We start from the raw sequence: 65560 nt of genomic DNA on the forward strand, positions 1-65560 counted from the left end.
TCGGGTTTCGGCCGGGCAGGTCGCTCGTGCCCGAGAACACCACTGGGCCGGCGGCGTTGCACGCGCAGCCAGTGAGCGAGTGTGCGGCCAAGAGGGCGAGCGCGCGCGGCCACGCCGGCGAGCTCGTGCGCGGCGGCGAGGCATGCGCAGTATGGCGGGTGGGTTGGCGCGCATGGACGTTCGCGGCAGCGGGGACAGGCAGGCGAGCTCGAGCAGCCCGGTGGATGGGAGAGCGCGCGGCCACCGGGGCGAGAGCGTGCATGGCAGCGGGGCATGCGAGGGAGGGAGCGCCGGCGCAATGCACGGGCGACACCTGCACGACGCGGAGGGGCTGGGTGCCTGGCAGCTTGGGTGTGCGGCTGCTGGGGTGGGTGACCAAATGATTATGTTAGGGTTTGTGATGGCTGCTGGCTTTTTATATACCTGTATGTTGGGCCAGACTATTTGGGCTGTCTCGTGGGCTGGAAGGCTGAATATAGGCTTGCATGATTATTGGGCCGGGTAAAAAAACCCATGCGTTTGCGGGTTCGGGTTCTACGTTCCCAGACCCGAACCCGCAAACCCGATGAGTTTAACTTACTTCCCATTAATAAATTCACGGGTCGAGAAATTGATCCAGACCCGTGCCCTAATGGAGTAAAAACCCATCGGATTTTGGGTTTTCGGTACCCATTGCCAACCCTAACATACACACATAAACATATTTACGGTTCACCTAGCCACACCAACTCACTACCTTACATACACTGTATAAATATATGTTGTAGATCTGATCTTCACATATTACAATTACATGCATGTAGACACTCACGTGCATTCAAAATTTCACATAGAGCATGTAAGAAAAACTACCATAAATAATATAAAGAATTTTACTCTATAAAAATAACTACTAAAAATAATCTAATTCAATCTTATATTTTCCCCTCCTTCTTCCTCCAACCAAACACACCTATCTTCATCTCCCTTCCGAACCTCAAATCTAGCCCACCAAGCAAATCTCAAATCTACCCCGCTCTCCTTCCCTCCTTACCTCCCGTGCAACGCCAGCGCCCTCAGCTCCCGGCCTCCCGCAGCCATGGTATCAAGGTGAGTCTTTCCCCTCCAGTCATAGGCTCCCATCCGCCCTGCGCCGCCGCCTTAGTATTCGCAAACCATCCTCATATTCTTTTGGCTTCGCCGTGTTTCATCATCTTGCCGGATTCCTTTCCCTCATATTCGGGGCTGCCAAATTGATCACCGTTTCTTTCCCAACGACTTGCAGATTGGTGGTCACCTAGCTCTCCTTCCTGTAGCGGCTCTACTCGTGGAGGCGCGGCATGGCGTCGCCGCCGCTTCCGTCGCAGATTGTGGAGTTCAACTGCAAGGTGTGCTCATGCTGCTATCCCGCTTTTACAGTTTGGTTTGGTTGCTGCTGCAATGTTTGCTTCCTAAAATGGTGGTTTTGGCGGATGTGTGTTGCAGGTGATGGAGGAGAAGCTCAAGAGTCTGGGCCTCAAAGTCAACCAACATGATGAGAACTTAAGGTTCCTCAAGTCCGAAATCAATGTCATAGAAGAGGTCTGCGTCGACCTGGCAAGTAAGTTGTTAGTGTGTTCGACCCCTCAGTTGTGGTAGCTTTGTGCCCCTTTGGTGATGCAAATCCTTGTCCGAGAAATGCTTCTCAAATTGTAGACTTACACGACCATGTCGATCAATTTAACTTGCACCATTTATTTTGTGCCGACCATGTTTTTAAAGCAGTAAGGCAAGGTAAGGCGAGCCACCGCCGCCTTATCGCCTAGGCGTGCTAAGGCGGACTAAGGCGACTCCTTAGGCAAGGCGAGCCACCACCGCCTTGAAAACACAGGTGCTGATCTATATAGTGGTAGGCCTGCGATGCATGGAATCTGACTGCAGCACGACACAGAGTTCAGTTCTAAATCGTGATACCCAGATGTACTTACTGAAATAATCTAAAGAAAATTTGGTAATCTTCAGCATGTAATTGGCATTCTTGTAAATGGATGATGTTCCGAAAATATCTAGATAAGATGTAAGGCAGAATTTGGTATCTTTTTACATATCTCCCCTTGAATATAGAAAATCGTAAGCTTGAATGACATTATTCAAACAGTGTAAAAGTCACATTGGAAGTAGTCTTTCTGACCAATTTTCCTTTTGTTTGCTACTGGTAACACTCTGATTGGCTGGTTGTATTGGATGGCTGTAGCACATTAGAATAAACCTGCAAATAATATGTAAATATGTTTTATCTGCATGACTCATGAAAGAAGTCCACACTCTGCGATGCCTCTATAAATGTACTAAACCTGCAACTTTTTGTAGTTAAACTCGGGAATTATCATACATCCGCCACTGCTGTTGCGACTAATGATACTTCTACTGAAGAGGCTGAACAGCGTACTATTCGAAGTATACTTGATCAGGACAAGACAGCAGCTGCCATTGTATGCCAGCTGAAGGTCCGTTATCACGAGCGCACATCACATATGCCACTGATGAAAGATATCCTTGGTTTTATCGCGACTTTGGGAAAAGTAAATGATGATAACCTTAGCAGGTCAAATTTTCTTCTAGCTATCAATGTGCCTGAACTTTGAACTTATTTCTTTCGGGTTTCATCTCTAGCCTACCCCAACTTGCTTGGGAAAAAATGCTATGTTGTTGTTGTTGTTGTTTGGTATGAGAGTTTTAGTGCCTTAATTGATGCCAAGTTAATTGGAATGATATGTGTGTTTTCTTAATTTGCCATTATCTATTTTACTGTACTTTTATTATAGGGTACTCGCAGAGTACTTGGGAATGGATAATATGCTAGCTCTTGTCTGCAAGACTTATGATGGTGTCAAGGGTCTTGAAAAATACGACAAGGATGGCATCATTGATAAGAGCAGTGGCGTACATGGACTAGGTTGCTCTGTAGGAAAATTTCTCGATGGAAGGTTCACTGTCTTTTGCCTTGAAAATTTGAGGTACACTTCGTAAATATATCTACAACCTTATTCTCTTTTTGGATCAACTGGATGAGAACTTTACATCATGCATTTTAAATGTTGCAGGCCATTTTCTGGTGATGTTAACATTGATGATCCGCAGAGAAAACTTATTTTGCATAGACCTAGGTTGCCTGGTGGGGAGTCTCCTCCTGGTTTTCTGGATTTTGCAGTAAATATGATTCATCTGGACCGAGTACACTTGAGTTGCCTCACACCCAGTGGTCATGGTCTTCGGGAAACTTTGTTTTACAATCTGTTTTCTCATTTACAAGTTTATAAGGCAAGAGCCGACATTCAATGTGCTCTTCCTCTGATAAATGATGGTGCTGTTTCTCTAGATGGTGGTATACTGAAGCCCAATGGCTCATTTTGCCTTGGCTATAGGTATGCAAGCTATCCTTTTACGTCTCTTGATAATGCTAACAGATCATACAATTTTCGAGTTTTGCTGACCGTCCATTACTGTGTAACAGTGTAAGTGTGTGCTTTTGCTGCTGTAGGCATTTCACCATTTAGAGTAATTTAATTACATCATGAGATTTTTCACAAGCTCATGCTATCATAAACTCGATACACTAAATCACAGAATATGCACTGATTCTAATCAAGCTAAGTTTGATTGCTTTAACTAATATCTACAAATGACTTTTGCAGCAAAAATCTTGAAGTAAAGTTTCCTGTAAGCCTTGAGGTTTCAAGTTCACCTGAAAATATCGTTGAAATGGAGGAGCAAGTTAAACTTAAGAAATGGGAGAAGGAAAGGCTTCTTGAAGATATGAAAAGGGAAGAAGATTTGCTGAAGCAAGTTAAGGAATTATACAGCAAGAAGAAGCAAGAGCTCATGGATTATCTCACTCACCCATCCTTGACACAGGTATATTGGCAGTATCAATTTATTCCCTTTAGAATCCAAGTTACTTCATATTCGCAGTGATAATATGAAATATCTGTGCATACACCAGTACATTATAGCTTCTTGCTTAATAGGCCGTTTCTTAGAAATCTGATTAACATTTGATGATACAAATATTTCTGCTATTGCCCTAAAAAAATATTTCTGCTACTACCCAAATGTTCCTAAAAGGATATAAAATGTTGAAACTTATCCAGTCTTTTCTCTCACAGATGCGGTGTGATTCGCCAACAATTCGTTCACCAGCAACTCCGGGAAGTAATCCATTTGGAGCCAAATCCTCCCACAAGCGCCAATCTTAAAAACATTTAGTGGCATCCTAAGTTTGGTTGGACTTTTGCATGCTCTGGCGTCAGCTTGCAGTGCCAAGCAAGTACCTTCTGCTACAATTGCGGTGTTAGTCTGTGGAGGATAATAGGAAGTACACTCAAGTAGGGGTGCCTGTTTATCTGCTGTTTGTAGTAGATGGAGTACACTGCTACTTTATCTTTTTGCTAGTGTATGTATCTTCTCGTCAGTAGAAGGGAAGATGATAGAAGAGGTTTCTATCAAACCAAATTGAAGAAAACAGTAGAAGGAACATGGAGATGAATGTAGTTTCTCCATTAGCTGTCCAGAATGTGACTTCTTAAAGGCACTACTGGATAATGGCAGGATGTAGATTTCAGATCTTTCCAGGTTGGCTAATCTGACCGTGACTCAGTCTACAGCTGAATCATCATGACTTGCATTATTTTGAAACACTAACGACTGTGTAAATCAATATATCATACTGCATTAGTGTAATATATTCAAATTCACAATGGATGAAATTGACCGGATCCTGGAGATTCATAGACCTAAAGAAGCATGTTTTGGTAATAGTTTTCTAGATCACAATCATCCATTGTGGCCGTTCAGTAAAAGTGCTTGGGACAATCACAAATCACGTTCATGTGTACATGTAAAGAAGCTATTCCATTTGAAAACAATAGAACAGCGTCAACAGTTATTAGGGCACTACTTGCTATTACAACTGGAAACAAGGGAACTGCACTGACAATGTAGACCAAAATTGTTGTTTCTGAATACTTGGAGCTTTCCCAATTCCTAAGTAAACTTTCCCAGATTCCAAAGATGATGCAGATTGCAGATAGCCACCCCAAACTTCTTAGTCGCCTTGAATAGCATACTTCCTCCCATTGTCAAGACTGCAGTTCCTTGGGCTGGATTACGTATTTGTCACTGCAAGTTGAAAGTTCAAGTCAGATAAACAAACAGCTATTGGTGTATTACAGTTGCAGGCACAAATGCCACTCCATGAGACAATGAGTTTATAATTGTGAAACGGCAACACACATATGCAAAGAAATAAAAAAGGAAACCTATCCAAATGCAACATTGGTCATCTAGAAATGTATCCAGACAATGTATTCACCTGAGCAAAAATTACAGCACTAAGAAGTATGTACTTGTGTTTACATCTTCTTTTTGGGCGGGGAGATTTTCTTTCCCCTGCCGGATGCGACGTCGTCCATGCTTTGGCCCTGGCGCCGGTAGCGGCCGCCGGAGGCGACGAAGCCGGGGCATGGCCGGTAGGCCTTGATGGGCCACCAGCCGAAGCCCGGGACGGCGGCTATTCCCCCTTGGATCCGCCCCTCGCCATTGCAGCCCCTCTCAAGCTCGTCCCTGCCGCAGCCCCTGCAGCCCCTGTGTATGCATGTGTAACATTACAAGACCATCCTTTCAAGTAATGCAGCAAAAAGTTATGCTGATTGAAATCAAGCATTTTTTTTCTTTTGTCTTTCGAAAAAAAAATCAAGCATCCTCAAAACAGGGTTGTATGAGAGCAGTGGCGGAGCTAGGAATCAACGCAAGGAGGGGCCGGTTTCTACAACACTTACACATATGACAGCTGTTAAGCGGCGGACGGGTGGAGGCCAACAACGTGCACACGTTATACGTAGGAAGTGGCAGTCATTCAGTCAACATGTGTAGAATCGCATTGACAAAAATGAAGAGAGAGATATAGCAGACTGCATCTGTGAGTTCGAATGTTGACGCAGAAAAGCAAGGAATGCAGTAGTAGAAATGTTTTTTAAATAAATGAAAATATTCTAGCCTCTCGCAGCAGTAGAAATGTAAATTGAGTAGATTGTTGCAATGAGACTTACGTAGTTATGTGTGGGCTTGCAGAAGTTAAACAGGCATGACCTGACTAGCTAGCTGTTACAACTCTGTATTCTTGCAACTCAGATTTCCGTAATCCTATACATATGCCTAGAAATTTGTATGGACCAAGGGGGGGCCATGGCCCATGTTGGCCAACACATGGCTCCGCCAGTGTATGAGAGCAACTTCAGCAGGACTTCTATTTGGGTGACTAAACTTATATTTTAATCATTTTACTCAAATTTTCATCTCCAACAAGGCCTCTACTTGGGTGACTAAAATGAGGAGGTGACTAAATTTCCTCTCACACCCCCTCAATTTGGTCACCCTCTACTTAGGCTACCAAAAATAGGACGCACCATTTTTTACCTTTTCTCTTCTTTTTTCTCTCTCTACTCTCTATTTAGTCGGTGCTGCTGAAGTAGAGACTACATTTTAAGTGACTAAATTTGAAAAGTGGGTGATTAAAATGAATTTTAGTCACTCAAATTTAGTCATTCTACTGGAGTTGCTCTGAGAAACTCTCTCTTCTTGGTTCGGAACTGGCATAGAAAGCTTTAGATTAGCACGGAGAGTTGAAAACATCATCAAACAAAACCTGTTACTACTTCATTAAAGAAAAAGATGCCAAAATCAATCTCAGATGCCAACCTATATAATAAACAGTAGGGACAGAAAACAGCCAGAGACAGTACTGAACAAAATAAATAAAATATGAAAAATAAAGCAGGTTCCACCGAGATTTGAACTCGGGTTACTGGATTCAGAGTCCAATGTCCTAACCGCTAGACCATGGAACCAGTTGATGCTAAATTGGAAAATTAAAATTATATTACGTGTATGCCGCAGAACGCAGGAGACTGAAGACGCTGGATGGAGAGCTGAAGAAATGAAAGAAGATACCTGAAGTTGGGGTCATCTTTGTAGCTAAGAAGTGGAGACTCAGATCCTTCTTCCGGAGGAGCAGTGGCTGCCTCCTCTTGCTCCTTGGCCACCACAGAAGACGAGGCGCCCGACGAAGCGCAGCAGAGGAGAAGATCCTTTGGCTTCTTGTGCAATGGAGGAGATGCAGAGGAGGAAGGATGTTGGCTGCTTGGGAGGGAGAGGGAGTTGTGGAGAGCAGGGGAAGGACGCTGCAGCAGCCAGACGGTGGCTGCGGCCATTAGCTGTTCTGCGGCAGCCTCTGCTGTAGCAGCAAGGAGATAGATGGGTGGTGGAAGAGGGAGGAAATGGAGAGGAGGAAGAGCATATGGAGGTGGTAAGAGAATGGATGGGATGTTAGCCACGTGTACTGTCCACTGTGTGCCAGGGGATGGCCTTTTTTTTAGCTTCTTTTCTTTTTCGAAAACCATATATATAGGCTGATTTTGGGGAGACGTTTTGTCCATGTTCTCATCTCTACTGACTTTGTTTTTCTTTCCTGTCCTCTTCTTGGAGAGATATTCTTGAGCCAAACTGTCTAATTATTTTTTTTTGCAGTTCGTCATACATAGCTCATTTCAGTTAACTTAACTGAGATCGATCCCACCACGAGGCACAATTAAACATTTTTGCACATTATAGAAACCTGTTAGTACAAGCCATTTCCTAGCTTGTGTTCCAGCATCTTGTTGCATTAGCCTGCCCTGAAAGCGCAAATCTGAACTAATTCGATGTCCCACCCAATCATGCTTTATCCTCATACAAACAGGTGGTTACACGTTGAATCAACCGCCTATGATTCAACATTATTCTAATGTGCTCCGGCAAATAATGCAAACATGGCATTGAAATGACTTGTATGGAGGTTTGCGCAAAACTGAAAAAAAAAAAAAAGAAAGAGAAGGAATCACCAATGTTCTTGGGAGTATATATATGGATAATGAATGTTGGATCTTGATTATCATTGAATGCTTCAAAAAGATTGGTGCAATCTGGACGCTGAGATATGGATGTTTGTGCAGGGTATTACCCCTCACTTATGACAGTGTCCGCTAAACAGTACAGTACAATAAAGACTTTGTAGCCGTATCATGCAGCATATGGTCGGATACCGACAAGAAAAAAAAATCATCAAAGCTAATCCTAAGAGAAGGACGGTTCTGTGAAAAGACTAGGGATTCTGTTTGTGAAGGAAGAAAAGGAACTGTTGCTTTGCCCTCATATTGTTTGTTTTTTAATATAATACAAAAAAGAAGAAGACGAAGAAGAAGAAAAGCTATGCAAAAAATAGGTTCCACCGAGATTTGAACTCGGGTTACAGGATTCAGAGTCCAATGTCCTAACCGCTAGACCATGGAACCATTTCTGGCAAGTGGAAGAAATAATATGTATATATCCATTATGGGCATCAAGTCAACGGCGGTCATCTGCCATCTCTGGACGCCACGCAACGTCGTCGTCGTCGTCGTCCTCACCCAGTCACCCTTCACCTCACCACCAACTGCTACTGGGAGGGGAGGGAGCCAGCAGCCAGCGCGAGCACCGAGCAGGAGCAGCCATCCTCCAGTCCATTGGGGTGGGGAGGCAGGGAGCCCATCCACCACCAAACAAGAAAGCCCCCCCCCCCCGCAATCCGCGGCGCTCCCCTTGCTCTCCCGCCACAGACAAAGCGCCGGACCCCCGCGCCGCCCACGCCTCCGTCCGCCCAGCCCCTGCCGGAGCCCAGGGACCGCTCACGCGTCTGTCCCCGTGGCGGAGGCGGGCCGCCAGGCAGCCATGGACGTGGGCAGCGTCGACTGCGTCTCGCTGCCCGACGCCGCCGCCCCCGCGGCCGACGATGCCGGCCGCGGCCTCGGCACGCTCCTCGCCGCCGCCCGGGCCTCCTACCCCAAGGTCGCCACCGCCGGCGGCGTGCACGAGCTGCTCGAGTGCCCCGTCTGCACCAACTCCATGTTCCCGCCCATCCACCAGGTCACCCCGTTTTTTCTTCTTCATTGGATTGGGGCAATTTCGGCGTAATGATTTCAATTGGAGTAATGATTTCTAGGCCACGGCGCAACAGGAATCCCTTCGTTTATAGGCCGTGTTTGGTTTTTTTTCATGGAATTACTGTAGCATGTTTTGACCGCTAATTTAGAGTATCAAATGAAGTCTAATTACAAAATCACCTCCACAACCCCTCGTGTAAATCGCGAGACGAATCTAATGAGGCATTTGACCGCGTGATTCGAGGATGGCTACTGTAGCATTACTGTAGCAAACCATCGATTAATTACCGTCATTAGATTCGCTTCGGAAAGTTACACTCATTCCTGAAAAGGTTTTGCAAATAAACTTCATTTAGTACTCCATGCAGACATTCGTCTTTTTGTGTAAACTTGATTTGATGGTTTACCAAACACGCCCTATGATAAATAATTTCATCTGGATACCAGATTCACTTTATCATAATTTCGGCACCAATCATCCTCGACTCGAATACATACAATTTTTTTAAAAAAATGGGTTATCACTTCCACCTCATGTTTAGCGGTACGCCTAGGCCTGGCCTCAAAAGGGGCGATGAACAAGAAAATTTGTTCTTTCAGATAATCATTCATTGATTACATGGGTTCTGTTATCATTTGACCAGCTTGTGAAAAACTGGAGTAAAAACAGTCTTAACAGGTCATGACTAATCAATTATTCCTGAGTTAAGCTTCCCAAACAACCTGTTTTGATTTTTGATTGTCAGCTCGGTGGAAATTCTGCACTCAAAGAAAACGTTCAGTGGAAATTGCAACCTTTCGTTATCGCTTGTTTATTTTCCAGCTCCAGTTCTTTTGTGTAGCCAATTGTGAACCAATTGACAATTTTAAGTGAAGGGTGCATTGTTGATGGGGGGCTAGTCAACTTGGCTTCGTAGGAAGCCATATTAAGCCACAGCAGAACTGCAAAAGTAGTATATTAGCAATTCTGGCATGGGAGTGGCAGTGACACTAACTCGGATTGCTCTTTGCACAGCATGGAGCGCACTGGCGTGAAGATTAGCAACACATATAATGATACGAAATATAAGTAAAAACTAATTATTGTCGTTGAATATTTGATTAGTGTTAATACAAATATGTTGATCCTGAGTCAAGACAAGTCCACATACTGATAAGTTAAGTTACCCATTTGTTGGCTGCATGCTTACAAGTGGATGTTGTCGTGAATACGACACCTCCTTGGAATCAGATACTTGGTTACATGTAAAGAGTTGGAATGCAATATCTTGCAATTGAGAGTCTTGGGGATAATGTAAAAAAATGAGAGATTATGCAGTGTTTATTCTTCATCTTAGTGTAGTTCTGGTTTCAGACGTTCTCATATATTTTGCATTTGCAGTGCCAAAATGGGCATACGTTGTGTTCCACATGCAAGGCTAGAGTGCACAATCGTTGCCCTACATGCAGACAAGAGCTTGGTGATATCAGGTGTTTGGCACTGGAGAAAGTAGCTGAGTCGCTTGAACTTCCCTGCAAGTACTACTCCTTGGGATGCCAAGAAATCTTTCCATACTACAGCAAGATAAAACATGAAGCACAATGCAACTTCAGACCGTATAATTGCCCCTATGCTGGGTCCGAGTGTGCTGCTGCTGGTGACATCCCATATCTTGTTTCCCATTTGAGAGATGATCACAAAGTTGATATGCATAGCGGTTGCACATTCAACCACAGATATGTGAAATCGAACCCGCGAGAAGTGGAAAACGCCACCTGGATGCTGACAGTAAGTGTCTATGATATTGGATTATTTTCTCTTGATATTTATTCTCATGAGATTCTTGTTCTCGCTTGATAATTGCGAGTCTATGAACAAAATATAATGCTGATAGGAAACTGAGAAATTTGATTTGGTGTCTGCGAGCAGGTGTTTCACTGCTTCGGGCAGTACTTCTGCCTGCACTTTGAGGCCTTCCAGCTTGGGATGGCACCAGTATACATGGCCTTCCTTCGTTTCATGGGAGACGAGAACGAGGCGAAGAACTACAGCTACAGCCTTGAGGTGGGCGCCAATGGCAGGAAGATGATTTGGGAGGGCACCCCCAGGAGCGTCCGCGACAGCCACCGGAAGGTGCGGGACAGCCATGACGGCCTCATCATCCAGAGGAACATGGCGCTGTTCTTCTCAGGTGGTGATAGGAAGGAGCTGAAGCTCAGGATCACCGGTCGGATCTGGAAAGAGCAGCAGACCCCGGATGGTGCCTGTATACCCAATCTGTGTAGCTAAGTGATGCAAATTGAAAAGAGATGCTGCTGATTTGGCCAGATATTGCCTAATCCTTTTGTCATACCTTGCTGTTCTTCTATTCAAGTTGGGGGGTGGCAATGTTTCGTGTTGTATCTTTGCTAAAAAGAATTTTAGGAGGTTAGGATGCTCCTGTAAATGAAATTGCACATATGGCATCCGTTATCTCACAGTACAGGTGGGCTGACCAAGCTCTCTGCTGCTCCACAAACTGATGCTTTTCATCATGAAAACTGTGTGTTTGGCTCCATGTTTTAAAGAAGCAGAGGGGCATTTTTTTTTTGCCAAGAAATCAAAGTTGAGCATAGCTGTAGATGGTGCCGATGGAGGAGCAGAAAGGCATTGCAGGTGCGAAGAAGGTTACTTGTTTTTTCTCCCGTTTTCTTTAGTTAAGGGCATGTGATGGCTCCTTTTATTTAACACAGAGAAGAGAGTTGAAGGTTACTTTAGTTTCTGAAGCGTTGGAAATGAGGGGTTACTGGTTAGTCAACCATCTTAATGACTTCAAATGAAAAAACTCAAAACTACAAAGTTGTAGATCTCGTTGAGAGCTACAATTTTTGTATAAAAATCATCTCCATCCGAGTTCGTATGAAGAAGATATGATTTTTCTAAAGTCAGACCTTGTCACGCCAGCGGGGGTGGCGTGACAAGGCTGTACTGTCACGCCGGTGGGAGTGGTGTGACAAGGTTGACACGTGGAATATGAGCTGGCAGACTACTTCCGAGCGCTCCGAAGCATGCCAACGTGGCACATCTTGTCACGCCAATGCATGTGGCGCGACAGCATGTTTTTGTCACGCCACACAGATCGGCACGACCAAAAAGATTAGATCTGCAAATATATATCCGGGTGGGTTATTTTTAAAATAAAATTGAAAAATAGGTTAAAAAAAATCGTGATGGGTCAAGATGGATGGAGTATATGAGTGCAACCAATCAGATCCATGATGGCTTCTGGTCATGAACATGTATGTTTCTGCAGATTGCAGCTGACCAGTATTTAGACATGCTCTAGCTGTTGTTGTCAAGCCATACTAGTTTTGAGGAATCTTGAGAAATTCAGGGTGCACAGAAACCTCAGCCGTCTGTGCTGGCGAGCCGAGCCGAGCCACCTGATGTGCATGTCATGACTCAAGCCGAACAAGCCTTCAATCCGAAGCCGAGCCGAGGGGCCACAAGCCGACCTGGCGCACGCTGCGCTGCTTCTTCTTCCTCCTCTTCCGGCGCCGCTGGGTGGTGCTCTCCTCCTCCTCCTCGGCCTCCCTCACGAGAAGCGGAACCCAAAAGCAGCCGAAGCCACGCACGGCGACGGCGACGGCGACGGCGACGGCGACGGCGACGGCGCGGCGTGCTACATGGTGAGCGCGGTTTTCCCACTCTTTCTCGGCCTCCAATCCGCGCCGATCCCTCCAGCGCGCTGCGGATCTCGCCTGCTCCTCCTAGATCTCGCTCCTTGTCGCTGCTGCTTCAGATTACTCGGCCGCTTCGGGGTCGGGATTTAGGGTTTCGGTAGGAAAGGCCGTGCGCGTGTTCCGATCCCGTGATTTAGTACCGGATCGCTGGAGGCCCGCCTGTTCCTCGCCCCTCTGCATGATGCCTCCCTCTGCTACCCCCCAATTAGAGGAATACCTAAATTGTTGCGCCATTTTCCGGCTGTATGTTGCAGTTGCATTGTCTTATGCGCGCTTGATTCTGTGCGGATCCGATGACCGAACTAGGTCTTCCTGCTTTCCTCTCCAATCAAGTGGGAACTCAGTTGGGGGCGCGCGCCTGTGATTATGCAGGGGTGTATATGCTTGGCCTTATCCTATCCTATACGCTCACTTCACTTGTATGCCATCGTTGTGATATCACTGTGGCTGGTGGCACCATGCTTGTGTATAATCTGACGTTGTACCCTTAGCATAACATCCAGCATCTATCGTACTTTGTCTGATGCACAGATGTTAGAAGGTCATAGCTGTATCCGAAACCTACTATGCTTACATGAAATATATTCTGGCAATGTGTTCAACTAGAAAAAAAATGTTTTACAGCAACAATATTTTTAGTGGCCTCGACAGCTTGAGCATTGGACATGTAATTTCTCTGATATAGTTGGATCAGATGATAACAATTTGTTTCGCCCCTTATTTTTTTTAAAAAAAATTTCCACATCTTCATACATTGGTTTGCATTTTTGTATTTGTTAGGTTCACCAAAAACTCAATACTGCCTCATGTGCTTGCATTAATCTTGTGCAGCATTATCAGTTTGGAGCTGCCTGATGTTCTACTCAAGCTGATGTCTTTATCCTTTCTATTGAATACACCTGTATTGATTGTCATTGGCAATTGCATAACTTATGACTGCCTTCTGCTGTGCCTGCGGTTGTTTGACAAGTTACATATGAGTATCTGCCATGCTCGAGGTTTCAATCCTGTCATACTGCTTGCGAATGGGTTTGGGCAACATGCTTGAAATTCAGATTTACAAAAAAAAAATGCATATTACCCATTTGGATAAGTAGGATTCACTGCGCTGGACTAAGCAGTAAACTCTGCAACTAATGGTTGATGCTTAGACATGCCTGAAGCATTTTCTCTTCTGTTTTCATGCAGGTGGTGCTTTTAGATTACCTGTACTAGTTTGCCTCTTGCTATATCTCCAAAATGGTGAAGCTGACAATGATAGCACGTGTCACTGATGGCCTTCCACTGTCGGAGGGACTAGATGATGGTCGGGATCTGAAGGATGCTGATTTCTACAAGCAGCAAGCAAAACAATTGTTCAAAAACTTGTCAAAAGGGCAGCACGAAGCATCGAGGATGTCAATCGAGACTGGACCATACCTTTTCCAGTATCCTTAATCATTTTTCTCATTTGCAATACTTTTTTACCGTAGTTCCTCATTTGGAAAGAGTTTTTTTAAGGATCCTAATTACAGTATTGTGCTCAAGAAAGAAAGGAACATGCAAGTCTAGGCTGCCTAACCACATTGTGTCAAACTTACTGAATCCTCACGTATATCTTAGATTCAATATTTGTATACAAGTTCCTTTGACCTGCAAAAGCTTATGCACGTTATGTGCTTATCATCTGTCTCCATTTAGACATTGATGTGTGGATAATACCAAGGAAATTATATCTCTAATGATGCACATTAAGTTGATTTTTTTTTGTAATTAAATTCTTGTGGCACTTCTGTTGTACCTTGATTAAAAAAACAGCTACATCATTGAAGGCCGTGTGTGCTATTTGACACTGTGTGACCGTTCTTATCCCAAGAAACTTGCATTCCAGTATCTCGAAGACCTCAAAAATGAATTTGAGAGGGTCAATGGCAGCCAAATTGAAACTGCTGCAAGGCCATATGCATTTATTAAATTTGGTATGGTTCTATGCTCATGTGTTGTCATCTTTTTATACACATTCTCTTAATGTTTCTACTTGTTGATAGCTTATATTTCTCTGCTTAGATGCATTCATACAGAAGACCAAGAAACTGTATTTGGATACCAGAACACAAAGGAACCTTGCCAAGCTTAATGATGAGCTCTACGAGGTGCACCAGATTATGACTCGCAATGTTCAAGAAGTTCTTGGTGTCGGTGAAAAACTAGACCGTGAGTTTGCTGCTGCCACCCTGTCTAGACTATGTTTCTTCTTTATATATTGCATTTTCTGGAATGATGGACCTATTCGGTGCCATTCAATAAGCAGGCTATCACGTTCACAAATCAATTTGGTTCTAGCAAATTATGTTGCCAGATGAATTCTTAGCTTGCTGTTATGTGCCTTCCTTTGATGACCTTCATTCTGTTTAGATTTTGTCATACTAGAATAAAACCTGTGCTTTGCAATGGGTCTACACTATACAACAGAAACAATTGGCAAATGTTGAATTACTTGCGAGTAGCAGAAGTGAAGTCCATGCATTCATAGAGCAGCCCATGCTCTAAAATAGATTGTTCTTGTAGTCGTTGGTTTATAGTGGAGGATAACTTTTAGAAACCTCTAGAAGCTGTGGTGAGGCTTATTCTTGAAATCAGTAAACCTAGGGGAAACATGTGAGATGATGTGCACTCTTTCTGTGCTTCCTTTTGGACTCATCTTCAATAATAACCTAGATTTATTACTTTATGTGTTTTGTGAATACATTAATCCTCCCTCATATTAGGTTTTGATGGTTGTGGTTTAGTTCATATTTATACTCCACAACCTAATACGCCCATCCAAGCAGATTATCAGGCACAGGCTCATAATGTCTGTTTAAGCTGTGTTCCTCTCCAACAATTGCCTGGCAACTACACAGCCCAATTGACACAGCCTTTAATCCCAAGCAAGTTGGGTAGGCCAAATATGGCCCAACAAGAACCAGATGAACCAAGAAAACAGTTTTAAGAAAACACCATAGTAGTAGCCATAGCATCAATGTGTAGGTCATGATTTGTTTCTGTCCCCCCTCCCATTTATATTATTTAAAGACATAACAGTTGTTTAACGAAAGGTTTCTCTTTGCAGAGGTGAGCGAAATGTCCAGTAGGTTGACCTCTGATACTAGAATCTATGCAGAGAAGGCGAAAGATCTCAATCGCCAGGTAAGGTCCTGTTGGCGACATTTGCCTTTCCTCATATACATCGAAGTCTTTTGAGTTGAATTTGGTTAGATGTAGCGAAGATTAACTGGTTAGTTTACTGTTTATAGACAGGAGATGTATAGCATAGGGCTGCATATTTTCGGATGTCTGGTTTCATTGGTGTGTGTGACACTGACATATCACATGTTTCTCTTGATGGTTGCAGGCCTTAATTCGTAAGTATGCCCCTGTTGCCATTGTGATTGGGATAGTACTGATGCTCTTTTGGGTGAAGAACAAGATATGGTGACTTGTGGTGTATCTCGGACCTCCTGAGTTACAATGCTGGAGCCTGGTGCACCGTCATCTGCATGCAACCACCATATGTTGATTCTGGCTCAACAGATGCTTCGATGGCTTATCCCGCATCTGCCGATTCAAGCGAGTACTGTAGCTACCAAAAGCGATCCCGTTGTAGTATACTACACTAGATATGGACCTGGTCTTAATGTTGAATTCTCGGAACTGGCGCGTTCCTATTAACCGGATCTGCGTAGTAGTGTATTTCTGTGAGCGCACCATATACAAGGTCTGAGGCTGCTGAACTGGGGGACGAGTGCTATTTCACTTGCCATACTGTATGCAAAACTAAACATGTTCCAATCTGGTGGTGGAGCCTAGAGAGGCAGGTCATTTCCTTTTATTACGGATCCCTTGAATGTAGTGTAATGAAATGTTGTTGTGTGGAGTTCACATGATTGGCAGGCTGGAAATCGACAAGGCCCTTTTGAGTTTTGACTCGGAACTTTGTAGTTTGCTTTGGTCCTGGACTTGGGAAGTAATCTGACAGTCTAGAGGAGGTTGACAGTTAAGCAAATGGGGAAAAGAAAATCTAGCTAGAATTCATTCACACTGATATACTGTATATATAATAAGCAAACAAGCATTTACACATTCCATTTCCAATCCACTACTAATAAATACTAATAATTTGACTTGGTGTTGATTCGATTGGATCAGAATCCGAAGCCATGGCGACGATGAAGAGAGAGGTAATGACAGAAGGCAAGTGTAGTCAGCAATCAGCATCGGAATCCGAGCACCCTGCCGTCGAGGGGCGAGAGGGCGACGCGGCAGACCTTGGCCGCCTGCACCCGGTGCGTGAGCAAGCGCAGCATCTTCACCCTTCCATTGACAACCAGCAGCGACTCCACCTCGATGGCCACCGGCTGCGGCTGCTGCTGCTGCTGCTGCGCGGCGGCGATCCCCATCTGCGGCTGCTGCTGCTGCTGTGCGACGGGGATGGCCGGGACGTCGAAGGTTGCGGACATGTCCTTGGTGCGCCCCCCGTCGATGAGGCCCGCTGGGATGTAGACGGAGCCGAGCTCCCCGCCGGCGTAGGCGACGCGGAGCGAGCTGTGGAAGTGCGCGAGCGGGGAGCGGTTGGGGTTGCGCACCGACGCCGTCTGCTGGAAGGTGAAGGCGACGGTGCCGTTGGCGGCGGCGAAGGAGGGCAGGCGCACCGCCGCCACCGCGATGTCGGGGGGCCGCGGCCGGAACAGCAGGAACAGCGCCGCGCCCGCGCCGCCCGCCGACAGCACCAGGAACGCCGTCGCGGCCAGGCACGACGCCAGCGCGGAGGACGACCTCTTCCTGGTGGGCCGCCGCAGGGGGTGCTCTGCTGCTGCCGGGTACGCGTGCTGCGGAGGCCCCCTGCCGGGCGCGGTGGGCGCGGGGTGGTCGGAGGACGACCTCGGCAGGGGGCGCTCTGCATAGGGCGGCCTGGGCGAGGGGCGCTCCGGCGGTGGCGCGCGGTTGTGCCCCGCCCCCGGTGGGTCACTCGGGGGCGGCGGCCTGAAGAAGGGCTGACCCGCGGCCGCGTAGTGGCCCGGTGGCACGGCGGCGGGGGCGGGGGCTTCGCCGCGGCGTGGGGGCAGCTGCTTCTGCAGGTGCATGCGTGTCAGTGTGTGGAAGCAGCCTAGTCTGGTCTGCTCTGCTTCTTCTTCCTACTCTCGTCCTCTTTATGATGTGGGAGATGGTGAAGAATAATGATGCCTCCTGGTTGGTGGGTGCCATGTGCTTTGCTTACTCATGATGCGGATCGCAAGCAATGGACTTGCTGCTTGCTTTTCATTTGTTTCCTGGCCGGGATGGGGAAACTTGCTGCAGACGAGACCGCCGCTAGGCGCTAGCAAAGTCGATGCATGCTTGCGTGCCTGCACTGCACCTGCTCTGATCAAACGAACCAACGGATGGCGGAGAAGTGCCGGCGTTCTGGTGAGATGAGGAAGATGAACAGTTGCATCAGTCTGGACTGGTTTGTAATTTCGTTTATCTTCAGGGTCCTGGCTGTAAGATTTGGATGTACTGTGCTGTTTTTTCCCGTTTAATATATGCTGCATCCTTATCTCGCAAAAAAAGAAAAAATAGAAAAAACGAACCAACGGATGGATGAACAACTGGACAGGAATGGATGGATCCTGTTCCTGAATCCTGATGGTTGGTTGGTCTGTTTCTTTCGTCCCTCCCTTTTCTTTCCTTTTCCTTTGCGCAGCATCGATCCGGCCCGTCCGTCTAGCTCTTATAAAAAAAAAGAGCACTCCTACTGCTTTCAGGAGGAGGATTTGGTTCTTTTCAAAAAAAAAAGGAGGGTTAGGGAGAGGCTGCTTCGTCGTTTCTTAGTCTTTACGCAACATCTCGCCGACATCTTCATGCATCTTTCTTTGAGTTTCTTCCTCTTCCTCTTGCCTTTTCTTTTGTCGCCTTCAAATCCTGTTTCTAACAAGCGGCAGCGCACACTAACGAACAAGCAGCTAATACAATGACCGCTAGCATGGCGGGACCCTCCCTCTCTCCGACCGCCGCCGCCCCTCCCTCCCCGAGAGCCGAGGCTGGATCCGGCGGGCGGCTCCCCTCCCCTCCTACGTGTGGCGGCTCCGTGGGCGCCGGATCTGAATCCGACGAGGACGTGGCGGGACGCGGCCGGATCCGGTGGCAGTGGCCTCCACGGCGGCGGGGCTCCACGTCGGCACCGGGCTGCATGGCGGTGGGGCTCCGCGGCGACGCGGGACCTCCACGAGGGCGGGTGGCCGGCAGCGGGGCTCCGTTGCGAGTGGTGCAGCGGCGATGGGCTTGGCGGGCTCTAGATAGGCATGATCTTTTTTTTTTAGTTTTTTTTTATTTACTGATGCGGGCATCCAACCGGCTCGGAAAATACCACATTTATCGTGACGATGGCTTCGAGGCGGTTGGCCTGACCGCATCGCTAAATCCATTTTGCAATTTTCTGTATCAGTGGTAGTAGAGAAAAGGAAATTAAGAGCCTTTCTTTCACGTTTCAGGCGTTTCATGGCTATATCTTGGACGGCCATTTCTATGTGCTGTGTGCATCAATGGATGGGCCTCCGTGCTTCAAAATGGACGAACGGAATAACATCCACCCTCGACGTAACTAATTAAATCGGTGCCAAGGATCATGCTAGCACGTTCCCAGGTTACCGTAGGCCACCATATATAATAGCATGTATGCATATTTATGACATGGTGATTTCTTCATTCATTTAATTTTCAACGATAAAAGTAAGATACACTAGACACAGCCAAGTAATTAACCACCACATGCTTATTTTTCATCATCTTCGTTGTCCATGGAAAGAGCCTTTTAATTTATTCAAGGATGCCCTGCTCACTGTGGTGGTGGAGGTCGGAGTGGCTGACGAACAGTATGAGCTATAAAAACAAACAAACTTCATGTTGTAAGTCTTTTTATTATACACATAATAATGTAGTACGATATCTAGCAAGCATTTTTTTATTTTGATAAGTAACTAAAATAGAGTTGCACGTTGATATATAACATGCATGCATGCACTTCCACATTTGCTTCCCACGGGAATTGCCTTGCGGCACTCATACGCAAGACGAAGAATTTTCAATTGATGGTACGTGTATCTTACTTTTAGTCATCAGTTCTGCATCTCATCTCCCTCATTCTGCATCTAATCTTCAATTGCCATCCTCTGCATCTTCTGCGCCTCATCTTCCTTTGAGATCCCTGGCATCATGTAATATCTGATATATCCCATCCCTAGGATCTTGTACTCCAACACCTTGTACTCGAACACGGCGGGTTGCTTGGATGAAAGATGGATAGTCACATGATCAGACAGGGTAGACGCCTTGGAGAAGGAGTTCATAAGCCTCAGTTCAAAGGTCAGGGAAACCTCTTCTTTCGATCGTATTAGGATAGGTTCTTTTGGCTGCATTGATACAAACATGACCCATTAACTACTGCAGATACACATAAACAGGATCCATTGTACAGTATTTCTTAAAGTAGTACTCTCTCCATACCCACAAAACTTGATATTTTGGACAAGGTTTGAGTCAAACCTCGGGAATATAAATGATGAATAAATCAGTTGTTGAGTTTGAAAATATGAAAATTATATGAATGAATTTGTCTACAAAATTACTTTCATAAAAATATACATATATAACTTTTTGATAAATATTTTGATAGAAATAAGAAGTCAAACTTGTGTTTTGGAGACTGTGCTGTTGCCCAAAACGTCATGTTTTATGGGTATGGAGGGAGTAATTGAATGGCAAAGGATACTAAAGAAGTTACTCCATATGATAGAACCAATTGAAATTTATAGAATAAACAGATGGTAATATGCACTGCAGAGAACCACCTCACCCAGATTTTACAGTTAAGAAGGAAATAGGCAATAACTAAAAAAGCAAACGCTTAATTCACTCCTATTTACCAACACCAATGTAATCAACGAAATGATGAAGACCATTGTTCCGCTTTATGAAATATGTAGACAAATTAACAAATTCAGTTATATAGACTAAACTAATACTCCCAACATAGATGAGCAACAGTAGCAAACAAAGTGAATTAGAAACTCAACACGGTATAGTGAGACAACGAAATTCTAAGGCAGTATGAATGCATGTTCTGCTAATCTGGTGTCTATCCACCAGACACACAGGCGGCTAAAAGGTAACCTAGGCGAGGAACCAAGAATGCACGCTTGCTAACAACATTAGGGCATTAAGAATCGACAACACATCACTGATATGATTGTTCACTGCATTTCATGTTACAGTCACATACAGATATTCAGAGGATGAGATCCATTCCAATTTGAGGGGCTAAGAGGGTCAAACCGGTAAGTACCTTGCCAACAGTTTGAGTCTGCCTAGAGAGAAATCCTTTCAAGATCCCAGTTCCTCCATGAGTGAAGAACTCGACACGTTCCTTATCCACCGAGATGACAACTCCGGAAGGAACTGGATATGGTTCAAGTTACAGAACTAGAATCATCCATGTGCAACAGTAACAGTTAGCCTTATAAATCACCGGGTAAAATCTATGTACCAGTGTCCCTCTCCCCGAGGCTGCTGAGGTTGTTGCAGATACCCATAAACACGACTCACACCATGGTACTCTGATTCCGGGGTTTCCTTGATTTCGAAGGGCCCGACATCGATGTCCACGCAATTGAAATCATAATCACGACTCACACCATCTGCTCATTTCCACAAACCCAAAATCAGCCCAGGGCCAGGGCAAAGAGCAGCTAGTGCAAAAGACAGTGCGGGCACTTACTGGGCGTCTCGAACGTGAAGGTAACGATGTTGAACCGGTCGCCCATGGCCTTGATGGTGAGGATGTCGTCGTTGTTGGCGCGGCGGAAGGCCTTGGCCATGTCGACGAGGCTCAGGCCCCCGGAGACGGCGCGGTCGCAGCGGTAGTAATCGAAGGCCTCGAAGGGGAGGAGGAGCGCGACGAGCGCGAAGCCGCTGCTGTCCACGGCCTGGACATCGAGGCCTTTATCGGAGAAGACGAAGTAGGCCTTACTGAACCGGTCGCTGATCGCCTCCAAGAGATCCTTGAAGAAGGTCGCCTTGTCCAGCCGCATCTCAAAAAAGGTGGGGAATTTGGTGGCGGCGACGGACATGGTGGCGGCGCTACCCTCTTGGAGGGCCCGGCGGCGGCGTAGGGGAAGAAGGGAAGGAGAAGACAGGGAAACCCTAGCTAGGATCTGGGCGGATGTGAGGAGGGGTTTGGGAGGGGAGAGCGGCGGAGGGGAATGGAGGAAGGTGAAAGGGAGACTAATAGCTCTTGGACGGCCCGGCGGCGGCGGAGCTAGGGTCTGACCGGGTGGAGCTTGAAGGTGAACCCGCCGCTGGAGGTAGACCTGGCTACCCGACCCGACGGACCCGACCCAACCCGCCCGAAAATAGCCCGACCCGACCCGACCCGAAGAGTTTGATGGGCGGGCTCGGGTAAAAAATTTTGACCCGGTATGACTGACGGGCCGGGCACGGGCTAAAATTTTTGACCCGAAACCCGAAAAAACCCGAAGAAACCCGACATTTTACATAGGCCCGGCCCGACCCGACCTGAACCCGACCCGACCCGACTGGCTGTCGGGTCGGGTGCGGGCTCAATTTTACGGCCCGGCCACCGGGTCGGGTCGGGCACGGGCCGCTAGAAAAAACACCGGGCTTTTTTTGGCCCGACCCGAACCCGACCCGGCCCGGAGGATGCCCAGGTCTAGCTGGAGGAGGCGGCGGCGGTCGAACGGGCGGCCCGGCCCGGCACGGGCCCGGCTAAGCACGGCCCGTTTAAGCCCGACCCACTTAAGCACGAAAATATTAACGGGCCGTGCCGTGTCTGCCCATGGGCTGAAGTGCCGGCCCAGGCACGGCCCGAAATTGATTTAATCGGGCCGGGCCGGCCCGTTTGGCCCGGCGGCCCGAAAATGTTTAAATAGGGTTTGATAATAGATAACATAGTATTTAAACGGGCTTATCGTGCTACCCATCGGGCCGATCGAGCCGCCCTTTTTCGGGCCGTGCCTGGACGCGTCCATGGGCCGGGATTGAGGCCCAGGCACGGCCCGGCTATCGTGCCCATGACGGCCCGAGCCCAATAATATTCGGGCCCGTGCCGTGCTCGGGTCAGGCTAATATGGGCCGGGCTTCGGACCCCATGGGTATCGAGCCAAATGGCCATCTATAATAGGGAGCCGTCTGGGGGGGTGCGGGGGGGGGATTGGTCGCTCTGACAGCCTCTATTATCTACTCTACCGTACCTCTATCTGCCTATTTTCAAAGTGCGGAATTTATCAGTTGATTTTTGTTCATCAAAACTGCATCGAATTGGAAAACGTGGAGAACCAGCACCTGATCGAGATGCAAAACCGGAGGAAAACCGTACCAATGGACGACTCTCAACGGGGTTTCAATAAGAAATTTGATGGGCATTAAATTAAATGTTACACTATCTTAGTAAATTTGCGGATACAGTAGGATAATTATGGGGAGGTGATCGAGTTTTATAAGATAAAAAATGAGCACCATGACAGTTCTCTAGTTCGGTTACCAAGTTCTTCGTCTCAATACTATGCAACGGAACCATGCACCGAGTTTCAAAGTTCTAGAACCCCCCCCCCCCCCCCCCCAAAAAAAAAACCCTGAAGTCCTAACATCCTCGGACCTGAATCTCGGTTGCGCGCTCTGGAGTGGGGTCCCCGCGGTGCTCTATGCAGCTTCCGAAAGGTCCTACCCCCCAAGAGCTGCTATTTGGATCTATTTTGGATGGGCGCACCGATTCTCTCTTTTGGAAAAATGTCCTACCCTGTCTTGTAGCGCGAGGTCGCGGAGACCCTGCCTGCGTGCCTGCCGCTGCGTATCGACGAGGGTATCTTTGGTCTAGGTCCTGCAGATTCACTCCTTTGCTGCCAGCCGGAGCAGGCGCCCGAGCTATGTGTTGACACAAATCTCGGTCAACACACGAACACACTAGATCGTGCGGCGTGAGAAAGAGCTCAATACAGCTCTCCTTGCGTGGAGCGGTCAGACCGGTCTAAAGGACCGGTTAGACCGGTCGCCGGTGAGAATCGGCGACGGTCGACGAACGCGAATCCGGGAGGGACCCTATCAGGGTATGTGCACGTAGGGTTGTTTTAGGATCGGCAGGCCACCTAGAACGCCTTCAAACGTCGTGGAGACGAAGGAAGAACAACAAAGAGGGTTGGAAAAGCTAGGGTTTGGAGAAGAGGATAAAAAGTAAAGTTTGTATTGATTTTGTTCGATGTGTCGAACGTCTTGAACCTGTCCTGGACGCTCCGCCGCCCGACGACGCTCGTCGGCGCCGGCGCCGGCGCCGACGAGCATCAGGTTCGTCTTGGCGCGCCCGATCTTGACGTTCTCGCTGTACTCGCCGGCCTTGACGTAGATCACGACGCGGCGGCTGCTGTACTACGGCGCCGCCTCCACGGCGTCGCTGATGCTCAGGTGCGTCCCGCTGCCGTCCTGGTCCACAACCATGTCGGGCACCATGTCGCCGGCCGCGTCCAACAGGAGGCGGCGGTCGCTGTCTTTCACCCACCTTGGTGGGACGAAGCCGACGTCTTCGTCTTCATTATTGCTGGTGGCTTGAAGAAGACTTCGGCGGTTGACGCCGGATATGCCGCCGCCCAGCTCGCCCAGCTCCTTGAAGATGGCGAGGCTGTTGCTGAGGTGCTCGCCGAGGTTGGGGAGGAACTCAAGCAGGTCGGTCCCGACGTCGTCGTCGGCGCCGACCTGTTGAAGGAGGTCGTGGCACGTGTAGTAGTACGTGAGCGCCGCGCTGAGCCAGGTCATGACGTCGTTGTCGGTGTGCACAGCAGCAGCAGCAGCGTCAGTCGAGTTCGCAGGCGACGACGCCGCGACGGCGCGGACCGACCGCTCCAGGAGCTCGCCAGCGACGTCGAGCAGCTCCAGGCAGTCGGCGGCGGCCGGCGCGCCCACGGCGAGCGCCGAGACGTTGGATAGCGCGTCGGCCACGCGCCGGCGCGTGGCGTCGAGCGACATGGGCACGAGGTCGGCGGCGTGGAGCTTCGTGAGCTCGCTGGCGCACAACGCCGGGTACCGCGTCACACCGCACGCGCGCGTGATGGCGGCCTCGGTCGGCCCCCTGCCCGCGGAGGGGCGACCGGGCGATCACCCGGCGCATGCCTCGGCCTCCGCACGGCGAAGATGGCGAGCGACACGGCGAGGCCGACGGCGACATCCACGCTGACGACGGAGGAGAGGATGAGCAGGTGGCGGCAGCGGTTGCTCTGGGCGGCGCATCCGCGCTGAGACCGTGTCGGCTCCGGAGAGCCGAGCTTGATGGTGCATGCAATGAGATGGAGTTTGCTCGATGGTGACGATCAGATTGATTGATGGATTGATTTTTTTATAGAAGGAGGAGGGATGACACGCACGGAATACTGTATGTTGACATGTTGTGGTGGGATGGAATTTGCTGATTGACTGACTGACTGACTGTATAGTATCTTTTTGTACGATTTGGTCTCATCTCAAGCAGGAAGCCTTTAAAACAAGGGTATCGATCGGACGATCACAATGCGGCGTAGATTTTTTTGAAAGAACCAGGAGCACTGAGGAGTCATGTAAGATTTTTGGGCGCTCACGCTGACCGGACTCAACGCAGCCGAGGCTGCCCGAGTAGTCTCAGAACGCGCCATACTGACGACGCACACCACCACACGCACACACACTCAGCACACACGCACACAACCCCGGTACCCAGGGTAAGAACCGCGGAATCAATTCCTAGGAATTGAACCCGCGCCGGCCGGCCGCACACCTGTGGTGCTGACCACCCGAGCTACGCTCGGTTCTCACAAAGATTTTTTCATACCAAAAGAAAAAACTAAGACGTGATCTGCGCGTGCTAGTGCATTCGTGTGTTGACCGGATTTGGGTCAACAAATACATACGATGCTGAGAAGGAAGGAAGGGTAGGCAGTAATGTGGTTATCGCATTACATATGTGGACGTAGTGGTGGATGGTGCATGCATTGCCAAAATGATGGATCGGATCGGAGGCAGCGAGCTGCAGGCCATGTACCCACTCGCGCACTGTGGTTCATCCACCCAAGTTGCACATGCATGAAGGAACACCTCTTGGAGTGGAAGATGCCTCTCTGGCCGGGCACAGAACTACGCAAGTGTTAGTTGTGGGTGCATTGCAAATTTGCAATACTTAACAAGACCATGACAATTGTTTTGCATGCAGTTAACAAGTACAGGCACTGCTGGGCTAGGCCTTGTGCTATATATCAATTATCAAAGTCGCCGTCGTCTACACTTGTTAGCTAGGATTCTCAGATGCTGATTGGGCTGATTGGAACGGAGGGCGTACATGTATATAAAAAACCAATAAGTAAAATAAATCAATCCAGCTTTTTATTTGATTTTTTACTTGTAAAAATCAAAAATAGGGAAGAGAAAAGTCAAGAGGCCTCTAATGATCAACATGCGAGAAAGAAAGACAGATGAGCCAACTTGATATTTTTATATCGTATTGGTCTTCAAGAGAAACAGAAATTGCGTTTTTATTATGGTCTGACATAATGACAATTACTTAGATATGTATATATCGCTGGAAACTAAAAACAATAACAATATGTAGAAAGCATATGAATAATGCTTAATTATTATGTGGCAGCAGGCTGAATAAAGCCTATGTATGGGGATTCCCGGCCTTGCGGTGGGCACATGTAGCTCATCTTCCCTCGCCTGACCAACTGTAGGTCGCCATTGTTACCATCAGGCAGCAAGCTCCTGCTGAGCTCGACCACCAACAAGGATGCGGCATTGTAGGTCATAGTGGGGCCGAAGTCGCTGGGTTCCATGGTGCTCATTGGCCTACAGATACAGATCCTGCCCTTGCCCAGGTAGGCCAGGCTGGGCATATCCCTGGGCTTGGACGACTTGATGCTGCAGCACTCCTCCTCGCAGGGCCTAGGGAACGTGTCCGTCCACACGTGCCGCACCACCGGCAGCAGGGTCCCGTCGTCCTTGACGTCGCAAGCGCATAGAAGCTGCCGAGTCCCCGTGGTGAGGCCGACGACCGCGTCGAGCTCCGGCACGTACAAGGCGCGGCCCTCGAACGGCAGCATCCAGGTCCCCTCCTTGCGCCACGTTCTTCCATGGTTGGTGCCCAAGGAGAAGGTGCCGATAGCCAAGTAGGCCGATACGAAGGTAATCTCTTCCTCACTCAAGGGCCCCACCGGTGGATTCGGCAGCGGGGTAGCATGCATGCCAGCCGCCGGGGAGCGGCCGGAGCGTCTCCAAGGTGTAGATGCCGTCGAAGAGGACTGTGTCCATCCTGACCACGGTGCCGTCGGCCAGGGGGAGCATGGCGGGCTTGTCCCGGTGGCTGCCGCCGAGACGCCGCGAGGCATCATAGCAGCGGCACATGGGCCACCACCGGACGAGCCGGCCCTCCGAGTCGCGGAGGCGCGGGCTCGCCTGCCTCTCCCAGAAGTCGTAGCCGCCGGCCTTGATGACGGTGTCGTGGAAGAAAGTGTCGTTCCAGTCGTACTCGGCGCCCACGATGTTGCCGCCGGAGACGGCAAAGGACAGGCACCATTGGGAAGGGAACCGTGCGACAGGGCGTGGGAAGCAGCAGGCCACCGTCGTCTCTTCGTCGTCCTCCTCGCCATTGCCGTCGAGGAGGAGGAGGTCGTACACGAGATGGCCCTCTTTCGTGTCGTGAAGCACCAGCAGCGGGCGGTCGCCGCCGGCCATTGGATCGGAGTCCTATTTTCTCCTCCGTGGCTGCGAAGGAGCAAGCCGGCCCTAGCTTTTATAATAATAATTTATATAGTATATATTAGTTCAAGTCGGTTTCTGTTATTTTGAGGTACGTAGGTGGTGTTTGGGTCCGGGTTGGAATCCAACATGCATGGCATGCATTATGTAAATCCAAGCGCTGCCAAAGAAAGTCTAGCTAGCTGCAGGGCACCAAAGTGTAGTGTTACTGCTACCCACACCTAATAAACATGCAATTGCGGGCTCAAGGTGCACACAAATTAACATCCATCCAGTGCATCTTCCTTTACATACACAGATGATACACTCTGCTGAAAGATGGAATGTTTCCCTCTGGTAACTGCTGCATGCTCGTCAGGGAACGCCTTTACATGTGCAGCTCACGATAAAGGCACCGTCTCTTCTGCCCATGTTCAACCGGGTGCACTGCCTTCTTGCGCTTCATGATGAGCTTCTCTATGTGGTGGCACCGGTTGACCTGAACGGCTACTGGAGAATCCTCGGACAGCTGGACTTCCCGAGCAATTGGTATTCGGTGATCAGCCAAAACAAGTACGTACTTTATTTAATTGTTGCTTGGATCTGTTGACGATCATCATATGGATCGGTATCACTTGTGCTTCAATTCGATCTCCGAGAGTTTGCTAATTAATGTATTCTTTCTTTCTTTCTTTCTTTCTTACGTGCACAGCATCACAAGAGCCTTCCTGAACACCAACACCTACAACCACTGGAGCGGCGTGCCTGAAGTGCGGGCGTACCACGTGGTACGGTACAACCGGAACCCCTCCGCGCACGGGCTTGAGGGGGCGGTGCCTCCCGGACCTGTGGAGGCGTCCACACTACCGGCCAACACCCTCCCAGCTGCCGGGCTGCCCCTGGGGTTCCAGGCCAGGCTGGCCGCACAGCCCGGCGACGTGCTGGTGGTGCCGACCTACAAGCGTTGGCATATCGGGCTACTTCACTACGCGGTGATGCCCATGCTACTTCACTCGTTCCAGAGGGCCATGCATCAAAATGGACATCTAGAGTGCGTAAGATGCAGTTCCTATTCGCCTACCCACGATACTGAGATCGATCTATTGGGTTGGGTTCTTCTTAGTCGTTAATTAGGAGTACTAGCTATATATATACTACTATATATGTCTGTCATATTATGTACTATTTAGTCGTCGTCACGAGACTTAAATATGTCGTGTACTACTAGTATAATATACGTATGCATGTACTACTACTATATATGTCTGTCATAAAGTTGTTTGTGTTACGAGGTCTCAAACTTCTCTCTCTCTCAATTCAGCTGCTTGTTTCCTTTCTCATGGTGTCGTCGCTTTTAGTAGCTAGTCAACATGTTAGTGCCCGTGTGTTGCTACGGGGACACGCAATATATACAATCTGAAAAACTATGCACACGCACGCAATATATAATGTAACTTGTTCAGGCAATAACCAGTTGTTCCAACGCACTCACAGGCAAGAACCAGAAATTAACACCAACAAGACAAGTTGAGAAAAGCACCAAAGAAAAAGATGGAGAGTACTTCAAATTTCAGGACCTCATACCTGTAAGCATGAAACAGCAACATCAACTTATAAATAAAGGATATCCCAATAATAATATTGAATATAACAGCTCGTATCTAATAGCCAATATTGCTGCCAATATCAACATGCTACTTATCATAGAAAGCACACCTGATCGAATCCGAATGAAGTCCATCACTTACGGAAACATGAAAAATCAGATACTGAGATACAGAAAAACTATATATAGGTAGCATCAGTAGGGCGAGCAAATGGTGCTACCTGTGAGACATCATCCAGAAAACCACCAGCAGAGATCATAAAAGGTGCACTTCAGATTTTTGGAAGCCTGTAAGCCTGAAACATACTCGTACAGTACACCTTCTTGAGATTTTGTCTGGGTGACATTCTGAATTAGATTAGAACTGCATCACAGAGAAAATTACCTGACAAGATTCAGTGAGTGAGCACCTGATGAAAATTACATGAGCAGAACCTAGAAGCAGAGCAGAGGCGAGACGAGTATGGAGGCATTGTCAACATGCTACTTATCACAGCAAGCACACATGAGCAATTCCGAATGAAGTCCGTCACTTACGGAAACATGAAAAAACACCAGAAAAATTACATATGTGTAGCATTAGTAGCAGCTCAGCATAATTTCTTTACCACAACAAGAACTACATAGTAGAAAAAATGAACCAAAAATGGTCTTGCAGAAATTTATTTATGGTGGCAGTGGATTTGCTATCTGCTACATTCTCATTATTGGCACCGATCAGCTCTGGTACTTTACCGAGTAACCGGTTCATCTCTTCAGAAAATTCAAGTTTGGCTCAATTTGACTTCCTCCAACAACTATTGTACTTCCATCTTGCAAATGCCTAAATCTAAAAGGGATCTGAACTAATCACAATTGATGAGAAACATGGAATGACTACTTGAATGTTAATCCCTTGATATTAGTACAGCTTCATTTCTATTGTTCAAAAAAAAAGTACAGCTTCATTTCTGTTTGCATTTTGGCTTAACAAATATGACTGCAGCCCAGGTATTTAACCATTAGACTTAACGCTGCTACAGAAAAACAAATGGATAACCACCATAGTTTAACTATTCAATGTTAGGAATTAGGCTAGCAGTTTACTGAAACAAAGCAAGGAATTAGCTCTACCATAGGTTTTTTTTTTGAAACACCAGCAGAGTCAGCTTGGTACATTGATCCAGAAAAAAGTATACTAAACTAACACACTTTATTCACAATCTGATGAATCGACCAACTGAGCAAGTTCCTTTGGGGAAAAAAACTACTGCACGATCAGCTGAGCTCAACGGTAAATGAGAGAATAGCTGTTCCTTTGGAAAAATGATGTAGAGAAGGGCAGGTGAGAGCACGTGATCTGTCCTGAGAGAAGAATTTACCTTGTGAGTCGAAGCATCCACAAAATGATCATCTTGGGACAGAACAGAAGCGATCTCTTCAGTGTGCCTATAGTCATTGGCCTCCACTTGCTAGTTAGCTTCTTCTTACCATGAGCATCCTTTTCACCTGATCAAGAAGAAGATCTAGATCAATCACCTTCTCCATTACATAAGAAGGTAATGAAGCATATATGTCTGGAAATTTCTATGAATCGCTTATAATGACAAAAAGTATACGGATATATACAATTCTAGAACTCTAATAATCTATAATTCTGGATCAAAATGCGCCAAGTCATTATCAATATCACTATGGTTCCCTAATGAACTTCTTAACTCAATATCATCAGGGTTATGTTCAGGCTTTTTCATCCTTGATGTTGAATCTAAAGAAATCTAAAGAGCAATACAAATATTGACTGGGAGGTTACTAATCACTATTATATTTGTGAGATTTTACATGAAAAATGGATCTTGTATTTCAAAAAAAAAACAGCACTGGGATTTACATAGGTTACAAAAAGACAACTCTTTGACAAGAAAACAATATTCGTGAGCTTATTCTTCCTTGCAAGCAAATGCAGACTTTGTAGTAATGCCCTTGTAAGGGTGACAATTGAATAAGAAAGCCAACCAAATTGTAAGATTTGACAAACCCACTCAAACACTCCCAATCAAACCCTAGCAGATTCTGAAAAAGAATAATATCTTTTCACTTCTGAAATCTCCTAAATTATGGTTCTCGCTCTTTCCCAAACACAAGTGCGGTCTGCACAATTATGGTTTTGTGGTAGAGTACAATAATATTAATAAGGTAAAGTAGACTTATTCCTTGGCAGTATGTTTTCCACTACTTGTATTCCTGGAAAGAGGAAAGCAGCACACGTGCTAGCAAATAGGCATGCAGATGAAGGTATTCACCCCATTGTCACACAATGCTTTCACCAGAGCTTGATATATCCTAGCAAGCCCAAAATCAGCAATCTTTATAATTCCGTGTTCTTCTCCTTCTCCCATGACCTGTTGCAGCACATATGAAAGCGCTATCAGCAAGAGAAAAAGGCTGCGCAAATTGTGCAGTTATATTTGTCTATCTCCAAGTGGGACCATACCAGTATGTTAGAAGGCTTGAGACCTCGATGGATAATCTAATTGCTGCAGGAGGGTAGGCAGAGATTGTTGAGGTTAGCCACAGAGATTTCAATAGGAACTTCCAGAGAAAGCAGCAGCATATACTCTGGTTACCTGTAAAGATAGTTGAGGCCGTTGAGCAGTTGCCACAGCAAGGATTTGACAGTGTAGGGGTTAATGGGGGCGTTTAGCTTCTCCCCATGATGCCTGATAATCTTCTGCGGTATGGTTGGTTATTTTGATTAATCGATTATAATAAGATAGAGTGGTCATGCGCTGCTTAATGGAATTGAATTGAATTGACACAGACATAGAGGTCATGCTCCGCGTAATCGAATGCGAGATAGAGGGACATGTCGGCATGGTTGATGTGGACATTGAAATCCAGGTTGACCCCAAACTGGAGCAGTAGGGTAGTGGCGATGCAACTCCTGGAGTCCTTCCCATGTAGCCATGTTCATCGGTAAATCATGCCACTGAACAAGCACCTGAGCATGTTAAGTGGAGCCATACCTCAGAGAGTGACGATCCAGAAAAGCCACGGGCATGATCACCAATTCGGAATCTGATGGTATAGCCGCCAAGTCTGTGCTAACCTGAGTATGGGGTGGGATGTGCTTCTTGAGTTGGGAGACATGGATGACTGGATGTATCTTGCAGTCTTGTGGAAGATCAAGTCTGTACGCCACCGTCCCAACTTTCCGCAGTATGGTAAAGGGTCCAAAGAATCGAAATGACAACTTCTGGCTCATCCAAGATGCCACACTGGACTGAATGTATGGTTGGAGCTTCAGATAAACTAGGTCACCCACTTCAAATGATCTCTCTGATCGACCTTTGTCTGCTTGGCTCTTCATACATTGCTGAGCTCGAGTGAGCTGTTGGTGAATGAGGTTTGTCAGTAATTCCCTCTCCTGCAACCAATGCTCTAAGTCAGGGACAGAACAAGCTGACAGATCTTTGATGCCAAAGTGTCTGGGCTTGTGACCATAGAGAACCTCAAAGGGAGAGAGCTGCAGTGCTGAATGCAAAGAGGTGTTATACCAGAATTCAGCAACAAGTAACCACTTGGACCATTGTCTTGGGCAAGAGTGAACAAGCCCAGTTTCCCACCAGAGGTCTTCTTCTCATTGATACCGAATTTGACAAGTGAATCCAATGAGTACTCATCACCCACTTTATCTGAGGTTCCAGTATAAAGATACAGTGGGAAGGCCTCATGAAACTCCCTGGACAGCAGCACAGAAGAAGCATCCTTGGCAAAGATGCCAGATTTTGCATTGATGGTTTGGTTCACGATTTGTACAGTTCCGTTCATTCTAAACACATTGCTGTTTTCATATATTAATCTCTGGTGGAAACTTGTGGTGACCGCCCCGTATGACGATTTCACCCATCCAGTTGCAGAGATATGCCAACTTGCACATGTCACATACTGCCATCTAACCCACTGAATTCAGAGTTCACATTGAGGTCCAACACAGATACATCATAGCTGAGCAAGCTCCTAGTTGTCTTCCAACTCTTGTGATCCAACCACAGATGCAAATTAGCATCAATGTACCACACATCAAGAGCATCCTGTGATGCCAAACCCAAAATAATGCTCCTCACTGTCCAGGAGCCTGCCCAAGAATGGTGTGATGTCAATGTCATATGTGGAGAGATTGAACGAGCCAATTCCGGTGATTGGCCGCCATAGAAGCAGGTTGACAGCACCGGTGTAAATCACAGTGAATGGCCAATCCGTGCCGACGACTTCACCATCCACCCTAGCTACGACTTCCCTGAATGCACCATTGCCGGGAACGTCGGACAAGTTATTCGCCTGAATGTAATCATTGGGCGGATTGGTGTACCAGAACTCGTCGTTGGAGTGGAAGGAAACGAACACCTCAAGGACCGCCAGGTAGGTGTTTGACGGAATGGCGAGCTTCTTGGACTGCACATCGGTGGAATTCTGGATGGCGAACCACTGCCCGTCGTTCGAAGGCAGGCTCCTTGAGATGGGCAGGACCAGATCGGCCTGCTGGTGTTGCTGTGGCGGTAGCAGCTGCGCCGCGTTGAAGTAGAGGTGGAGCGTGAGGTTGGTGTGGTAGACGTCGGTGCACGTCTTGTCGACGAGGTTCCCGAGGTAGACCGCGACCTCACTAGGCTCCGCGAGGAGGGCGGCGTACCTGGTGACGTCGACCACCCCCGACGTCCCTCACCGTCCCGCGCCGCCCCCGCCGACCTGGGACGCCCTCGCCAACCCACGCTGCCACCGTTGACCTGGGCTTGCTCGCCGCCCACGACGGGCCGTGGCAAAGGAGCGCCGCGGGGACGCGCGCCTCCGGGAGGCGGCGGTGCATGAGAGGAACTCGATTTCGGGGAGGGAAGAGAGAGAGGAGGGGGAAGGAAGAAGATAAGAAGGGAGCATGACACGTGGAGCTCACTAGCAGTATAGCACATGGAGAGTTTAGTTTTAGAGAGTCTGTTGGAAAGATGAGTAGTTTAGTAAATTTTTTATTGTTTAGCTAACCTCTAAATCTCTAAATTTAATTAAGGTTCTGTTTAGTTCGCGAAAAAATTTGGTTTTTTGACACTATAGCACTTTTGTTGTTATTTGCCAATTAATTTCCAATTATGGACTAGTTAGGCTTAAAAGATTTATCTCGTGATAATCAGTTAGATTATGTTATTAGTTTTTTTTAATTATATTTAATGTTCCATGTTTGTGTCCGAATATTTGATGTGACGAGTAGCTTAGAAAAATTTTTGGAAACTAAACGGGGCCTAATGTTATTGCTAGTCTCTTGCTATTCGGTTCGGCTGGCTATTTACCCCGTAGTAAATCAGATCACAGCGCTAATTGATTACGTTCGCTGAGCAGCCATCAGCGGCAACTCGCTCGGCGCCCTTGCCCCCGCCGCCGCAGGCACCTTCAAAGCCTTCTGGGCCGCCGCCGCCGTGGTCAGCTCCGTACGTTCCTGCGCAACGCGCCGAACGGCCGCCGCTCGTCGCCGATCACCACCACGGCATCGCCATGCTGCCGCGGAGGCCGCTGGTCGCCCCTCCCCCACCACTACCACCACCACCACGGCCACGCCGTGCTACCCCTGGGCCTGGGCGTTCTTGCCGGGCCGCCTCGGCTGCTGGTCGGCCCCGATCACCACCACCACCACCACCCCCACCTTTTGCTCCGCCGCAAGGCGACGACGGGGTCCATGTGAGGAAGAAGCAACGTTTGGGCGGCGCGGACCGCGAAATCCCCAGCTTCATCGTCCACGGCGACGACGAATGCAGCTACAGGGCCGCTGACGCCAGTGACTTCAGGGAAAAGGAGCCCGTGCCCACGCCGTCGCCACGACAGGAGATCACCGGCACGGCCGCCGCCGCCGCGTGGCCCGCATCTACAGGAACCTCAGTACACTCTGATGGAAGGGGATGCCTGACTGCAACATCCTCTTTGATGACTTCCCGATGGACGACCTGCCAGACTTCCCGTTGTACGACCACTCGTTGGACGACCTCCCGTTGGACGATTGGGAAGATTTCTCTGACTCAGTTTTTCTTTTTGATAAGGACTGATTCAATTTAGTGTTCCAGATGGATGAATGTGGACTGACATATAGTGCTCTTAAGCCTAAGGCCCCTACGACCAGTTGGCCGGCTGGGGCTGGCGGCACCCCCGCGGCGCGGGTTCGAGTCCTGGCGGACGCGAATTTCCGATGCCGCGGGGTAAAAAACCCCCCTCGCTGGTGGGCCAGGGTTCGGGGGGTTTCTCGGTGGGGTTAAGAGCCGAGGCAGTCGCTTCCTCTTAATGAAACACGGGTGGGGACCGTTTCAACCCCCCGATCGAGTTTTTTTTTATAGTGCTCTTAATTCTTTATAGCAGTTCTGTTCTTGCAATAGTCTTTGATGGCTGTGCACTAATAATGTCTGAATTCAGAGGTTGTTCTTGTTGTCAGAGTTGGCATTCAGATTAGTCTTTGATTTGTCTCAATATAAACTTTTGATGGTTATACATCCCACTTTGGGACATGTTCGATTCGTCAAAAAATGAGTAGCACCTACTGGGTTAGAGGTCAGGTAGGTTGCTCCAAGATTATCGCACCAGAGAACTGGTGCATCTCTCTCTGAAAAAAAAATGCAAAGTTCCTCAAAAGAAATATTTGAATCCAAATCAGTTCAGCTGTCAGATCTGCAATGGCTTTGTTACTGTTGATTGTTTCTCAGAGTTCCAAGACACCAAATTAGGTCCCATCAGGACTGCAAACCCACTAGTTAATCGATGGGTCCATGGGCACCCGGCCCAGTGTCAAAGTAGGCATTCAGATTGTTGTCAGATTTCAGAAACTTCAGTCTTTGACTGCTTGTTCCTTTTACATACCGAAGGATCCTCTTGGTAAACATGTTTGGTTTGTGCAAGAGTAGGCCAGACCTTGTAATTCTCAAATATTGCAAGCCACCTACTCCAACAGTTCTGTACTGAAACTGTGCTTCTCCTGTCAGAGGTGTGCCTATTTCTCTCGGTGGCTTCTCATCAGTAGCAGCCATGGGAGTACAAATTGGTCTCCACTTCTTCATATTTGCTCTCTTTTTTCTGTGAGCATCGTCTTGGCTGCAGCCATGGGAGTAAAATCTTGAAGCATATATTCTGTGAGACACGACCAACCCTTGGGAAATGGCTGATGATGAACAGTCGGGATTTTCTTGCCTAGAAGCCTCTCAACATGACATTGGAATTGCATAAAAGTGGACTCAATATCGAACCTGTTCTCAAGAAAATAGATTCAGGTGAATCTTCTGTAATCGTCGACAAAACTAACACAGTAACTGTAACCATTTACAGAGAGGTTAGGGCTGGTACTCAAACATCAGTGCGGACGTCTAAGGGACTGGCTGTGGAAAGAACAGAGGAATAAAAACGTAATTGGTGAGCTTTGCCTTGCTGACATGCATCACAAACACAGCAGAAGTGGGATGTGCTAGTCAGCTATGCCAGATATCTTCAGTGTTTTTGGCAGTGATTGAACAAAGCTCGACTGAAAGGATTATTTGGGAATTGGTATAGTCCGTTTGTGTAGCTTCCTCTAAGAAGAGTGTCTTTCCTCATCCGTTACCTGGGCATACCACTTGGTCTCAAGAAGCTGTCCAAGAGTGATCTACAACCGTTGGTCGATAAGGTTGCTAACAGGCTACCGGCGTTGGAAGGTAGGGCTTTTAAATAAGGCTGGACGAACTGTTTTGATCAAGAGCACGCTCTCGGCCATACCAACACACACAGCCCTTGCAGTAAACCTCTCCCCTTGGGTGATCAAATGTATAGACACCTATAGGAGAAATTTTCTTTGGCAGGGGGCCAAGGAGGCGAGAGGGTGCCACTGCTTGCTTGCATGGCCTCGGGTATGCATGCCAGCCGAGATTGGAGGGCTTGGAATTGTTGATTTGACTCGGTTTGGTTATGCACTGCACATGAGGTGGCTCTGGATGAAGCGTACCGAGGGGCACAGGTCGTGGTTGCAGCTCCCGGCTGAGGAGGAGCGCGTTGTCAAAAGCATGTTTCAAGCCTCGATTTACATCGAACTTGGAGATGGGTGCAAGGCACTGTTTTGGACAGACTGTTGGCTCCAGGAGCAATCTTTGCTAGATCTGGCGCCTTGCCTTTGTAATGCTATTGGTGCCTAGGTCAAAAGGCAGCGAACCGTCGCTCAAGCGTTGCAGGGTGATCAATGGATTAGTGATATCACTGGGGGGCTGACCGTGCAAGTTCTTTTGGAATACTTGCAGATTTGGGACCGAACGCGGGAAGTCCAGCTGCTAGAGAATCAGCCAGATAAGTGCCTTGTTCGGCTGGCTGGCTGGATGGCTGGCTGATTTGGCGTGAGAGGAAAATACTGCTGGTTGGTTGGCTGGCTGGCTGATTTGGTGTGAGAGGAAAATACTGTTGTGGCTGGCTGAATCTCCCAGCCGAACAAGGCAAAGATCTGTTGGAAGTGGACACCTGATAAGATTTTCTCCACCGCTTCTGCTTACTCGGCCTTCTTCATTGGACAGCACCCAATCGAGGGGGCAAAACTACTTCGCAAAACCCGTGCACCGGCCAAATGCAAATTCTTCATCTGGCTGGTGCTACACGAGAGATGCTGGACTGCAGCTCGGCGTAAACGACATGGTTTGCAGGACGATGATTCCTGTGCGTTATGTGCCCAATCGACCGAAACTATTGATCATCTTTTGGTTGCATGTCCATTCTCGCGGGAAGTCTGGTTCAAGGTCCTGCGCAAGGTCGGTTGGGATACCGCGCTGCTCAATGTACCAACTGATTTTTTCACAACCTGGTGGACCAAGGCCCGGAAACAAATTCCTAAGACCTATAGGCGCGGCTTTGACTCTCTGGTTGTTCTCGTTTGCAGGTTGATTTGGAAGGAGAGGAATCACAACTTTTGATCATCGGACCCGAACGATTGAAAAGGTCGTGTATCTTGTTATAGAGGAGATAACAGCTTGGTCCCGTGCGGGTTACAGACATTTAGATTTAGCTTTTGCTAGCTCCTTAGCGCTGCTAGGTCGCACCTCTACAATAATGTAATCGCCTCATCTGAACTCTGTGGTCGGCTCCTTTGCTCTGGAGCTCGGCCTCTTGTAACTTTTTCTTCTCTCCTCCTAATGAAAAACGTGCTCAGGCACGGTCGCGAAAAAAAAAACATGAAAATGAGTGTGATGAAATTCAACATAGGCATTATCTGAGACAAGTTTATCATTGGACAAGAGATGACGATATATGTGTGGAACGTGCAGAACATTTTTCAGATAATATATGCAGTAGCAACAAATGAATCTCCAACGTGAGCAATGGACAAACCTGCACCATTGGCGACCTGGACCCGATCGTTTCCCATGTAGCGTTCCTTCATCGTCAGGCACTCGAGATCATGAGTATATTAGGGCCCTTCATATCCTGGTGTTGTTCAACAATAATAAAAGATAGCACCTATATATCACAGACTAACATACAGCAAGGGGATGGCAATGTCTTTTGTAGACCCACAAAATAAAACATTTAATTGTTTGTGCTCACAGCTATAGGAAATTTAAATAACTGAAGATTGTTTCTGGATTTAAATAAATTTTAACTAAAGGCCAACCTATCATCACACAGCACATTAAGGGCATACTATATATGTGAGTAATGAAATTGGTTGTACTGCCGAACACTGAATAAGACTGAATGGACATTTTCCATTATCAAACGAAGTGTCTATCAGTTCAAATTTTCAAATCTATGCCTGTCTAATTTTTATGAACATATCAGGTGTAAATCAGCCCCTTTCGTACAAACCGTGCAAATTTCAATCTCGGTCACCAGATCAACATTCAAGGGGCATGAGGGATTGAGTAATTTTTACACTTAACCGTCAGCCCTAATCATATTTTTGCAAATCTCCCCTCTCACTTCCCCTGCGCACACCCATGAATGTTGATCCGGTGGCAAATTTGCACGTTTTGCACAAAAAATTTGGTTTGCACCTGATATCTGATATGTTCCCAACTATATTTCCCTGATGTTGGGACCTGTGCTCTGAATTTTTTGCTTGGGGTGCTCGCATAACAAACATCATAGATAAACTTCAGATTTTTCATAGTTGAGAATAATACAAGCCTGCAGTACGGTGATTATTCCAGCATTAGGGGCGTGGATGGTATCTAGATCAAGTGCTAGCAAATGTCCTTGTGCGTTGAAAAGAAACTAAAAACAATGTTACCGAGTACTTAGGGGGTGAAAAAAAGTCCATATGCAAAGCCTGATAAATAAGGCCCTGTTTAGTTCCTAAAAAAATTTCTACAGTACATGTCACATCGAATGTTCGGACACATGCATAAAGCATGAAATACAGTTGAAAAAATAACTAATTACATAATCTAACCAATTAGCACGAGATAAATTTTTTAAACCTAATTAGACTATGATTGGACATTGTTTGTTAAATAACAACGAAATGTGCTACGGTATCAAAGAGCGTGTTTAGTTCCAAAAAATTTTCACCTCGAAATTTGTGTATCTCCCTTTCGACACGTGTATGGAGTACTAAATGTAGTTAAACAACAAAACTAATTGTGCAGTTTGGATGTACACGGCGAGATGAATCTTTTGAGCCTAATTAGTGCATGATTAGCCATAAGTGCTACAGTAACCCGTTTGTGCTAATGATGCGGTCAAAGGCCTCAAAAGATTCGTCTCGCGGTTTCCAGGTGAGTTCTGAAAATTAGTTTTTTAATAGTGTCCGAAAAGTCCTCCCACATCTGGTCAAATTGTTGATTTGACTAAAAAATTTTTAATTTGGGAACTAAACGCGCCCAAAATTCAAAACTTTCGCGAACTGAACACAGCCTAATATTAATGGCGCCCGTTAAGCCTGCCACATCAACAAAACACAACGGAGTTACTCCCCGGCCGCCGCCCTCTGAACCCTAAGCTTGCGCCGTCCCCAATCTCGCCCGCCGGCATCCACATTCTGCCCCCGAGCTCTCCGGGCCTCGCCAAATCGACGATTCGGGGAATCGACGAGAGCGGAGTGGGCAATGGAAGCTTCGCGGTTCGGCTTCGACCCCTCGCTGCCGCCGGCGTGCAAGTTCGATCCCACAGACGCGGATATCGTGGCGTACTACCTCCTCCCGCGCGCCGTCGGCCATTCGAATCCGCACGCGCACGCCGTCATCGACGCTGATCCCTGCAGCTGCCCTCCCTGGGAGCTCATGCGCCGCCACGGCCACGCCGGCAGCGACCACGCCTTCTTCTTCGGTCCGACGACCAAGCACGGCAGCCACCGCGCAAGTCGCACGGTCCCCGCAGGGGAGGGCGGCGGCACGTGGCACGGGCAGACAAGCGACGAGACTGGCCTCGTGCTCGTTCGCCGTGGGGGCGACGGCCCTGAGATCAGCCTCAAGTCCAAGAAGTGGCAATTCTCTTATCTCGACAGTGAGAGGAGGACCACTGGGTGGGTCATGCACTAGTACATGATCACCGACCCGCTGCTCCCCGTTCCTGGCGCTGTGATCTCACGCGTCAGGATGGACGCTAAGGCCAAGAAGAAGCTCCAGCAGCCAGCCCCTGCCGCTGACAATAACGGTGGTTTCATGGGAGAGGCGGCCGGCTGCAAATCTGCTTTGGTCAACACTGGGGAGGGTGGTTGTTTGTGCTCTCCTCAATGCTGGAGAGATGGTTGCTATGTCAACAGCAGCAAAGTCTCCTTCAATGAGGACACCAACTATGACAGAGGGCAAAACAGGCGACTACTTCCTAGCTGAAGATGGCGTCAGCAATGCAGATTGAAAGCAGATAAGGAATGCTTGCTAGAATAGTGTATAAATTCTCAGTCACTGTGATTGCTTGAATTTGTTATGTGCTATGGTTGCGCTTAACTCTTTTGCTTGATTCTTGAACGAATTCTCAATCACTGTGATTGCTTGAATTTGTTATGTGCTATGGTTGCGCTTAACTCTTTTGCTTGAATCTATTACTTAGATTCTTGAACGAATTCTCAGTCACTGTGATTGCTTGAATTTGTTATGTGCTATGGTTGCGCTTAACTCTTTTGCTTGAATCTATTACTTAGATTCTTAAACGAATTCTCAGTCACTGTGATTGCTAGAACATGCAGGAGATTTCTTCAAAAAAGAACATGCAGGAGCTGCGTATCTTTGTATTAAGAGAGAAAGAATGGTTCAATTACAGCATGAACACTCCACACCTTGGACCAGAGTGAGGAGGGTACTGTGCTAGGAAAAAAAATTTACATACACACACCTACAAAGGACCAGACCACCAAGACCATCTAACACTAAACTTGGGCCACACTCAGCTCGAGGCATAGGGTAGAATTAGAAAGCCCCTTAGCCCCAGCGAATTGCCAATCGTGAGCTTCATCTTTAAAGGCTTGATTGAGTTATGTGCTCTTGTTGTGTTTTAACTCTTTTGTCTGTGCGAATCATCTATTACTTAGATTTCTTTAACGAATTATGTATGTTTGTGCAAATAACTGAATAAGTTATTTGAAAATATGAATTAAAATCTATTTTTAATTTAAGAGAACTTTTTATGTGCTACTTAGTGCCAAAGGATTTATCACTTGGACAGAATGAGCAATGACAGATAATTGTTAACTTTGATACAGTAAAATTGGGGGGGGGGGGAACCAGTGAGGCCGTGATAGAGATAAACAGGCCCAAAACAGAACAAAAGTTAGCATAAACCTGGGGAGCATACGTTTTAGCAAGGAACTGCGTGACAACTCAGAAAACAAAGTCTTCAAACATAAACGGTCGTTTTGTCACCCTGTTAGCCTTATGAAAAATCGCCAATTTTGTTGAATGAATTCATAACAGCAACTACATGACCTGGCATATCTGTACTCTCTTCCTACACGCCAAAATGCAATTGATTTACTATGGTTACTATTAATATGGCGTGGCTTACTTACAGGGGGGAGTGCTTGATTCTTTTAATACGAAACCTTTTCTCTCGCTTGCTGAGTACCGACTTGGCAATTGAAGTGATCCCTACAGTAAAATAACAAAGTTATGTATGTACTTAAGCAACTGATGATTATGAAAACATAGGATTACATCATGTAAATTCTAGTCATCAAAGGTGTTTCTATGATGATTATGAAATCATAGGGAACGGCGCATGCTGTAGGTAGTAACATGGGAATCCGGAAGCTTTGGTTTTTATATTTTGTACAATGCTGATATCTGATCAAATTTTTTGAAACTGTACAGCGGGGGAGGCCCCCACTGTGGTAATATATTATTAAAAATAAGGATAAAAAATGTACAAAGCATGCGGATGGCACAATCCCCAGAAAAGGAAACTTCAGATGTTACACATTATAACTACTGTACATAGTTGACCCAATTCAGAAAGTAATAGCTGTGCAACAAAGTTGACAACCAAAGACCAGATAAGAGAAGTTGTGTGGGCTTACTCCTGAATACCTGGGATTTGGTTGTAAACTTGAGAGTCTTTTGTTGGCTTCTCTTATCTGGGCTTTGTGGTTCCAAGGGGTAAGCCCAGGTATATCAAGGGAAGGGCTCCAAGTTGACAACCAAAAACTCTAGCAAGACTAGATGCTTCTCTTGGCTGAGGTTTAGAGGCACCAAACAAGATTTCTGGTAATTTACCCAATTTATTTTGAGGCCGGTTGATATCTGATCAAATCAGAGAGTAGAACATTTCTATGCCTGTTTTCAAATCGTCTAGTCGGACCTAGTCGCCATGGGACCGATCAGACGACTAGTCGCGATTAGTCGTCGATCAGGCCGATTAGTCGAGCCTAGTCGGTCCTAGTCGTCTGCCTAGTCGTCCTATGTGTCCCAGGACCGATATGATATATGTACTACATATTACTTAATAAAAAGCAAGCATGAAGACAACAATGATGGTCGATTTTTCACTTACTTGTGAGAGATGATTTGTGAACTGTCCAGAACTATGTCTCAGCCTCTATATACCAAAAACCTAATGGGCCACCTTGCCAATCGTCACCGGCCCAGGCCCACAACTCAAATAGCCCACAAAACAATCTCAAGTCCGATCGTTTTCCAACCTGATCGGCGCGACTAATCGCGACTAGTCGACGACTAGTCGGACGACTAGAAAACTAGTCGCCCAATAAGGGGTCACCGGACCGATAAACCCGACTAATCGCGATTAGTCGGACGACTAGATAACATGATTGCCTGCAGATTGGTGAAAGGGGTGGGAATCCAGGGTGCCGGTCATTGCGCCAGGGATCCCGTGCACCTGGAACCAAGGGGTGGAGGTTTACAGCAAGGAGTTGAAGTCCGACGAACCGGCTTAGAGTCCCAATGTCGTCGAGGTAAGAACCGTGCATTATTTGCTGATTTGATCTTTCACTGATTTATCCTGGAGGAGTCGAAATCTTTCGAACCAAGGAGTCTGAGTTAGATTGCAAATATGCAGCGGGACAGTGTTTTGGCGACTGGGAATTCCACTCCAAACCTAGGTTCAGCTGAATCCAGTAAATATCTGCAGCACGGTCAGGCTTGGATGTTGTGGGGGTGTTGCTGGAATCAACCCTTTACCACTATCAAGGTAACCACCCCACATCTCAATTTTTGGATAAGCCAATACTGTCAAGTATACGTAATCTATATGCTTGTTAGATTACTCAACTGTAGACAATTGTAACAAAATGCTGTGTTGCCCATGCTTATAGGTTCTTATAGACAATTGTATACTGCTGTGTTAGGAGTGCATGTATAGATTCATCTCGCAATGTTAACAGATAATCAACTATACTATCATGAATTTAATTATGAATTCTAAAAAAAAAGAACAAGTTGTGTTCCAATTGCCCAGATATTGGCTGTTCTTTCCAACAACTGCTGTATGGTGTCACCTATGGAAATGTTCCTGTTAGTGATGTAGACACTCAAAATCCACAGTACAATAGAGATGCAACTGTTAGCAGGTTCAGAGAATGCTAGTTTGTCTGTTGGCGCCAATGATGATGAGATCGATGAAGGGATGGACAGTGGCTACTTGCCTACTTGGAAACTGAAGAATGTGTGTCAGAACGTGATGTGGAAACATCTGAAGGCACATACTTGCAAACTGCAGATGATGACACAGGCTGTGACACGTCGTGAATTAACGGGGTCACAAGCAGAATTCCTAGTGAAAAGGAATTGGTATAGATTGACAAGGATACATTTTTCCTCTGGTGAACTAGTCAAAATGGGAGAGAAGAAGAATGGAGCTCGACCAATGAATGATGGATCAGGTCAGCCGGCCTTGACGTAGATCACAACTCGGAGGCTGCTATACTCCGGCGCCGCCTCCATGGCGTCGCTGATGCTCAGGTGCGTCCTGCTGCCGTCCTTGCAGCCACGAGGAGCGCCGGCCGCTGTGTTTCACCCACCATGTCGCGTGGCGTTGAGCGACATGGGCACGAGGATGAGCAGGCGGCAGCGGCGGCGGTTGCTCTGGGCGGCGCATCCGCGCTGAGACCGTATCGGCTCCGGAGAGCCGAACCCGAGCTTTGTATGGGCCATGCATGCAATGTGATGGAGTTGGCTCGATGGTGATGACCAAGAAAGTCCGGTCCTTGCCTGACAACACGGTGTATGGTATGATCAGATTGATTGATCACGCACGCACCGAGCTGCATGTTGTAGTTGAATGGAATTTGATGATTGATTGACAGACTGTAATATGTAGTATCTCCTAGTCCTAGTACGATTTGATCTCGTCTCATGTACTTATTTGCTCCTTCCTCTGTTTTTTTACCAAAAAGAAAAGGCTAGCTAGAGCAGATATACGATGCCGAGAAGGAAGGGTAGGCAGTGATGTGGTATCGCATTACGTGGACGTAGTAGTGGCGGACGGTACATTGCCAAAATGAGGCAGCAGCAGTGCACACACACGCCCGCCGTCCCTTTCTTTTTTGCAGCACGATCGCGCACTGTGTGCTTCATCGCCCAATTAAGTTGCACATGAAGGAACACCTCTTGGAGCGCAAGATGCCTCTCGGTACCAGACACGAGCCGCCGGTCATGTGCGCTGCGTCACCCGCACGCGGCACGCCCGGCGTTCCTCTGCTTTGCACAGCACGATCTCGCACTGTGTGTGGTTCATCACCCAGAAACGATCCTCCTTGATTCATTTCCGGCCGGTCCCAGAAATTTACAGCTAGCCAAGGCTACAAGGGGATTACCGTCACTTCACCACCAAAAGAGTGTCGCCCCAGTTACTACTGCTAAGTGGACACCAAAGTGTGTAATTACTGCTACCCACACCTAGACATTACTACTCTGCAACTGCTGAGGTGCACACAAAATGTGGCCCCCAGCCCTAACTCCTAACTAGCATCAGGCTCACCACTCACCCTCAGTACACATGCATGATACAATGCCCATCTTCTGCAGACACCAGTTTACTTACTACTCCATCCAGTGCATCTTCTTTTACACTCTGCTGAAAGATGTACCCAAAATGTTTGCCTCTGGTATAACTGGCAAGATCACCATGGTGCAGTAGCCAACTGCTGCAGTGTCAGACCGCTTCTCTTCACACTGGACTGGACTCCATCTCCTCCATCTCCGCATCCATTTTCTGCAGCATACCCTTCACATTCAACAGCATAAGCTCAAGCGCTTTCACTTTCTCCCCAGCATGGGTCCTCTCTGACTTCAGCTCCTTGTACTTCTGGCACTCCGAGAGGTCTCTCGGCCCAGCTGGGAGGCCGAGGAGATCGTTGATGCGTTTCAGCAGGAACGCGACGTTCATGCCCAGCAGCTCGAAGGACTCCAGTGTCTTCTTCCAGATCACCAAGTCCTCGTGGGAAGAAGCCTGTGCCTTGCAGGCTCGGATACCCTCCGCGATGCTGATCGTCTCCATGATCACTCCCACGACAAGCGTCAGGTTTAGCTGCTTCAGCAGATTCTTGTGAAGGAAGGACTTCTGGGAACAGCAGAGCTCGTAGTATGTCCTGCGCTGATGATCATGAAACTTGCAGTCGATGACCAAGCTGTCGACCACAATGTTGAAGTTGCAGAAGCTTGTGACATCGCCAAAGTCCATGTCTGAATCTGAGATCCTCAGGCCATCTATTGCTTCACTGGCTACAGCATTATTGTCATCACTCTGAGGGACTTTGTTGTCGACTGGGCTAGCCTTCTCATCATCGTCACATCCTTTTTCTAGAAATTCAGGAGATTCAATAGTTGGCTCATATCCATGTACCAAAATCTGTCTTGATTGTAAATTCAACAATAACATACTTACTTGATAGCTTCCCTTTCTTGTGCACCTCCAAATTCAGTAGACTGATTGCTCCATCAGCTGTTGTAAATTCGTTTGCTCTTATTATATATACCTGAACGACAAGCATAGCAATAGAATTAAAGGTTTACTATATATGAAGACGAGGACATTAACACATGGTTCAAGAAATGGGCATCCTATGAACAGGTTACACTAAGCATTATGACAAAACAATGTGGGGGACTTGCCTTAAATTTCGTCGATCCCACGAGCTGAAAAATCACAACATCGCCAACCTTAATATCGTGCTCAATTGCAAAACCTCTCCACCCAGCACTGAGTCCCTGCTTCGCACCAAGATATAACGTCTGGTGGTCCTGTCCATTTTCATCTTCTAGGACAATTCCGGTGTCTTTCTTTGGGAGATGTTTGTTGCAAAAGTAAGTTGGCAGACCCTACAAGACCGACAAATTCATTTGCAAATACAGCAAAAGAAGGGAATTCGATGGCAAATAAAGCAAGGCAATGGATCCAAGTGGCGTGAACAAAAAATGAGATATAGCTGTGCATTATTTGTTTAAGCACAAGTACTCTTTCAATGAAGTCAAAGAGGTCAGATAATCAAGAAATGACAACAATTTGCAAATTATTTGTTTGGCAGACTTGTATCTGTGCTCTCCTGAAAGCTAAATTTTAAAAATCTCAGTGATATCCCTAGTCCTACTATTTCAGTAGCCTAGTGGCTGGGTGTATATCAGGCCCCTCAACGTGATAAAAGATCTAGTTTCAACTTTCAAAGCCATTTGTGTGGTAATTTGACATTCTAACCGGACAGGTAATTGAATGTTTCTTCAAGTTCCTTGCATTCCCTAGTTGTGCTTCCACTGTTGTTCATAAAGAAGCAATTACCAAATCTTTAGAATTGATCAAACATTCAAATAGATAGTAACCGTCTAACCGATGGCAACTTACCAGCCAAAAACCACGGACAACATGAGACTGTAGCATACGCTTGACAAAGCTAGGATGTTCTGCTGGCAACTTTGCCTGTACCTCCGCAGCTCTATCCATCGTCGATCCATAGCTGTAGTGAACATTGGAATTTGGTTAGAGATGTAATTGCATAAGTAGACAAGCTTGAGATATTACAGTTACAAAGATGAAAGGACAAGTTGAAGTACCTTGCACTTAAATTTTGGCCAGGAAGCCTTTTTTGCTCATTCTCCAATCCCTTCGATGCCAAAACCTTCTATAACAGAGAGATGGAAAAATATGAGATGAAAAGAAGAAAACAAGTCCAAATGTTGTCAGGGGCGGATCCATCATGGGGGCAGGGGGGCTGCCCCCCTACGGCCCTACCCCAGAAACTCCATGGAAAGAAGAGGAAAGGAGGAAGGAGACAAAGAGGAAAGAAGGGAGAGAAGAAGAAAAGGAGGGCCGGAGGAAGAAGAAAGGATATGAGCCCCCAAAGCACAAATTGTGGATCCGCCACTGATGTTGTGCTCTGTCGGTCACATTATGTTGTCAGTATTGATGTTGGGAATAGAGTAACTACACATGTAGTGACTAGTGAATATCGCTCGAAGTTGAAGACAAAAGGTCTGCCTATCACACCTTAATGTATACAAGAAAAACAATGCAACAGTGCCCATACTTTTAAAGGAATATCCTCATCTTCATTGTAGGAATCACCATAATCAATTTCTATAGGCTGGTGAGCAGCGACGATAGCGAGCTCTTCATCCTGTAACCATTAAACAAATACTGTGTGACAGAAATATCATGTTAATCAAAGAAAGAAAATATAGTCTGATCAAACGAAAATGCATAGAATAGTTGATTATTGTGGTACTAGATACTAGTGGGCATTGACACAAAAACATTGGAAATTGTTTCTAGACTTCATTTGGTGCATCAGATACGTTTCCAAACGACAAGCATGATCAAATTAGGAAACAAAATAAACTTTAAGGACATATCATTCTACGAAGCCCATCAAGGACTATCAGAAACGTTGAGATCAGAACTGTGAATCATGGACCAACCAACATACACAGATTACTCTGCAACTCTGAAAACTGCAGGCCTGCAGCACCATCTAGCTTCTACAGTTCTGAAGTATTAGTAGGTGTTGAACCTATTAAACTAAGGATGCTGATGAACATATTGGTCTCCTTATATCTACTGGTAATTAAAGATCTTGTCTTTTATTCACTTCAGTATGATGAAAGAAATAGTAGCAGTATGAGGCCAATGCTAAATCATTGCACGCAAGTCCTCACCATGGGCACAAAGTCAACATCCTTGTCAATCTTAGCGCTGCTGCTGCTGCTGCTGCTGCTGCTGCTGGCACTGTCAAGCAAGGCGACCCTCTGCTTGACCAATGCCATCTTCTGCTCCATCTTGCTCTTGGCTGACTGAGAGCCAGGTGGTCTCCCCCTCTTCCTCTGCAGAGCAACCAATCAAAGCAGATGAGCGAATTGAGATGAGATTATCTACAATTGCGAATTAAAGTTCGACGCTTCCCTTGTTTCTAAGGAACAACGGTGCGGATCGGAATGTTCCATTAGCAGACGAATGAAGGAATAAAGAAGCAACTCTCGGTTGTTAACTGGACAGATTAATGTACCGAACAGCGGAGTCAATGGCGGAGGAGGATGGGGAAGAAAGGAACTTGCTTTGAGGGGCGGATCCATCGCCATTGCCTCCCGCAACGCACACCTGAAACGGAACCTTGGACGCCTCGAGGGGGGGTTCGCTCTGCTCGGGAATCAATCGAAGGATTCAGAGTTGGCAGTGTTGGAGTGGGGACTGAGGAGGAAGATCCCACTGAGAAAGCGGAGGAGTTGGGTTCCGACCGCTCAGTTCAGCTACAGGGGGGATTGATGGGACGCGCGGCGCGGCTGTTCCCACGCCACGGGGTTCACCGCCGAATGGCACCATTTTGATTTTGAAAACATTTCTTCCCTCTCTCGGGATTAACTTTTCAAAAAAACGCGGAAATACGGGAGATAACGTATTTCGTCCTGTTCATATGGTGAATCCGTTTCTTTCCTTCCTTTTAAGGTCGACTTGATTTTTGTTTCCTTACTCCTATCTTTTCAACCTGCGCATCCGAGTTTTGTAGCACTGAGCTTCACGTTTACACGATGGAAATTTCTCGGTCAAACTTTTCCATATAATAATAAACAAAAAAAGAAAATGATTCAGGCCATCAAAAAAAAAACATTGCTTGGACCTTTGGATGAACAGCTTTCAGCTAGCAGTAGTGTAGTACAATCAGGCCGTCCAACCCAACAGCCCGTTTGACTAGTCAAGTTGTGAGAGCTCGAACCGTACGAATGTGCGGCCGGCCCACGGTCACGGGCTGTGATTTTCTTGGAAATACATCTGCACAACAAGAATCGTTAGGCGGTTTTAATGCTTTTTTCTGATTCTGTGTTCCTTTCGGTAATCCAGATGCTGTAAAGAAAAACGATTTAACATTGCTCTTCTTACAACAAGGAAGGAAACGCGCAATACTAATATATTTGGATTAGCGCCGCGACGGTTCAGCCGTGATGTGGATGTTCAACTAGCAATTCCAAAATCGTTCTTTTGCGTGTCGCGAGACAACAGTGTACAAAATAGCAGGCTATGAAAAAAAAATAGTAAAGAGTTTTTCTTAGCCGCTATAGTCCGTTGTCGCGCCGCTATCCAGTATAACGGGATTATAGCTGCTGTGGTCGAAAAATACTATAGCCCGCTATTTTGTAACAAGCAGCTACTACATTTCTACTACTATGACAGCTCCAATGAATTCTTCACAGTTATTGGCGGATCTAGAATGAAAATTTAGAGAGCTTATTTTTCTCTACTTCTTTCTTTGTTTTTCTTCTTCCTCTTCGTTCATGATTGAAATTTGTTGGAGAGACCTTTTAGGTAGGGGGGCAGTTTGCATCCATGTATATACCCTCCTGCATACATGTTGCAAACCCGGAGGGGGGGCGACACGGTGGTGGTGAAGAACGGAAGGATGCGGTATGGTAGGAGACGGCGCCCTTGACATGAGCAGCGATTTCAGGAAGGTAAAGCTTTACGCTTTGCCGTCCTGGCACGCAAGGTGTCCAGTCCAGTCGCACCACCCCCAATTCCAGTCCTTCTCGCCTCTCGCTACCTACTACTAAAACCCTCCCTCTTCTTCCTCCCCATCCATCGCCTGGGCCGCCGCAGGACCTCTCAAAGGTGAGGTGCGTCGCTGCGATCTCCCCCCGACAACTTTCGTCGACGTTCCTAATTGACTCGCTTCTTCTTCTTCTTGATCGGTGCTCGCTGCTTTCTTGGGCTTCTTTCTTTTCTCCGCCGTGGCTGTGGTTTCCTGATGGTGTCATGGAAGATTGATTCTTTTCTTTGACTATGGACGCCTTTCTTTTTCTCCGTGGGGTTCTTGATCGTGATGCGCTGCTGCTCCTTCTCCTGGACGGTGACGCTTCAAGTTTATCCCTCCCCTCCGCCTCCGGGGGTTTCGCTACTCTTCCGGGATTATTTCTTTCCTTTTTTTTTTGTCTGTTCTTGCCCTTGGCGTTTGCGGTGGCTGGCCTCCATTGGACCGAGAGAGACCGACCTGGCGTCACGCACGCACTGATTGGGGTCGGGGGTTCGGTCGCTGACAACTGGGCCTTACAGCCAACCAGTTCTTGGAAAACAGCGTGCTACTGGAAAGAGAAAAGAGTGAGATGCTTGCCGCGTTGGGATTCTCCAACTAAGATGATCAACTCTCCACTGCTCCTTTCCTTTTCTTCTTGTTCGGTTGTTCACTTGTTCTTAGAGACGAAATTAGATGATTTCTTTCTAAAGGTGCTTCTGTTTATGCATCTGTTGTTCCTGCGCCTTCCATCTTGACCTTTGTGGTATCGCAGATGAAAAACACCATCTTTCTTGTTTGTAGTTACAAGCAATGGCGTCTCATGTCTTGCAGGTGTTTTTTGTATGAGGTGATTCAAAGGAAGGATGGCTCTCAAGAAGCTGCTGCAGCTGTTTTGTGTCAGTAAGAAGGATTCAAAGAAGAAAGGTGCTATAGCTTTCCTTGTTTATCTGCAGAGCTATCTACCTTGTTCAATTGCCGATTGTTTTTCTGCCCAGATGCTTCAATCAGCCCTTGATTGCTCAGATACGGGTCTGGTGCCATGTCACGACAATCTAATTGTTAGATAATTGTGGGTTCAAATTGTTAGATAATTTTGGCCAATTTATTATGTTGCTCTATGTGGTTATAGTTTGAGAACTCCAGATGCTGTGTTTTAGGAGCTACACCTTCTTTTATTTACAAATATCTTGCTTCTGTGAGAACTACTTAACCGGACAAATCGAATTTTAGGAACCCAGCAAGTAGAGATGTACACAGGTAAGCTTTAAAGAAGCCATTTTTATTGACTAAAAGAACTTGAAAAATGATACTAGCATGCTATGTGTCTTATTGAGTTCTTAGATGCATACAGCAATAATGCTGCAGATAATACATTCACTGGGAGAGTAAATGTAGTAACTTGATGATCAGTGACTCAGACTGCTGGTTGTGTTTGAGTGTTCTGTATCTGTGTGCAATGAATTATGTGAGTCCCATTGTTTATTATCCTTTTCTTCATAAGCTGAATGCTTTTCTAATGAACGAATGATCTGTTTATGCAGGAAAATCCATTGATCCACTTTGGCAAGGTAATCTTGAATTTTGCACATGTTCTTGTCTGCCCTAATATTATATCTTTTCCCTCAAAATAACATGAGATTGGTATGAACACGTATATTATATGTTCTGTTAACAGCGCCGCAGCCCAGAGACTGACAAGGCCATATAACTGATATGAAACATCTTACTTAGTCAATGAGAGAAAGTGTATATAAAAATAGTGGAAACCCTTCAGAGACCGTCTTGGTGCTGATGCTCTGATATTAGTAAATTAGACTGTCTTCAACCATACCCTCTAAATTCCACCCTCTAAAAGGAATATTCTACCACCTCCATATAGATTCCGCACTCTATATCAAAATCCTCTCCAGCAATACCCTCTAAACAATACCCCCTATACCCCAATATCCAATATTATACTATATTTTCCCCTTCCCCTCCTGCTTGCGAGCGGCACCGACGCCCACCTCCGACCGTTGCAGCGGGCCCCGCACTTCCGATGGAGGCGAACTCGTACACCTCCAGATTTGGAGGTTCTCTCTCCTCCCCCCTATTTTGCCGGGCCGGATGGAGCTCCCCGCTGGAGTGTTTACAGGGTGACTTCGCACCCTAAATTTCGATACCGGGCCGTGTCCAGTTCACCGCTGGAGAGAGTCTTAGTAAGGTGCTTTCTGCTCTGTCTTGAAGAGGGCAGATTTTCGGTCATAAATTTCGTAAGAAAACTCCCTCTTAGATTATGGGATTCAACTTACTCAGGGGACTGGCATGATTTTTAAATGTTTTTCCCTCTTATACTTACCAATTAGCCCCTTAATCTTTAAAGCAGTACTGCATTTTCAACATTATCAAAGGTTCAAGTAGCTATCTTTCATTGGTTGAGGGACAGTTGGAATCTGCAAACCCAGTGGTGATGATAGTCTGGACTGTATTTTGGTCCATATCTCTGTCTTATGCTCGAATTATATTGTAATGTCCTTACTCGATAATCATTTACCTACATCCTGGATTTCAGCATCTGCTCCGCACTCGTCTTTGAGTGTCACTGCAAATAAGAGTCATTTGGATCCTTGTTCAAGTAGACATGAATGCTCAAGTATGATTTCATCATTGGCAAGGACTGAACATGGAACTGGGAGTAACGATTACATGTCATTTAACCAATTCGATGTTGTTCAAGATTTCTCTGATCACCACTATGCAAAAACATCACCAGGAAAGGTATCATGTGTGCCTGTGTCATTTTGTGAACCTTTAAGCTATTAAATCCGACTGTGATTTTCCCACCTCAAAATATGTGACCAGGCCACCAAAGATTGGGTGAAGGCAATCCAAAGTGAATGGAGTCTTCTACAGAAAAATCTACCTGGTCAGTTCATATGTTTATTAGATATTGTGGCCAAAAAGCTTTTCCAGGTTATGTTTTATCAATGTTTTGTTTCTTATTTTTGCCGAACTGCCAAAAACTGTAGCTATGGAGAACTAAAGGACACACTGTGGTTTCTTTACAATCGTCGCTTACGTCATTTTGTTGATAATTCTTTTCCATTAGTCTTTTCACACTAGTATATTGCAGGTGTTCTGAATGTAATTATTTTTTATATCAGGAAGCAAATGAGAAAAATGTAAGCAATGTTATAATACCATGTGCCTAGGACAAACGCAATGCCACTTCGCCTGCACATCATGTCTGTATGATTGACATTTGGACCTGATAGTACTTATTCTTAATTGGAGAATTTACTACTGAAACCAGCTAGTGTGTTTTTTTATTGTTGTTAACTTGGATCAATTTGGTTTCAATTATGCAGAGTCTATATATGTTAGAGTTTATGAGGACAGGATCGATCTGCTCAGGGCTGCTATAGTTGGGCCAGCTGGAACTCCATATCATGATGGATTGTTCTTCTTTGATGTCCGTTTTCCTTCTGAATACCCAAAATGCCCACCGGTATGCGACCACTTGACACCATCTTTCCCTTTAATATTTCTATATTGTCATAGACACCCATAATATTTTGTAAAATCTGCTTGATTTGTGCAGAAAGTTCATTACCATTCAGGTGGACTTCGGTTGAATCCGAACCTGTATGAGAGCGGAAAAGTTTGCTTGAGCCTTCTGAATACCTGGTGGGGTAATGGATGCGAGAAGTGGGGCAAGTCAAATTCAACCATGCTGCAGGTGCTGGTCTCCATTCAGGGCCTTGTGCTGAATGATAAGCCATACTTCAATGAGCCTGGAAACAAAAATTCTGCTAAAACAACAGCTGGTGAAAAGAATTCCTTGGTTTACAATCAGACGGCCTTTGTGCTGTCCTGCAAGACAATGTTATATTCACTCCGAAAGCCTCCAAAGGTGCCGAATCCTTCGTCTCTTGATATAGTGTTATATCAGCTCTCATGACTATAGTTATACTTTTTCGTGTCCAGGAAATTGAACTCCATATATCGAATCCAATTATCCAAATATGCTCTGCATCCACTGTTCTTACACACTTCTCTTTCCCTGCAGCATTTTGAGACCCTTGTTGCAGGACACTTTCACGAGCGTGAGCATGCCTTCCTCGACGCGTGCAGCGCTTACATGTCTGGGACAGTTGTCGGATCATCAGCTGGAAGCGGCGCCAGATATGACTGTGCCAAGTGCTTTGCAGATTTCAAAAAGTCGCTGACGCTGTACACTGAACATCTCAGGACCGAGTTTGCTGCTAACAGAAGTCGCTTGCTGGAACTGGAAAGAAAGGCATCACCTGTGGGTGAGATAGTGCCTACCAGCTAGAATTCTTTCTTCAGAACAACACCTGACCATTGCATTTCACCTTCCGAAGTCCTAATTGAAAGGTGAAATGGTGTAATAGGTCACAATTCAAACGCTTAAATATAGTGCACAGTGTAGAAAAGGCTTTGGTATCTGGTACAAGAGTTGTTCTTGTCAGATATTACCTATTTCAGGTGATGGGTCATCTATTTAATTCTATAGAAAAATTAGACTCATTATGTGCCAATCTACTTCGTGGATTCTTGTGACTTCGAACAACCTGCTTGATGGCTATTGTTCCTATGCACGCCAGCATCTTCGTGGAGATGGCAATAGTTTCTGTTGGGCAAAAAGCAAACACATGTGGCACTGATGGCCGACAGAATTTATGTGTACTTACCGGCAAAACAGATACAGTTCTTCAAACATAACTGAAAGTAGATGGGCTATAACTGAAAGTAGATGGGCTTGTCAAAATTGTTATACATGTCAGTGGCAGAGGCATACTGCCAGACGGTGTTCGGTTGTGCGTGGAGTTAGATTTGCAACTACCATACAGAATGAGGCTCCATATATTCTAATTTTTATCAGTGCTTTTTTCTCACCAAATCAACACCAACCAGCCAGCAGTACTTTTCTCTCACAGCAAATCGGCACCAGCCACAGTCAGACAAACAGAGCGTTTAACTTTACCAGGCTTTGAAGAATCTTAATAGCTGTGAAGAAGGAAAAAACCAAAACTGTAGTAGGCATGTGTATCAGTTAAGTTCAGCATTCATCAGCAGCTATGGCACAGTGTGTTTGTTCATGGCATCGGAAGAATTCTCTCCATAATTAAATGCTTTGAAAATAGAGAAATTGTGAGATCACATTATTTTGTAGAGGATCATTTCACATTTTCCTTTCCTGGAACTTTGTATCTCCTAGAACTTTGTAGAGGTTGGAGGTGAGAGATATTTTTCTTTCCTGTACCCATCGTGTTCGCATCATGGCAAGAGAACAGTACGCAAAAAAAGGAGAGGAATGGCAACAATACAGACATCTGTATCTATGGTGTTCAGTCGTACGAATACCCAAACTCGACAGTGTACAGACCTAGAAATACTGAAAATTGGCTGGAGAATTGGCCGCTGCAGCACCAGCTGGTAAACTACTCGAAGCAGTCGCCGCTGTTCTCTCCGTCACCTTCTTCTCCTTAGATCTGAACTGACTGAAGTCTACAGGGTCAGGGATAGAAGGTGGATGAGAACCCCTCACAAGTGCCCAGTTCACCCCCTCAAAGAAAGGGTGCTGCTTGATCTCAGAAGCACCCCTCTTGGTTGCAATTCTCTTCAGAGGGTCCTTCACTAGAAGCCCACGGATGAGGTCTCGTGCGACATTGCTCACAGGTGGGCTGTCGGGGAACCGCAGTGGCTGCTCCACCACATTGCAGAGCGTGGCACGGTTGCTACTCCCCTTGAACGGCGTCATGCCATGTAGCAGCTCATACAAGAAGATGCCAAAGGTCCACCAGTCCACAGCGCTGCCATGTCCTTCTCCTCTGATGATTTCCGGTGCAAGGTACTCATGCGTCCCAACAAATGACATAGACCGTGCATCTGTCGGCTCGGCATTGAACTCCACCAATGATCCATTGACACTGAAGTCTGATTTGGTCTTGCGGCTCTTCTTGGAGAGCATGCGTGGGAAGAGTGCTGATGGCTGCATGCAGCCTTGGCTGGAACCTGCAGTGTGGACTAGGCCCTTCTCAGCACCATTGGCACCTGCATGGACCGATGAGGATTTGACTAACATTGGGCTGACAGAACACCGCAGTGATAGGTCAAAGTCAGACAGCATAATGTGCCCCCCATCTCGGACCAGGACATTTTCGGGTTTCAAGTCTCTGTAGACAATGCCTAGCATGTGGAGGTACTCAAGTGCAAGCAACACCTCGGAGGCATAAAATCTGTCAGACAAAATATAATTCAGATTAGCAAATGATATGTCCTGATGTGCAAAAATTGTATGGGCTATCATCGGAGGTAACATGCAAAGGATACTTGGTGATCTTAGATGAACCAACCTGGCTGATTGTTCATCGAAATGCCTATTAGGTTGCTTTTGCCGAAGAGAATGCAGGCTGCCACCACAGCAATATTCCATGACAAGGCAGTAGAACTTATCGGTCTCAAAGTGAGAGTACAATGTGGGTAGGAAGGGGTGATCGAGAAGACCAAGGATTTCCCTCTCAGTTTCTGCCCGTACCAGCTTATTCCTGTTGATGAGCGACTCCTTGTCCATCACTTTCATGGCGAAAAAAGCCTGTGTCCCCCTGAGTTCCACAAGGTAAACACTGCCAATATCTCCATAGCCAAGGCGCTTCAGAAGCCTGAAGTGGACTGGGCTGAGAGGTGGGTCCCTGCAAGTGGCCAATTGGATGGCCTCCCACCTGCCATCGCTCCCAGTATGCCGCTTGATATGGCTGGTACTGGAGCTATCCAAGCTGTTACTCCTAGAAGTGTCAAAGCTGCCTCGACGAACAGCCTTGTCACCTTCTCCTGATGCTTCCATTGGTGTGGCACCTGCTTCAGATACCATTGTCAGCACAGGATTTGCTGCATGATTTGGGGTATTTTTGTCAGGTGGATCAGACATCTTGTGAAAACGGAAAGCTGATCATCATCAGTTCCTCCTTGTCGGAATACATGGAAATTATGCATCTATTGTATTCCCCCATTCCCGCAACCTGTGTGCAAGCATATTCATATTTTTGGAGTTTCCTGACGAGCAATTATGCATTCTCGCACCCTGGCTGCAATGCAAGCATATTCCAACAACTAGGAGCGATTACGCATTCTGAACAAGTCAAGCTTGGGACCCTGACGAATCGAACAAATATTTCAACAGGACCAAACGAGAGAGGGGGGCGAACCTAATCGATTCGATCCAATATGGAGGAACGTGGCGCCCCCGCCCCTCCCTTGGGGCTTGGGCTTCAAACGGCGAGGAGGCGCGCCCCCATGGCCATGGGGTCGGTGGGGGCAGAGGGCAGGCGCCACCGCGAGCAGACGAGGCGGAGGGGTGGTGGGAGGGGGGAGGGGGATGGCGTGGAATGGAGGAAGCGGATGGACGAGGGGTGGCGTGCATTGCTAAATTTAAGAGGAGGACGCAGTGGGAGGGGTGTTAGGCGGGCGCTGGCGCTGGCGCCGGCGCATCCCCCGCGGAGGAGGAGGACGACGGAGTCGACGACAAGGGGCGGACGGTGTTTCCAACGCGCGCGCGCGCGGCAGGCCCAACCGGCCTACTGCAAACAAGGCTCCGGCCCAATCATAACAAAAGAAGAAAAAAATAATCCACGGTTTTTTTTAAAAAAAATCAAAGTAGGTGTTTTGGTCTCTCAGCTTTAATCAAAGGTCAATTTCATCCCTTAATTTTTAGATGGGCCAATATAGTCCCTCAACTTTTATTTTTGGGTCAAATTCATCCTTTTACTATATTATACTCCATAATAACATGAGATTTATACAAAAAGTCCTCTTTACCTTTGTCTCCTTCCCCTTCTAAGTTACTCAACAGTTTATTATTACTAAAAAATATTTAGCCAATGCAAGCAAATTAGTATAGTGGCATGAGCATCAGTCATTTAGAAAGCCAAACATCACAAGTGTTAAATTTGTAGTATAGAATTTTATTTATCCATACATCGCATTGTATTGCGAGCACATGGAGAGTGGAAATTAAAAGGAGGTAAAGAAGAAGCCAAAGGTATAAAAAAGACTTTTGCATTTATATAATGTTATTATGAAATATAATATCAGTATAAGGATGGCTATGACCCTAAATAAAAGTTGAGGGACTATATTGACCAATTTGAAAGTTGAGGAGCCAATTTGAGTCTTACAATAAAGTTAAGGTACCAACTTGGCCATTTTGCAAAAAAAGAAACTGCACAAATTTGTAGTAACATGTCATATAACACAATTTTAGGTAAGGCAGTGACATATCACTAGACATGAGGTGTTTCCTAACACGTCATTGTTATATACAACCAAAGCATTTGTAGGTCAAATATGTAGATGGAGGTTTATGCGCCAAGCATGTATAAATATTGTCGGTACCCTGTAGCAGGGATACTCACTTCTACTACAGCAAGGCAGGACCCGCGTAGTCATCTGTAACTACGCGGTAAAGGGCGGATAACCAGGGCCCACAGGTCAGGCTCTTACCTCACCGGGCCAACGGCCCCGGACCCGCTCCCTGCTCTGGGACGGGTCCGGAGACGCCACGTGTCCCCGAGGAAAGGAAGCTCCGAGCCAACCACCGAGATCTCGGACCCCCCATAGGGGTCCGGGACCTCCTCACACCCGTCCGGACCTCCCACGCGTGTAGAGCTAACATGCCGCCAGGGGGGTCCGGAGCCACCACGTGTCCCGCAGGCGCGGGCGCGGGCGCGAGTCTTCTGCTGGAAGACTCGCCCACCCACCGCATTCAATGCGGTGGGCTGAGCCATGCTCTGCCGCGGCGGCTCACGGGGCAGACTTTGTCAGTCCTCACTGTAGACCGCGTATTACCGAGGTACACAGTGCAGCCGCCTGCGCCGCACCCGCGCAGAGCCCGTCTGCCGCATTAATTGGATACTACGGCACGGCACTTTTCCATCATGCCTCCTACGCCGCAAGCTACACAGCCGGTTCAGCTACGTGGCAGGCGACGCCGCTTGCTACGCCTGGCGCCGTTTCGACAAGACAGCACCTGGGCACGCTGAACAGGGGATTCCAGGAGCAGGCAAGGAAATCCAGGAGAGATATCTCCTTCGCCGGCGACGCCATAATATATGAGCACTGCGTTATTTTGTACTACATCGATGGGCCCACCTGTCGGGGACCCAACGGCCATGTATGCGTCTCCCTTGAGATATAAAAGGGAGGCGCTCGCTGTACACGACAGGCACTCTAGAGCACACTCAGGCACACGCTGGACTCAGCTCCAAGCTGACCCAGACTCAAGCAATACAACACACAGTGGATGTAGGGTCGCTAGCTAACCCCCGAGTACTCACCCTCTGGGCTTAGGCGGGTGCATTCCGCCACCCGGCTGTGGTTTGCCACACCACGACATTTGGCGCGCCAGGTAGGGGAAATAGCTGGTTCCGGTTCATCTATTGCTCGTCTCCATGGTTCGGGTGGACGACGTGGAGATGACAGAGGGTGTGGCGTCCTCCACGCCACACGCCTCTCGCGTTCCTGCTCCAGGGGCAACCGTGCCTGTGGAGCAGCCACCGTCGGCGGCGGCGAGCGCAGCTCGCCGGCAGGAGTCAGGGCGCCCGTCAAAGGCCCCCTCACAAGCTGCGAGCGGCGGAGCGCTGGCGGCGGCTAGGGAGTTGCTTCGCAACCCCCCGGTTGCTGCAGCCTCGCCAGACGCCCTGAGGCAGTGGCGGGACGACGTCGACCGTCTCCTCCATCTAGCTCAGGCCTCCGCCAGTTCAGCAAAGACTGGGCAACGACCTCCGCCTGGCAATGCAGTGGTACCCTACCACCGGCGCCAGGGCAGTGCGTCGGCATCCGTGCGCTCCCCCACAGTGAGGGGTGCACGAACAGAAGACCTGCGGGCGGAGCTCAACCGCAGGCGTGCGGGTGAGGATGCCCGCATCTCCGTGGAGAGGGCGCGAGAGCACCGTCTAAACATTGAGGGCCGCAACCTCAACGCCGACTTGGACGTGGTGTCACCCATGCCTCCGGTGAACGCCCGGATACAGTCGGGCGCCCCGGTGGCTGGGGTAGGTTGTGCTGCGCTGGCAGAGCACCTCCGCGCGGTGGCATGGCCATCCAAGTTCCGCCCGCACCTGCCGGAGAAGTACGACGGTACCACTAACCCGTCGGAATTCCTGCAGGTGTACGTTACCTCCATCACAGCAGCTGGTGGTAACGATGTTGTCATGGCGAGCTACTTTCATGTAGCCTTGTCTGGGCCAGCCCGGACTTGGCTCATGAACCTTACTCCTGGGACGATCCAGTCTTGGGAGGAGCTCTGTGCGAGGTTCACCGCGAACTTCGCCAGTGCGTACCAGCAGCATGGTGTGGAGGCCCACCTCCACGCTGTGAGGCAGAAACCCGAAGAGACGCTCCGGGCATTCATCTCGCGCTTCAACAAGGTATGGGGTACCATTCCTCGTATCTCCGATGCATCTATTATCACTGCTTTCCGTCAGGGGGTACGTGACGAAAAGATGCTCGAGAAGCTGGCGACGCACGAGGTGGAAAGCGTTACCATGCTTTTCTCCGTGGCAGACAAGTGTGCCAGGGCCGCTGAGGGCCGCGCATGGCACTCAGCCCCCCAAGACGGAGACGCCAAAGCTGGTGGCTCCGGAGCTACCGCCCAGGGCGGTGGCAAGAAGAAGAACAAGAATCGGAGTCGTGGGGAGCCGCAACCCGGCGGCCCAGTTGTTGCAGTGGCGGCACCAGCAGCTACGGCAGCGGCTGGGGGGCCAGAACGCGCATGGCAAGCATCCACGCCCGCAAGGTTGCAGCGGAGGTTCATGCCCAGTGCATCCCACCGCTCGCCACAGCGCCGCTGACTGCCGCGAGATCCAGAAGCTCGCGAAGCGGGTCAGTGGGCGGCGTGAGCAGTCCTCCAAGGACAGTTCACCCCCTCCTCGCCAGCGGCCTGGTAAGGAGAAGGCCTCCGACAGCGGGGCCGCGGCCGGGGAGAGGGAACTGGGGTACCAATCCCCCGCTCGGGAGCCGAAGGGCGTGTACCACGACGACAACTCCGACTCCGACAACGACGACCGCCGCAAGAAGCTGTACGTAATGTACGGCGGAAGCTGGGAGCTTGTCTCCCGGCGGGACGTGAAGACCCTTCGTCGAGAGGTCCTTTCGGTGAAGCCGGGGGTCCCGAAGCCGGCGCCACACCAAAGGTGGATGAACACCACCATCTCTTTCGGGCCATTCGACTGCCTAGAGAATATGGCTGGGGCCGGTATACTACCTCTAGTCACCGCCCCTGTCATATCTAACGTGAGGCTCTATCATGTGCTGATCGACGGTGGGGCTGGCCTCAACGTCATCAGCTATGCAGCGTTCAAGCAGCTGCAGATCCCGGAGTCCAAGCTGACTCCCTCTCGCCCATTCTCTGGAGTGGGCCCACATCCGGTGTTCCGTCTTGGGAGCATCACACTGTCGGTCATGTTCGGGACTGAGGAGAACTTCCGCACAGAGAGCGTTCAGTTCGATGTTGCGGAGGTGAACCTCCCGTTCAACGCCATCATTGGCCGGCCGGCTCTCTACCGCTTCATGGCCATTTCCCATTATGGGTATTTGGTCTTGAAGATGCCTTCCCCTACCGGTGTCCTCTCCGTGCGGGGTGACCGCACCGCTGCCGTCGCTGCAGTTGAGAGACTGCATGCTCTGGCGGCAGAGGCTGCACGTTCCGAGGAGGACCCATCCACCTCACAACCCAGGGCACCTGCAAAGGAACCTAGGGTTCAGCCGTCTGATCCGGACGATGTTCCCGTGAAGACGGTGCAGATCGGAGCGGACTCCTCCAGGACTACCCGCATCGCGGGGAACCTGGAGGAGAAATAGGAAGACACGCTCATTGCTTTCCTCTGGGCAAATGTGGACGTGTTCGCCTGGGAACCGTCACAGATGCCCGGGATCCCCAGGAAGTGATCGAGCACAATCTGAGGATCTACCCTGACGCCACGCCGGTGCGCCAGAAGCCTCGGAAGCAGTCTGTCGAGCGGCAGAACTTCATCCATGAAGAAGTCCGCAAGCTCCTACACGCTGGCTTCATCGAGGAGGTCCACCACCCCGAGTGGTTGGCCAATCCGGTCGTCGTCCCAAAGGCCAACGGGAAGCTTCGATGTGCATCGACTACACCAGCCTCAACAAGGCATATCCTAGAGACCCCTATCCTCTTCCACGTATCGATCAGATCATGGACTCCACCTCCGGGTGCGACCTCTTGTCTTTCTTAGATGCATACTCTGGTTTCCACCAGATTCAGATGTCTAGAGAGGATAGGAAGCATACTACTTTGTAACAGTAGACGGGCTTTATTGCTATATTGTTATGCCATATGGTCTACGGAATGCCTTACCCACGTTTGTACGAACTATGAACAAAACTTTCTGTAATCTAGTCAGAGATATTGTTGAGGTGTATGTTGATGACATTGTGGTCAAGACCAAGGTAGGGTCAACATTAGTTGAGGACCTATCCCTCGTCTTCGACCGGCTGCGCACCACGCGTACGAAGCTGAATCTCGAGAAGTGCATCTTCGGCGTCTCGGCAGGAAAGCTGCTGGGTTTCCTGGTCTCTCATTGAGGCATTGAGGCAAACCCAGCCAAGATCAAGGCGATCGAGGCAATGAGGCCTCCTGGCCGCATCAAGGACGTCCAGAAGCTTACTGTATCTCTCGCCGGTCTTAGCCGCTTCATATCGAGGCTAGCTGAGACGGCCCTCCCCTTCTTCAAGCTATTGAGGAGGTCCGGTCCATTCTCTTGGACGGAAGAGGCTGAGCAAGCCTTCCAGGAGCTGAAGCAGCATCTCACCTCACTGCCAGTATTGGTGGCTCCAGAGCCTGGTGAGACGTTGTTTCTGTATCTTGCTGCGTCTGCAGAGGCGATCAGCATGGTGCTGGTCGCCGAGAGGATGGAGCAAGCTCGCCAGGGGGACGTCAGGGTCACCCCGGCCAAGGATAGTGAGCCGGACCCCGGACACGGGGGCCCGTCAGCCTCACCTCTGCCTGAAGGTTCGGACCCCGGACAAGGGGGTCTGGACGAGCCTCGTCCCAGTGGGAACCCAGAACCGCTGGGGGTCCAAGGACCTGACGTGGTGGATAAGGGTGAGCCGGACCCGGTCACCAGGGTCCAGACCATCCAAAAGCCAGTCTACTACGTCAACGAAGTCCTCCATGAGGCGAAGGCCAGGTATCTTGAGACGCATAAGCTTATCTATGCAATACTTATTGTGTCCAGGAAACTGCGCCACTACTTTCAGGCACACCGAGTTGTCGTAGTGACCTCTTACCCGCTAAGAGCGATCCTGCACAACTCCAACGCCACGGGCAACATCGCCAAGTGGGCAGCAGAGTTGGCTGAGTTCCAACTGGACTTCCAGCCTCGCCATGCAGTCAAGAGTCAAATCCTGGCTGATTTCATAGCGGAATGGACTCATTCCCCAAACAATTCTGGGGGCCCGGACTTCAACGCCGGACCCCCGGAGCCGGAAATCAGGACACCAATCTTCACCGAGCCCCACTGGATACTCTTCTTCGACGGGCCATCTGCAAGAAGTGGGCTGGAGCTGGTGTGGTCCTCATCGACCCAAACGGAAATCAGCTGAAGTACATGGTGCACCTTGAGTTCAAGGCCACCAACAACATGGCGGAGTACGAAGCCATGATCTTTGGCCTGACACAAGCCCTGTCTCTCGGGATCCGGCAGCTTCTGGTGAAGGGGGACTCTCAGCTAATCATCAAGCAGGTCCGAGGGGATTGCAGCTGTAACAATCCCTAGCTCGCGGCATACCTCATCCACGTGAGGAAGCTCGAGAAGGACTTCGAAGCCTTGGAGCTGCAACATGTTCCCCGCGAACTCAACTCAGGAGCAGATGATCTCTCCACGTGAGCATCTACCTGGGCATCCGTGCCCGAGGGCATCTTCGAAAGACGGCTGCTGAGACCTGCCGCCCAGCCTGCCGAACTGGGGAAAGGGGATCAAGCTAGCACCTCGAAGCTAGCGGTCCCGGCGGCATACCACCTGTGGTGCCCGACCTGGGTTGTGAGCTCCATCAAGGATCCTGGAGACCTCGTAGAGCCACTTCCACCTACTCAGGGAGCTCCCGATGCATGGATCTCCGAGATCCGGGACTACCTGAAAGACAATATCCTTCCTGATAACGATGTCTCTGCTGAGCGCATAGTACGATTGGCTAAACGCTACGCGGTGGTAGAAGGGGATCTCTACCGCCGTGGCGCCAATGGTGTCCTTATGTGGTGCATTTCCCAGGAAGAGGGCCGTGAGTTGCTCGCGGAGATCCATGGAGGCGAGTGCGGAAGTCATTCCTCATCTCGCACGCTTGTTGGCAAGGCCTTTCGGCATGGCTTCTACTGGCCGACAACACTCCAGGATGCGGCTGAGCTGGTAAAATCCCGCAAGGCATGCCAGTTCCATGCAAAGCAAATACACACACCGGCTCAAGCTCTGCAAATGATCCCACCCTCATGGCCATTCGCTGTGTTGGGCGTGGATATCTAGGGGCCATTCCCCCGGGCCGTCGGCGGGTACCGGTTCCTCTACGTCGCCATCGACAAGTTCACAAAGTGGCCGGAGGTTACCCCTGTGGTGAATATCACTAAGAAATCAGCAGTCGCATTCCTCAAGTCCATTGTGTGCAGATTTGGCGTCCCAAACCCTATCATCGCGGACATCGGGACCCAGTTCAAAAGCAGGCTCTTCCAAGAGTACTGCGAGGACATCGGCATCCAGCTATGCTTTGCATCCGTGGCACATCCCCGCAGCAATTGACAGGTTGAGAGAGCAAATGCAGAGATCCTCAGGGAACTCAAGACCCACACCTACAACTGCTTGAAGAAGCATGGTGCCAAATGGGTTGACGAGCTTCCGTGCGTACTATGGGGCAACCGGACCACACCCAGCCGAGCCATCGGGGAGACTCCATTCTTCCTGGTCTATGGGGCTGAAGCATGCCTTCCCCCGAAAATTCACCTGGGCTCGTCACGAGTTCAGGCTTTTGACGAATCCATGCAGGAACAGCTGCGGCGGGACGATGTGAACTTCGTTGACGAACGAAGGTGGCGAGCAGCAATCCGAAATGCACGCTACATCCAGG

The 65560-nt window shown here is 47.9% G+C and overlaps 10 protein-coding genes, 1 long non-coding RNA gene, 2 other non-coding genes and 1 pseudogene across 28 annotated transcripts; 6 read left to right on the forward strand and 8 right to left on the reverse strand.

Annotated features, from left to right (window-relative positions):
* The first annotated feature begins 929 nt into the window (after positions 1-929).
* Positions 930-4700, forward strand: LOC120705469 (protein DEFECTIVE IN MERISTEM SILENCING 3-like). Of its 2 annotated transcripts, none has more exons than XM_039989800.1 (8): positions 930-1089; positions 1265-1367; positions 1465-1579; positions 2329-2563; positions 2784-2975; positions 3063-3383; positions 3654-3873; positions 4125-4627. In XM_039989800.1, the coding sequence occupies exons 2-8, from the start codon at positions 1320-1322 to the stop codon at positions 4212-4214; spliced, it is 1221 nt and encodes a 406-aa protein (XP_039845734.1). In that variant the 5' UTR covers positions 930-1089; positions 1265-1319; the 3' UTR covers positions 4215-4627. The 2 variants fall into 2 exon arrangements, with proteins under 2 accessions (XP_039845734.1, XP_039845735.1); XM_039989801.1 differs by having other exon boundaries at positions 987-1089; positions 1452-1579; positions 4125-4700.
* Positions 4701-4746: 46 nt separating this feature from the next.
* Positions 4747-7326, reverse strand: LOC120705470. 3 transcript variants are annotated; one of them, XM_039989802.1, is made up of 3 exons: positions 6967-7326; positions 5374-5601; positions 4747-5136 (listed from the first exon to the last, which is right to left on the reverse strand). In XM_039989802.1, exons 1-3 carry the CDS (start codon positions 7224-7226, stop codon positions 5097-5099), a joined length of 528 nt encoding a protein of 175 aa, XP_039845736.1. In that variant the 5' UTR covers positions 7227-7326; the 3' UTR covers positions 4747-5096. The 3 variants fall into 3 exon arrangements, with proteins under 3 accessions (XP_039845736.1, XP_039845738.1, XP_039845737.1); XM_039989804.1 differs by having other exon boundaries at positions 5364-5601; XM_039989803.1 differs by having other exon boundaries at positions 5330-5601; positions 6967-7320.
* Positions 6792-6863, reverse strand: TRNAQ-CUG. The gene has a single exon. It is a non-coding gene; the product is annotated as a tRNA-Gln (tRNA).
* Positions 7327-8273: 947 nt separating the features above from the next.
* Positions 8274-8345, reverse strand: TRNAQ-CUG. Its single transcript has one exon. It is a non-coding gene; the product is annotated as a tRNA-Gln (tRNA).
* A 141-nt stretch (positions 8346-8486) lies between these two features.
* LOC120705472 (E3 ubiquitin-protein ligase SINAT5-like) lies at positions 8487-11492 on the forward strand. Its single transcript, XM_039989805.1, has 3 exons — positions 8487-8955; positions 10354-10740; positions 10882-11492. The coding sequence occupies exons 1-3, from the start codon at positions 8761-8763 to the stop codon at positions 11239-11241; spliced, it is 942 nt and encodes a 313-aa protein (XP_039845739.1). The 5' UTR covers positions 8487-8760; the 3' UTR covers positions 11242-11492.
* Positions 11493-12445: 953 nt separating this feature from the next.
* LOC120705474 (25.3 kDa vesicle transport protein) lies at positions 12446-16615 on the forward strand. 3 transcript variants are annotated; one of them, XM_039989810.1, is made up of 7 exons: positions 12459-12564; positions 12595-12620; positions 13863-14101; positions 14472-14632; positions 14721-14867; positions 15766-15842; positions 16048-16574. In XM_039989810.1, exons 3-7 carry the CDS (start codon positions 13914-13916, stop codon positions 16129-16131), a joined length of 657 nt encoding a protein of 218 aa, XP_039845744.1. In that variant the 5' UTR covers positions 12459-12564; positions 12595-12620; positions 13863-13913; the 3' UTR covers positions 16132-16574. The 3 variants fall into 3 exon arrangements, with proteins under 3 accessions (XP_039845743.1, XP_039845744.1, XP_039845745.1); XM_039989811.1 differs by having other exon boundaries at positions 12550-12567; positions 12598-12620; XM_039989809.1 differs by having other exon boundaries at positions 12446-12620; positions 16048-16615.
* Positions 16616-16703: 88 nt separating this feature from the next.
* Positions 16704-18277, reverse strand: LOC120705473 (NDR1/HIN1-like protein 6). 2 transcript variants are annotated; one of them, XM_039989806.1, is made up of 2 exons: positions 17112-18277; positions 16704-17075 (listed from the first exon to the last, which is right to left on the reverse strand). In XM_039989806.1, exons 1-2 carry the CDS (start codon positions 17774-17776, stop codon positions 16904-16906), a joined length of 837 nt encoding a protein of 278 aa, XP_039845740.1. In that variant the 5' UTR covers positions 17777-18277; the 3' UTR covers positions 16704-16903. The 2 variants fall into 2 exon arrangements, with proteins under 2 accessions (XP_039845740.1, XP_039845741.1); XM_039989807.1 differs by having other exon boundaries at positions 16704-17050; positions 17093-18276.
* A 1038-nt stretch (positions 18278-19315) lies between these two features.
* Positions 19316-22019, reverse strand: LOC120705475 (proliferating cell nuclear antigen-like). 3 transcript variants are annotated; one of them, XM_039989814.1, is made up of 5 exons: positions 21445-22019; positions 21214-21364; positions 21013-21125; positions 19693-20080; positions 19316-19550 (listed from the first exon to the last, which is right to left on the reverse strand). In XM_039989814.1, the coding sequence occupies exons 1-3, from the start codon at positions 21794-21796 to the stop codon at positions 21095-21097; spliced, it is 534 nt and encodes a 177-aa protein (XP_039845748.1). In that variant the 5' UTR covers positions 21797-22019; the 3' UTR covers positions 19316-19550; positions 19693-20080; positions 21013-21094. The 3 variants fall into 3 exon arrangements, with proteins under 3 accessions (XP_039845748.1, XP_039845747.1, XP_039845746.1); XM_039989813.1 differs by having other exon boundaries at positions 19778-20080; positions 21214-21367; positions 21439-22019; XM_039989812.1 differs by having other exon boundaries at positions 21214-21367; positions 21439-22019.
* A 6820-nt stretch (positions 22020-28839) lies between these two features.
* LOC120705476 lies at positions 28840-33735 on the reverse strand (annotated as a pseudogene).
* A 6224-nt stretch (positions 33736-39959) lies between these two features.
* On the forward strand, positions 39960-43158 carry LOC120705477 (NAC domain-containing protein 18-like). The gene has a single exon (XM_039989815.1). It carries the CDS (start codon positions 40095-40097, stop codon positions 40524-40526), a length of 432 nt encoding a protein of 143 aa, XP_039845749.1. The 5' UTR covers positions 39960-40094; the 3' UTR covers positions 40527-43158.
* A 90-nt stretch (positions 43159-43248) lies between these two features.
* Positions 43249-44775, forward strand: LOC120710396. Its single transcript, XR_005689882.1, has 3 exons — positions 43249-43393; positions 43498-43629; positions 43897-44775. It is a non-coding gene; the product is annotated as an uncharacterized LOC120710396 (long non-coding RNA).
* A 391-nt stretch (positions 44776-45166) lies between these two features.
* LOC120705479 (B3 domain-containing protein Os01g0234100-like) lies at positions 45167-49206 on the reverse strand. 3 transcript variants are annotated; one of them, XM_039989817.1, is made up of 8 exons: positions 48981-49206; positions 48585-48749; positions 47957-48046; positions 47484-47548; positions 47275-47386; positions 46551-46757; positions 46324-46414; positions 45167-46238 (listed from the first exon to the last, which is right to left on the reverse strand). In XM_039989817.1, the coding sequence occupies exons 1-8, from the start codon at positions 49002-49004 to the stop codon at positions 45607-45609; spliced, it is 1386 nt and encodes a 461-aa protein (XP_039845751.1). In that variant the 5' UTR covers positions 49005-49206; the 3' UTR covers positions 45167-45606. The 3 variants fall into 3 exon arrangements, with proteins under 3 accessions (XP_039845751.1, XP_039845750.1, XP_039845752.1); XM_039989816.1 differs by having other exon boundaries at positions 47484-47551; XM_039989818.1 differs by having other exon boundaries at positions 47484-47551; positions 48932-49206.
* A 1024-nt stretch (positions 49207-50230) lies between these two features.
* Positions 50231-54969, forward strand: LOC120705481 (putative ubiquitin-conjugating enzyme E2 38). 5 transcript variants are annotated; one of them, XM_039989823.1, is made up of 8 exons: positions 50231-50531; positions 51260-51352; positions 51970-51996; positions 52980-53185; positions 53270-53333; positions 53776-53915; positions 54009-54320; positions 54477-54969. In XM_039989823.1, exons 2-8 carry the CDS (start codon positions 51292-51294, stop codon positions 54741-54743), a joined length of 1077 nt encoding a protein of 358 aa, XP_039845757.1. In that variant the 5' UTR covers positions 50231-50531; positions 51260-51291; the 3' UTR covers positions 54744-54969. The 5 variants fall into 5 exon arrangements, with proteins under 5 accessions (XP_039845757.1, XP_039845758.1, XP_039845756.1 ...); XM_039989824.1 differs by having other exon boundaries at positions 50345-50526; XM_039989822.1 differs by lacking the exon at positions 50231-50531 and adding an exon at positions 50853-51138 and having other exon boundaries at positions 51230-51352.
* Positions 54970-55738: 769 nt separating this feature from the next.
* On the reverse strand, positions 55739-57925 carry LOC120705480 (serine/threonine-protein kinase AGC1-7-like). Of its 2 annotated transcripts, XM_039989820.1 has the most exons (3): positions 57637-57925; positions 56788-57286; positions 55739-56670 (listed from the first exon to the last, which is right to left on the reverse strand). In XM_039989820.1, exons 2-3 carry the CDS (start codon positions 57273-57275, stop codon positions 55818-55820), a joined length of 1341 nt encoding a protein of 446 aa, XP_039845754.1. In that variant the 5' UTR covers positions 57276-57286; positions 57637-57925; the 3' UTR covers positions 55739-55817. The 2 variants fall into 2 exon arrangements, with proteins under 2 accessions (XP_039845754.1, XP_039845753.1); XM_039989819.1 differs by lacking the exon at positions 57637-57925 and having other exon boundaries at positions 56788-57627.
* Positions 57926-65560: the final 7635 nt, after the last annotated feature.

This window comes from Panicum virgatum, chromosome 5K (assembly GCF_016808335.1).
Source record: "Panicum virgatum strain AP13 chromosome 5K, P.virgatum_v5, whole genome shotgun sequence".
Classification (NCBI taxonomy): domain Eukaryota; kingdom Viridiplantae; phylum Streptophyta; class Magnoliopsida; order Poales; family Poaceae; genus Panicum; species Panicum virgatum.

Excerpts from the sequence above, each read along its gene's own strand:
- LOC120705469 (XM_039989800.1), top strand. The coding sequence starts at position 1,320 with ATGGCGTCGCCGCCGCTTCCGTCGCAGATTGTGGAGTTCAACTGCAAG. Across the intron at positions 3,384-3,653 it reads TCATTTTGCCTTGGCTATAG|CAAAAATCTTGAAGTAAAGT; the intron begins GTATGCAAGCTA and ends TGACTTTTGCAG. Across the intron at positions 3,874-4,124 it reads CTCACCCATCCTTGACACAG|ATGCGGTGTGATTCGCCAAC; the intron begins GTATATTGGCAG and ends TTTCTCTCACAG.
- LOC120705470 (XM_039989802.1), bottom strand. The coding sequence starts at position 7,226 with ATGGCCGCAGCCACCGTCTGGCTGCTGCAGCGTCCTTCCCCTGCTCTC. Across the intron at positions 5,602-6,966 it reads AAAGATGACCCCAACTTCAG|GGGCTGCAGGGGCTGCGGCA; the intron begins GTATCTTCTTTC and ends ATGCATACACAG. Across the intron at positions 5,137-5,373 it reads TCCCCGCCCAAAAAGAAGAT|TGACAAATACGTAATCCAGC; the intron begins GTAAACACAAGT and ends TTCAACTTGCAG.
- LOC120705472 (XM_039989805.1), top strand. The coding sequence starts at position 8,761 with ATGGACGTGGGCAGCGTCGACTGCGTCTCGCTGCCCGACGCCGCCGCC. Across the intron at positions 8,956-10,353 it reads TGTTCCCGCCCATCCACCAG|TGCCAAAATGGGCATACGTT; the intron begins GTCACCCCGTTT and ends TTGCATTTGCAG. Across the intron at positions 10,741-10,881 it reads ACGCCACCTGGATGCTGACA|GTGTTTCACTGCTTCGGGCA; the intron begins GTAAGTGTCTAT and ends GTCTGCGAGCAG.
- LOC120705474 (XM_039989809.1), top strand. The coding sequence starts at position 13,914 with ATGGTGAAGCTGACAATGATAGCACGTGTCACTGATGGCCTTCCACTG. Across the intron at positions 14,633-14,720 it reads ATATGCATTTATTAAATTTG|ATGCATTCATACAGAAGACC; the intron begins GTATGGTTCTAT and ends TTCTCTGCTTAG. Across the intron at positions 14,868-15,765 it reads TGTCGGTGAAAAACTAGACC|AGGTGAGCGAAATGTCCAGT; the intron begins GTGAGTTTGCTG and ends TTCTCTTTGCAG.
- LOC120705473 (XM_039989806.1), bottom strand. The coding sequence starts at position 17,776 with ATGCACCTGCAGAAGCAGCTGCCCCCACGCCGCGGCGAAGCCCCCGCC. Across the intron at positions 17,076-17,111 it reads CCGGCCATCCCCGTCGCACA|GCAGCAGCAGCAGCAGCAGC; the intron begins GCAGCAGCAGCA and ends GATCGCCGCCGC.
- LOC120705475 (XM_039989813.1), bottom strand. The coding sequence starts at position 21,796 with ATGTCCGTCGCCGCCACCAAATTCCCCACCTTTTTTGAGATGCGGCTG. Across the intron at positions 21,368-21,438 it reads GTTCGAGACGCCCAGTAAGT|CAGATGGTGTGAGTCGTGAT; the intron begins GCCCGCACTGTC and ends TGTGGAAATGAG. Across the intron at positions 21,126-21,213 it reads CCTCGGGGAGAGGGACACTG|TTCCTTCCGGAGTTGTCATC; the intron begins GTACATAGATTT and ends AACCATATCCAG.
- LOC120705477 (XM_039989815.1), top strand. The coding sequence starts at position 40,095 with ATGGAAGCTTCGCGGTTCGGCTTCGACCCCTCGCTGCCGCCGGCGTGC.
- LOC120705479 (XM_039989816.1), bottom strand. The coding sequence starts at position 49,004 with ATGGCGATGGATCCGCCCCTCAAA. Across the intron at positions 47,387-47,483 it reads GGCCAAAATTTAAGTGCAAG|CTATGGATCGACGATGGATA; the intron begins GTACTTCAACTT and ends TGTTCACTACAG. Across the intron at positions 46,239-46,323 it reads CAAGAAAGGGAAGCTATCAA|AAAAAGGATGTGACGATGAT; the intron begins GTAAGTATGTTA and ends CTGAATTTCTAG.
- LOC120705481 (XM_039989823.1), top strand. The coding sequence starts at position 51,292 with ATGGCTCTCAAGAAGCTGCTGCAGCTGTTTTGTGTCAGTAAGAAGGAT. Across the intron at positions 51,353-51,969 it reads GAAGGATTCAAAGAAGAAAG|GAAAATCCATTGATCCACTT; the intron begins GTGCTATAGCTT and ends CTGTTTATGCAG. Across the intron at positions 53,186-53,269 it reads CAAAAACATCACCAGGAAAG|GCCACCAAAGATTGGGTGAA; the intron begins GTATCATGTGTG and ends ATATGTGACCAG.
- LOC120705480 (XM_039989819.1), bottom strand. The coding sequence starts at position 57,359 with ATGTCTGATCCACCTGACAAAAATACCCCAAATCATGCAGCAAATCCT. Across the intron at positions 56,671-56,787 it reads TTCGATGAACAATCAGCCAG|ATTTTATGCCTCCGAGGTGT; the intron begins GTTGGTTCATCT and ends TTTGTCTGACAG.